This window comes from Miniopterus schreibersii (genome assembly GCF_964146895.1).
Source record: "Miniopterus schreibersii genome assembly, chromosome: X".
NCBI lineage: Eukaryota > Metazoa > Chordata > Mammalia > Chiroptera > Miniopteridae > Miniopterus > Miniopterus schreibersii.
Genome location: NC_138104.1, coordinates 27880023 through 27952111, shown reverse-complemented (window position 1 = coordinate 27952111; position 72089 = coordinate 27880023). Strand labels below are relative to the sequence as shown.

Below are 72089 nucleotides of genomic sequence, written 5' to 3'. Positions count from 1 at the left end.
GCTTCCCCACTCCCTCCCTTCCTCTCAAAGTTGCGTGCAATTCTCCAGACAGACAAAATTTTCTGCTGAGAGTATCTATATGGACAGCCTTCCCCTCCACTATGGACTTCGAATGCCTTTGGGGGCAGAAGCTCTCTTACCTTTTTGTCCCGATCTTCAAGCACCGTGCCCTTCAGGCAACTACGCACTCAGTTAATTTTCCAGAAAGTTCTGAGTGAGGTTTATACCTCTTGAGTCTGCCACCAGATGCCGCCATATCCCAGCAAAGGATTGGCTGTTAGGTCCCTGGAATGATGGGATTTTCTTCTCCCCCTTTCTGATTTGCTGAACTTTTCAATGTATAGGGCTATAAATATCTTTCATTGCTAGGGAAAAATCAAATTAACTTCTATAAATAGCCCTACCAGGCAGAGAACTAAGGCCCTAGATCCAAATGTTTTTCCTGATTTCTTTCCTTCTTAAGAAAAAGAACACCCCCCACTCCAATCCTTTTTTCTTTCTTTGATTTTTTTTGAGGGGGTGTCAGAATTGATTAATGACCCCAGGCACTGATGCTGATGAAGATTCTAACCCTTTATATGCACCTTTTCAAATGCTGCTCCCCCCCCCCCCATCGTTTGGTCAGTAAAGACAGATAAGAACTTGGACCCTGGTATTGAAAACTGCTCTTTTCCACTTGAAAATTTTTATTAGATATGTGTGTTTACGCCCAGTTTTCTATAGTGCTAAACTTTATTATGTCTTAGGAGTCAGAGACCTCATTTTAAACCCCATTGCACCACTTACTAGCTTTGAGGCCTTGGGCAAATGATTTCTGTTCTGTGATCTTTAGTTTGTTAATAGGAAGCCTAGCTCCCAAAGATATTAGCTATTATTCTGGAGAGAAAAATCCGGGTAACAAAATGAGAAAAAAACATATCCTTTACATGGATATTCTTTTTATTACTCACAAAATCCTTATTAGATGGGTACTAATAAATCAAAATCGAACAGCAAAAGTTATATCTCTTTGTTATCAATCATATGTGTGCACATGCATGGGTACACACACACACACACACACACACACGAAGGAATTGGGATTTAGAACAGTGGTTCTCAACGTGTGTTTTCCAGACAAATTATTACCTTTCAGGAAGTTGTCAGATTCAGATTCTTAGACCCCACCTCAAACGAAATTCTAGGGGTAGAGCTTGGATTTGTTATTTTCCGGTGATTCTAATGCGCACTGAAAGAACCACTGCTTTGGAGGGCAGAGATGCAGTGCTTGTATGCTCCACTAGAGGGAGCTACAGAATGTAAAGCAAAATAATAGATGATCTGTATGTTTTATTGAGACAACATGCATATTATCAGTCCTGTTACACAGATTAAAAACTAATGTGTAGAGGTTTCAAATTATTTTCTCAGTGCATACAAGTATGGGAACCAGGATATGAATTTTACCTGCTCTTAGAGCACAAGCCCTTGACAGTACTCTGTTGTTCAGCCATAATAGCTTGTTGTTCTGGGCATCAAAATACATTACTGGTATCTTGTTCCCTGCTTTGGCTAATGTTGACTAGAGTGTTAAGAATAGAGCAGGAAAGCAAACTAAATAAATGGAAATATTTTGATGATTTCATACCTTCCCTCATCTCCATTCTATAATAAGGTATCACATAAAAGCTCGTGCTTCCCTTCTTGCTTTAATATTTCCCAAATGCTCTCTCTACCCTGCAGCTATTTTTTTTTAGTTTATGTCTGAAGTTCTTCTTTGTGTGTGGGGTGGGATTCAGGGTGGCGAGGAAGCATAGTTATTGAAAGCCTGTTATGGGCCACACTCTATATGTCTCTACATCCATTAATCCCAACAATGGGCCTGTAAATTAGGTGACAATTACCATCATTTTATAGGTGATGAAAGTGAGTTCTAGAGACTGTAATTATTTTTCTTTGGTCATATAACTTGTAGTGGAGCCTGGATAATTCCTGGTATATCTGGCAGTACTACCCTGCTAAACTTTCTACTGCTTGGTTTTGAATCTGGTTTAGTTACTTACTATGTATTTATGTGACTTTCAGTAAGTTTTTTAAACTTTCCCAAGCCTTAGTCTCACTATAAAGTGGAAATAATTATTCCCGCTTTATAATCTTAGAGCTGCAGTGTTCAAATACGGCAACCACTAGACATGTAATTACTTAACAATTTGAGTTAATTAAAATTAAAAATTCAGTTCCTCAGTTGCACTAACCACATTTCAAGGGCTCAGTAGCTACTTGTGGCTAGTATTAGTACTGTCAGGGGCCAAGGCGGGCCGCCCCAAGATATCCTACAATGGCATATTGATTATTTAGAATTAAAATCACTTGAGAAGCATCAGAAGTGGGAGGAGCTCTCTGACTCTCCTCTGTTTCTCTAAAAGCAGGAAATAAATCTCCATGTGATAGGTGCCCTCCCTTCTCTGGAGGACTAAGAGACAACCTTATTACAAGAGTTATAAAAGCCCGAGTCAAAAAGCCTATATAAACAAACCTTGTAAAGCTTTTAGTAATTTACTACCTAAGCCCAAACCTTGCTTAGATTCCTCTCTAACGAGCACTAACTTTTTGTCCTGTCAATTGTTCACAAATTTATTGTTTCTTTGTCGAACAAAGTAAAATGATGCCTAGTTTGATCATTTTTTTGAGCCTCATTTTATGATCTGAGCATCATAGTGTGATTCTCCTATGTGCATGTATTAAATTGTTTCTCCTGTTAATCTAGTCTTGTGTCAGTTTTATTATTTTATTATTGGTCCAGCTATAAGAACTAAAGAAGGGTAGAAGTGGGGAATTCTTCCCGTTCCCGACAGTACTGTATTAGATACCAATAGATACAGAATATTCCTACCATTACAGAAAGTTCTATGGGGCAGTGCTGATTTAGAATATGTAAGGTATGTAAAAGGGCCAAGCATAGTGCATATTCGTGGCACAAAAATGTAATTTCCTGCTCTTTCCTTTCTGCATCAGAGCTAAGCATGTTCTCTTGTTTTATTGATGAAATCAGGAGATGGGAGTAACTTACCCAACATACTGTAACAGGGGATGTGTCTGGCATTGGGACTCACATCTCTGGACTCTTGCTCCCATATTCTGTCTAGTAGACTCATTGTTATGCTCTACTGAGCAAGATGTCAGGGCCAAGGGTGTTAATAATGTGAATTAACTTTGGACTCAGGGTAGTAGCAGAAAAAGACATAAAGACTGAATGCCTTCTATGTGCCAGGCAGCACTGTGCTCAGCTCTTTACGTCTGTTTTCTTAGCGAATCCTCTGAAACCCACAGAAGTTAACTACTACAAGTTGCCAGCTGGTAAATGTCAGAACAAAGATTCTGACTTCTGTCTGACTACGAAGCCCATGTTTTCCCCCCGATTTTGTCATGCTACCCTAATAAATGTGAGTACTCTCTTGTCTCTTCCACTTATTAGTGGGATAAAGTTTCAGCAGATTCCTGAGTCTTAGTGGGCCCTCAGAAAATGGGAGTTACTCTTCTTCCGTTGGAATTTACAGCCAAACTACTGTCTTTACAATGTTTCAGCTGGAAGGAAAAGATAGCTTAGGTCAATGTTTGTTTGGCTTCAAGGCCCAAAGCCAGACAAAGACAATTATGGCTCCAGCCTTCACAGAACATCCAATAGCTCCAAGATCTCTAGTTAATTTTCAAGGCCACTATTTGCTCATATAATACCTTTGTGCTGATTAGAAACACATGCCTCCTGGGGGCAGACAATTTGCAAAGAAGTGTCCACTCCAGTGGAACAATGAGAAAAATACTTTTCTTTCTCGAGGATGTTGGAGCTTCATCAGGAGAGTTGAAGAATGAATTTCAGCCTCCATTTGTTCTCACTCAGTTGGGTAACCTTGTACAGGGTGCAGCATGCCCCACCCAACAGTATCTGCTTACTGTTTATCCTGTGCTTACGAGAGCCTTCCTAGGTCTGGAAAGTAGTGGTCAGTCTGTTCTGGAGGGTGGAGAGGGATTCTGGGTAGTAGATAAAATTGCTCCATTCTAATGTCAATTTGATAGTTTTTCATTTGGTTCTGACTAATGTATTGGATGATTTTTAAAAGAATGTTTAGTTAGTTTAAAAATTAAAAAATCTGCCCAGCTGGGCATGGCTCAGTGGTTGAGCATCAACCTAAGATCCAGGAGATCGGGGTTTGATTCCCGGTCAGGGCACAGGCCCGGGTTGTGGGCTAGGCAGCCGAGCAATGACTCTCATCATTGATGTTTCTATCTCTCTCTCTCCCCCTCCTTTCCTCTCTCCGAAATCAATAAAGATATGTTCTTTAAAAAAATTTAAAAACCCTAATATTTCAAGGCTAAGAAAAATGATATTTCTTTAATAACAGCGTTTTTCTATCTATTTATACCTCATTCCATAGGGATTTCCTAAAACCAGTTCAGCAGATTAATCTGGATCAGTCTAGTTAGCTAGCCCATGACAGACAGGGCAAATGATGGAAATAGTCATGGGAAAGTTTTATATCTTTTTAGGGGTATCTATTCTGTTCTAGCTCCTCTCTCCTCCTATAATCAACCCCCTCCCTCCCTGCTCCAACTGACCCATCCATTTGTCAGAAATAGGTTACTTCAAATCACTGAGAACCTTAATTTATTGAATGTAGTCCTTGGGTGTCCTTGGGATGCCAGACTTGCACATAATCCCTTGGTTTCCCCTTCCTGAGTCAATAGTTTAGTACTGTATGCAATGTACTGAAATTTGTGGTTTTGCGAACCACAGACTTCACTTGTAATGGTCATGTCAAATCATCTGTGTTACACACCAACCAACAGAGGTGAGGACTGATTTCTACCAGTCTACGCTGACTCCTGCAATCCAAGCATTGCCTAAGAGGATGCCTTAAGCCAGTTCTCCAGAGGTAACTGTTCATACTTATTCCCTGCACCCAAAGTCCCCATTTTACTGGGAATGATAAAAGCTATGTCTTTTGAAGAGTTCAGCTGTCATGTTATTAAAGAGGACAAGCCAGGAATACTTAAAATACTGCATTTTGGGTCTAAATTGTTGAAGCTTGATGATGGCTACATGGAGAGTTCATTACACTGTTCTTCCTACTTTTGCATATTTTTGAAGGTTTCCACAATAAAATATTTTAAAAAGACAAAAAAATTTAAAAGTGCTTAGTCAGTCCTGGGGAGGAGAATGCACATGGGTTTCTCTTTAGAAGAGTACTGATTAACCAAGGGGTTGGATGGAATGCACACTTCTTTAGTAGGAATGTACCAAGTAAAAATATGAGGGTGGAGGTGTTTTAGATTGAAAAAACCCCTGGGCCAGAAATTCTGATAAGGTCTCTTAGAAGGGCAGCTGTCTCCAGCCTATAGTCCCCCTCCACCAGACCCCTGAAAAAGCCTTGCTGCAATGAGCCACTGATAGTGAAAGAGGTATATCATATTCCTTGGGCTTTTGGGAGTCAGGGGAGGTTGAAAATCACAGAAAGAGACCAAAGTGAATTGGTGAAAACTCTGTTAGCTAGCAGGCAGAGAAACACAGGCAAAGGGAACCTGGGGACAAGAGGCAGTTAGTAGTGTATCAGGGCTTCATTCTCACCCCATGTGAATGAGTGCTGGAGGGGGCAACGCTGCTAAGGAAGGAGTAAACTGGGGAACAGAATGTGGCAAAGAGGCCCTCACTTGGGATCTCAAAGGATATTCTTTGAAGGCCCCCGGGCCCATCTAATTTGAAGGTTTTATTTTATTTTATTTTATTTTTTATATGTTTTTATTGAGGCACAGAGGAAGGGAGAGGGAGAGAGAGAGAGACGTTGATGTGAGAGAAACATCGATTGGCTGCCCCTGCACGCCCCCCCCCCCCCAGGGATAGAGCCTGCAACTGGGGCATGTGCCCTGAATGGGAATCCAGCTGGCGACCTTTTGGTGCATAGGATGACACTGAACTAACTGAGCCACACCAGCCAGGGCTGATTTCCAGATTTTAAAACAGTGGAAAAGCTGTCCAAAGGCAAAGATTACACACACGCACGTGTGCACAGTCCAAGGACCTGAAACCTGTCTGCTCAGCCTGGAAAGGCAGGCTCCATAAGGTACACATTGAAAACTGTGGTTTGGTCTTTTTATGTGGTGTTTTTACTGTGTGACTGAGAGTGAGGAAGATATGGTTCCAGACGTGGGGCATTGTTTAGGGTGTGGGGACCCAGGAGGACATATTTATGCAAGGCTCTGAGGTCGAGGTAACATGAATAGAAATTGAAGACAGAGAAGAGAGCCAGGGCAGTTCCTAAAAGGTACAAAGCTGAGATTCACCCAGCTGCTCCCAGGCCAGAGTTGTGGGTGGGATGTCAGTGAGACCCAGGCGGTGTAGCCAGCTTTCAATAGAGCTGGTCTGTGAAACTTGGCTGAGAGGACAGAGGAAGATTGATGTTTGCTCCAGAGTGGGGCTGTCAGCTGTGCTCACCACCTCACCATGGTCCCAGCTGTAAACAAAAGTCCTGGCCCTTCATGGCACTGTCCGGGCTGGTGTAAGTCTCTGAGGACAGCTAGATCATTTTCTCATCCTGGCTGACAACCAGAAGACAGAAGAAACAATAGAAGGTGGTGATGGTGGGAGGGGGCAGAACTGTAAGGGGGTGAGAAGCAGTGACCAGTGAGAAGGGGGTATTGACTTCAAATCTTAGGACTTTGGATGCAAGTGGTAGAATCTTTTAGGGAAAGCAGACCCCTTTTCCTTGTCAGCTTCACAGATAAGCGTGAATTACTAAAGGAGGCCTGTAGGGACTTTAGTGCCTCATTCACTCATTTATTCAATGACTACCTTACTGATCAACGCCTCTCACTGTGCCAGGTACCCTGGTGATGCCAAAGTAATTGAAGACAGTTCATAAATTCAAGGAACTTACAAGGGGTTTGGGGATATGTGTTAAGTAACAACACTAAATAGTGTATCTTTAAATGCTAAGTGACAAAATGGAATAGGAGTCTTGAAACAAGAGAAACCACATCTGGGTGTTGTCAGAAAAGGTGGGATTTGAGAGGGCCTTAGAAAGGTAGGCATGATTTGGTTAAGAGTAAAAGGCACATGGCATTCTAGGTTGGCACTAAAACATTAACATTAACTGAGGACTGCTTTGGCAAAAGTAGAAGGTTTCTGTGCCAGAGACTCTCTTCAACTCCTTACCCCCTCAGACTCACCATGGCTGACCCAGCCATCAAGTCTCACTTGAAATGTCCCTACTTTGGGGAAAGTACCTTGTTTTCTACTCTATTCCCCTAGTGCTTACTAATTTCTTTTAAGCCATCACCATTTTCACCTAAGGACCTACTCTTGTCTCTCTAAAGCTTTTCTCCACACTGCACTAAGAATGTTCTTTGCAAAATGCAAATCTGTTATATCACTTCCCTCTTTAAAACTCTCCTATCTCTAACCCCTTCATTCTTTTTCTGCTTCCCTTTATGTCCTTCATGCTTCCCTTCCTTTTACCTTTCCTTCAGGTCATATCTTAAATGTTTCTGTCTCAGGGAAGCCTTCCATGACATCTCCTCCCCCAACTTCTACCACAAAGTCAAGCCCCCTCATTTATTTCTACAGTAGTTCCACATTTTCTCCATTTTACTATTCCCCAGTAACTTAGTCCAAATTTGTCTTCCCCACCAGAATATAAACCCTCTCAGGCAGTGGCTGTGTTTCTTCTTCACTGTACTGCTCTTGTATTTAGTACAGTGCCTGGCATATTTTGGTAGGTGTACCACAAAAATCTGTGAATGAATGCAAGGGAGATGAGGCAATATTGGTTGGTGAAAGCCAGCCTAAAAAGGTTGTTTTTACATCTATGGGCAAAGGGAAACCTTTAAAAGTTTTTGGTTATGGGATGAAGAAATCATTGGACAACAGTGACTTTTGAAAAAACAAAAAAACAACTAAAACAAAACACAGAGAACTCCAACCTCAGCTTACCCCAAACCCTAGCCTCCCAATTATCATGGGAACTCATTTTCTCTCCTTATCTGTTCCCCCCACCACTCCTTCCTCCAAAAGCACAAGAAAACATGCTCATTGGTTTTTGCAATCAGACAGCTTTAATATAGGGCCAAATGCACTTACTTCTACATGTGCAGTTGCTCATTCAGTAGGCATTCATTGCCCATCCTCATTGTTTCAAGCACTGCCCTCTTATCCACACCTGAAGACCTTTTTTTTCCTACTTTAATGGAGTTTACAGTGGAGGGAACCCATCTTACTGATCACTCACCTGATGCTTCACATTTCTGGTGAAAGGCTTTGCCTTATCTGGACTCAGGGAGACTTTTCAGGGCACTAAGAGCCTAAAAAGGACATATGTGTGAGGGGTAGGTCCTCTGTAAAACTGGGGACTCAGTGAGATTCAGAGGATAGATGCTTATGCCAATCCACTAAATTTTTATGCTTCCACAAGGAGGCTAAATGGCAGGGTGGAGATTGTCTGGAAGGGCATTCAGGCAGTAGCCATTCCCTAACCTTATGAATCAGGGCCTAATAAGGTAAATGGGATTTCAAGATGCACCCCTTGAGTGAGGCAGAGTGGAGAAACTCAAGGAATGACAGGAAAAGGAGTTAGATTTCCCAGTAAAAATTGAGAAGCTGTCCTCCCCCCTTAAGGGGGCTGAAACAAAAATCTGGCCCTAAGAAACATTTCCAAGATAATCAGAAAGCACCCACCCTCACCCTTGGGTAGACATTAATGCCAGGAAATGATTTCTTTTGATTTTATATCCAGATCTCATATGGTTAGGAAGATTTTAATTGAGGATGCCAGAGAGGCAGTACAGTCCTGCTTCCTCCCCAAGGAAGGGTAAAGGGAAGAAATGGGTACTATTTTGTAGCTACAGTCTTAACTGGTTATCTCTTGGTTGAGGGATAACATCAAACATGGTATCAGTTTGAAGATATATTCATTAGTTTGACCCTCTCTCTTTCCTGAATCCTTTACCTTGAACATGAACCCACCACCAGGATATCAGGGAGAGAGATTACATAAGTAGCAAATAGACAAGAATGAGGTTAATTTTCATAATTCATTGCTCTACTCTGTTAGGCAGCTTTGGGTGTATATTCCATATACACCTGGAATATGAAATCCTGAGAGATGGGACAGGAAGGGTTAACTCCCAAATCAATGAAGAATATTTTGTAGAAGGATAACAATGTATTAATGAGAAACCACATTGAATCCTCTCTTAAAGGAACAACCTGAAACTTAAGCCAATCAAACTGTGGTAACAGGTTATGTTCCTATTTGGGAAAGGTTAGAAGTATAAGTCTAAGGGATTCACAAATAAATTCCCAAAGGAACTCTGAGGAAAGTATCCTGAGTTTGTAGAATTTGGAGCTTGGCATGACCATTTCACACCTGTAATATCCTAACTGTTGTCAAGATTTGTGCTATCCTCTTTCTGTGGGGACTGTGGACATCTAATATGGATATTAACAGATTAACATGGCAGAGATTGGGGACTTAATTGTCATCAGAGGAACAGTTTCCTCAGCTAAAGCCTTGAATCCGTCAAAATCTACTTGTCAGAGCAGTCTCAGAAGTGAGCCTCTGGAGCTAATAAATTATGAGATACTGGTTTTTCATTTTCTGTTTCATTCTTTCCCTTCACAGCTTCAACTAAGTTGCAAAAGTAAGGGAGTTACACTTGGGCCTGGGCTTTGCCCAATCATGTCCTCAGTATCCCCATATTATCTGATGGGCAGACCGGACTAAAAGATGTGGGAAGGCCCTTCCATCTCTGTTGAACCAGGTTTCAGAAGTCTAAGACATTGTGATCCATTGACTCAATTGCCTTATATGGGAATCCCATCAGAAATTAGTTTTCTAAAAGAGCCAATTGTTTCTTTGTGTGAGAATAGTGGTAAATGCAGTCAAGATAGCAAGTGTTCTGCTATGACCAAAGCTGCCAAGCAGTCTTGCCCTTGTGATGGTCAGGGATTTCTTTATAACAATGATTCTCACTGCCTGAAGTAGTTAAGGATTAGTGTTAAATTGAGGACTGATAAATCAGCAAGGCATTGTTAGTAAGTGTAAGGGCAGGGATGCTGATAGGATTCAGGACTTACGTAAGTTGAGAATTTGAAGAGGAACTTCACAACTTTGAGGTTCCTTTGTCATGATAGCCCTTCATTTTGGCCTTTTCTCAAAAAACAAGATCTTTCTATACTATTGCCCAAATAATACAGTTATAATACTCGTTGACCCAATAAATGGATTATCTCTGAAAGTTGTAGATGATGCAGTATTTTTCAAAAAAATTTAAAAACACCCCTATGTTCATTGCAGCATTATTCACGGTGGTCAAGACATGGAAACAACCAAAGTGTCCTGCAATAGAGGACTGGATAAAGAAGATGTGGTACATGTGCACAGTGGAATACTACTCAGCCATAAGAAAGGATGAAATACTGCCATTTGCAACAACATGGATGGACCTTGAGAATATTATGCTAAGTCAAATAAGTCAGTCAGAAAAAGCCAAGAATCATATGCTTTCACTCATATGTGGGATATAAAACTGAAACTTGTGGACACAAACAGCAGTGTGGTGGTTGCCAGAAGGAGGGGGTGTAGAGGGTTGTGGGGCGAAGGGAGTCTTCATATATGGTAAGGGGGGAAGATATGACTTTGGGTGGTGGGCACACAGAGCAATATACAGATCTTGTAACATAGAAACCCACACCTAAAGCCTATATATTCATATTAACCATTGTCACCCCAATAAATTTAATAAAGTGTTTTTAAAAAAGCAACAATGAACTCTCCCTTTGCACCTCCCAAACAAAATATTTTGAAGTAAATATATCAGCTTAAAGTAGAGTGACTCTGCCTGAAAAGTGTGTAGTGTGTGTGTGTGTGTGTATGTGGCGGGGGTGGCTGCCTGTTCTAGGACTCTTTGAAGCTGACTTTGAAAATCCCTTGCCAAGTAGATAAGGCATGGAACTGAGGAATAGGAAACCAGCATTTTGGTTTTGCTACTGTAACTAACTCATTGTGAGACTTGGGTATGTCACTTGGCTCCTCTGAACCTCAGTGCCTCTTCTACTGCATGGACACATGGTTATTTTACTTCTAAGGTTTGCTTTGAGGATGACATACCACTTACATGCTTTGGAAAGGAAAAGAATACCAAGATGCTTGTTACCTTCATATTATAGTGTCTCATGACACAACCCTTACAAAGTAAGTATAGTTGGTGAGAACTAACACTGAAATTCGATGGTTAAAATTTTTTTGAAGAACTACAACACTCATTACTTAAAAAATTATCTAGCATACACAATTCATTTCATGCTATGAGCTTGATATGGGGAATTCAAAGGCAAATACATGATAATCCTTGACCTCAAACTCATGCTTATGTGTGAAAGAGACAAAAGAACATTATATAATCTTACAAGGACAAATATAGAGCTATGTACAGAGCATTATTGGAGAACCCAAATCTATCTGGATGTTGAGGTGACAGGGGTTTGAGGAAGGTTCACAGAAAATGTGGTATTTGGTTAGAGTCTTAACAGATGAGTAGAGTGGAAGAGGCCAGAGGAGGGCATTTAAAAGCTAGGGAACAGCATGTACAAAGTCACAGAGCATTAAGCAGGATGAGTTATTTTGTTCAGGGATGTGTAGGTGGATCAGCATCACCAAATGCAGGGTGCATTTAGGGAAGCGGGAGGAGTGATAAGAGAAGAAGCTGGAGGCACTGAAAGAAGCCAGAGCAGAAAATCTCTTGGAGGTCAATTTAAGGAATGCGGACTTTTCCCTGAAGACAATAGGGAGCTATTGAAGGATTTAAAGCAAGGAAGTGTCGTAAATAGATTTATGTTTTAGTAAAACCAAATTGACAATAGTGTGGAGGGTAGGAAATGAAGCTGGACACAAAAGCTGAAGCAAGATGAGATCAGGGAGGATAGAGAAAGAGGGGCAGATTTCAGAAATATTTGAAATGTAGATTCAGTAGGACTTGGTGGTTGATTTGATTTGAGGGCTGTAGAAATCAATGCTGACTCACAGTTTTCTGGCTTAGGTGACTGGGTAGGTGGAAGTGCCACTCATGAAAATTGGCAAGATTAGACTGGCTGGTGTTGCTCAGTGGTTGAGTGTCAACCCATGAGTCAGGAGGTCATGGTTTGATTCCTGGTCAGGGCATATGCCCAGTTTTTGGGCTCGATCCCCAGTAGGGGGCATGCAGGAGGCAGTTGATCAATGACTCTCATCATTGATGTTTCTCTCTCTCTCTCCCTCCCTCTCCCTTCCTCTCTCTGATATCAATAAAAAACATATAAAAAAAAAGATTGGCAAGATTAGAGGAGAGGGTGGAGGAGAAGGAGGTTTGAAGGAGATGATTGTGAATTGTTTGGCTCTAGACATGTTGAGCTTGTACTTTTGGGATATCCAGGTGGAATTGTTCAACAGAGAATTGGAAAATAGGACTAAAGCTGTGGAGAATACAAATTGAAAGTAGAAATTTGAGAATCATCATATCACACCATAGAAACAGTTGAGAACAGCCAAGCAGTAGGTGTACAATGAGGAGAGGTGAAAGCCAAAGATGAAATCCTGGAGAATAAGAACATCAAGAAGCAATAGACAAATGGGCGAGAGAAGAAACTGGAAAATGAAAACCAAAGGAGAAGAGAATTTCAAAAAAGGTGTGACAGATCCAACAAATGTTATAGGAAATCATGAAAGATTGGGACAGAAAAGTATTGACTTGGTATAGCAATTAAGAAGGCAGTGTGAGGAATGTGGAAAAAGCATTTTCAGGAGGGAGTTAGGGAGAGGAAGGCAGAAGATAGATTACAATCTGTTGAGGAGTTAAATGGTAGTCATGAGGATACAGAAATGTGTAATAAGGATATTTCTTTTAAGAAACTTGGTGATGTCCTGGCCTGTGTGGTTTGGTTGGTTGAGTCATCCCATGTACCAAAAGGTCGCCAGTTTGATTCCCAGTCAGGGCACAGGACCAGGTTTTGGGTTTGATTCCCTGATTGGGGCATGTACGGGAGGCAGCCGATCTATGTTTCCCTCTCACATCAACATTTCTCTCTCTTTCTCTCTCCCTCTCCCTTTTTCTCTCTCTAAAATCAATAATATATACATATACATATACATATACATATACATATACATATACATATACATATACATATACATATACATATACATATACATAAAAAAAACTTGGTGATGATTGGAAGGACAATTAACCAAATCAATAGCTAGAGAGAAATTTACAGTCAAAGGAGGGTGTTTTTTATTTTTAATTTTGAATGGGAGAGACTTTCCCTGTTCTCTTCCTCCTCCTCCTCCTTCTCTTTCTTCTCCGTCTCCTTCTCCCTCCCTCCCTCCCACTCCTCCTCCTCCTTCTCTCTCTCACTCTCTCTTTCTGAAAAAGCTGAGGCTCAGAGAGATTAAGCTATATGTCATGGTTACATAGTCTGTAAGCATGTTATACACCAGCAGGAAGAACCCAGCCACTGGCAGTGGAGACACTGAAAATATAAAAGTAATTTTAACTTTTGTGCTTTTGTGATTGTGAACTCAGCAAGATAAGACATACAAAGTGGAAATCTGAAGTTCCAACCAGGCTTATGTGCTAGAAATTTGATAGATGTAGAAAAGAGACTACAATGATGTGGTCTGGTCATGTAATAGCTAATCTTTATTGAGCACTTACTTTGTGCCAAGCACTGAGTTAAGCACTTAACCTACACAGTCTCATTTAATTCCCACAACAACCTTATGAGGTAGGTACTGTTATCATTTTCATTTAACATATGGGAAAAATGAATCGCAGAAAAGTTCAATGACTTGCTCAAGACCATATAGCTACTGTGTGCTAGATCTTTCAGAGCCTTCAAATGACGTTTTATTTTTTAAATTTTTTATATATCTTTATTGATTTCAGAGAGAGGAAAGGAGAGGGAGAGAGAGAGACAGAAACATCAATGATGAGAGAGTCATTGATCGAGCCCACGACCTGGGCATGTGCCCTGACCGGGAATCGAAACCCGATAGCTTGGATCCTAGGTCGACACTCAACCGCTGAGCCATGCCTGGCCAGGCCAAATGACCTTTTAGAGGAGGAAACAGGCTGAGGGAGGTGAAGTCATTTGCCCAAGAACCCATATCTAGTGAGTGTTGAACTCGTAATGCAAACCCAGGCTCTGTCTGGTACTGAAGACACACTTAATCACTACATTGCCATGAATGGAAGCTCTTAAAATAGAGAATATGTGCATATTTTCTAGATCCAGCTCTATAAGACAAAGCATTCCCTGGACCTAAGGGATAGTAAAGATTGCCCTTGTTCCAGGATGTTGATAGTGAGAGCATGTCCTTCCTTGGTAATGCACCACCCAGTATAATGCAGCCAGAACATTTGTAGAAAGCCACATGGTGAAAGCAGAGACAGAAAAACAGCTACTCAGGCTGGGTGGCAATAGCTGAGTTCTCATGTGACTTTTTCAGATGACTTCATGACAGCAGCCATACTTCATTCTTCTATGGAGAAAATGTTCTGTGAGTGAGAAAGCCCCTGGCTCAGCTGTCCTTCCTCCCCCTGGCCTAAGATTTCTAAACTACTGTTCTGATGTCACCAGTCCAAGTTTGTAGACTTGTAAACATTATCCTAGATGTGAAGTATAATGGAGTAAGGAGTATGAGGCTGGGAAGAACAGCCTGATTGCCATCCCTTCAGGGATGACTGGCTCTCCAGTGGGAACAGCATGTGGAGCACAGAGAGGTAGGTGGGTTGTACTGACAAAAACCCCTCGACTGTACTCGCTTATCACTGCCAGAGTTTTCATTTGGTGATTAATTATTGAAATATAACTTGATACTAGTGTTCATATTTGGCATATGATTAATGTTTAATCAGATCATTATCATTCTTTATTCAACAATGTAACTTACTGACTTTTGATGTCTTTTTTGTTTTGTTTTGTTAATCCTTACCTGAGGATATTTTTTCCATTGAATTTTTTTAGAGAGAGTGGAAGGGAAGGGGAGAGACACAGAGAGAGAAAAATGCATGTGAGAGAGACACATTGATTGGTTACCTCCTGCACATGCCCCAACCAAGGCCAGGGATCATGCCTGCAACCAAGATATGTGCTCTTGACCAGAATTGAACCCAAGACCCTTCAGTTCTTGGGCCAATGCTCTAACCACTGAGCAAAACCAGCTAGGGCTTGATGTCTTTTCAACTTTGGTTCTGTTATTCCCAGGACCAGCTTGTATGTGTGTGTGTGCACATGTGTGTGCATGCTATCTGATTTTATAAGTTCCCTCCCAGGTCCATTTTTTTCTGGGATGAATAGGTAAGTGGAAAGAGAATGAATAGAAATATGGTATATAATAAACTATGTGAGAAGTCATACTTTTATTCTAAATATACATATGCTATCTATCAGGAACTGTGTGAACTAAAAAGTTGTGTAAGATGTAATCTCCGCTTTCAACGGGCTGATTCTACATTTCTTCCATTCAGGAAGTGATGATACTACATGGGTTTCTAATTCCTTGCTGGTTCCCATGCTTGCTGATTTGTCTTTCATCAGCAGAGGAGCCTGGGAAGATCTTTAATCCCAACACAGTGAATTTGAATTTAAAATTTTGACAATCAGAAATGATAAGATAATAATAATTATTATACCACTGATAACAGTAAATTGAAAATGGAGAAAGCTAAGTGGAGACACATATAAAGATTCCCAGGAGATGATATGTTCTGGATAAAGTTGGGATATTTGCATGGCTTAGTGAAAAGGGAAAAGAACTTCAAGAGTCACCTTAACATTTCAACTAGAAAAGTGTCAGTTCTTTGGTGATGGGTGGGGAAAAGGGCTTATGGGAGAAAAATAAAATGAATAAATTGTATTTCCTACCTTTCTTCCACATAGAAAGCTCTGTTTGATTTTATATGAATTCTGGGAGAGCAAGAGGCTGCTAGTGGATTGAGGGGCAAGAGGAAGACAAATCACTGGTTTTTCAAAGAGCAGAGCAAATTGAATAAAAGATGGAGACACTGATAGCCTCAACAACCAAATAAATAAAGCCTTTTCTCTGGAAAAATATATGTATAAAATATTTAACTGGCATTAAATATTAACAATGAAAACACCCAAAACACCTTATTTATGTAGGAAGTTTTTTCTTTTAGAAAATATGCTGTTTTAAAACTCAAAATCACTTCATATGTAATCCAGGCAGGAAGTAGTGTGGGTCTCTGGAGGGGTGAGTTTATAAGAATGAGGGTTAATGGAAGTGACTGCCAAGTAAGTCTCTTATATCACCTCCTGCCACCGCACTGTGGTGAGAGGGGTCCAAGTTCAAGAATATCATGATTAAATGGATTTATAGGTGTCAGACATTTCCAGTGGAACCCAGTATTCCTCTCCTCCCCAATAAATGTGTAGGAAAGGTGAGGAAAATGAAAGCCATTTGTACCTGATTCTGACACCATGTGTCTTTGGCGGTTCTGATGGGGAGGAGAGTACCTTCTACCTGGCATTGCCTCTGAGTAGCTTTATGAACTCTTTGGACTATTATGTTGGTTGGTACTTTGGTTTCTTTGGCTCCCAGCACCAGCTGATGCCCTGAGCTGAGTCCCAGTTGGGCAGGCTCTTTTGCTCAGTGCTGTAGCTGTCTCCAGGGCATTGTTCTTGAGACTTCCAACAGGGCAGATTTGTGCAGTTGGCCCATCTGGACAAGATCTATAACAAGTAGAGCTCTGTGCAATAAGCTCATCTCCATAGTCCACCCCCCCGCTACCCCCGCTTTCGGGCTGCAGCAGCCTGACACCCCAGTCCTGCCATAGAGAGTATCAAAGAGATACTCTCTGCTTCTTTCAAAAGGGTATTGCTGTGGCCTCTCATTGATTGGCACTACCTGGGCAGAAATGGGAAAACAGGGACTCTCTGCCTCTTAATTCAATCTCCTCCCTTAATCTAGTTTTTTAGTTTTTTTTTAAAAAAATACGTTTTTATTGATTTCAGAGAGAAGAAGGGTTGCCTCCTGCATGCCTCCTACTCGGGATTGAACCTGCAACCTGGGCTTATGCACTGACCAGGAATAGAACCACAATCTCCAGGTTCATGGGTCGATGTTCAACCACTGAGCCACACTGGCCTGGCCAGTCCTTTACTTTTGAATCTCCTTGGCGCAAGAGTCATAATTAATATCATCAATAAGTTTAACTTCTGGTCCAGCTACCCCGGCCAGCCCAGAATACTCTCTTCGAAGTTAAGAAATGGACAAGAGGAATATCTTAATGAATAGGAAAGAACAGACATCAATAGGAAAAAAAGTGGGGGAGAACTGAATTCTTGGTTTGAATATAAGATTTACTTTGGTCACTAGATTTATTGATTTTTAATTTGGAACACCATTTTGAGGAAGAGAGGGAGGGAAGAAAGAAAGAGAGAGGAGAGAGAGGGGAAGGGAGGGAGAAGGAAGGGGGAGGGGGGGAGAGAGAGAGAGAGAGAGAGAGAGAGAGATTGGATTTACATAGTTCTTTGTTCTAGGTCCAGGGAAAAAGTGAAGACGTTTAAGAGATCATTTGATCACCTCTGCCTTCCAGCTGTTTGCCCTGCACTTTAATCTTGCCTTTTTCATTCCTCAGTGTTGGGTCATTTCAAAGGACTCAGTGTGCTAGGCCCATGCTTCTCCATGTCCATGTGTTGTGTCAGGCTCAAAATGTACTCTTCCACACCCTCTCTATTCTGACATTTCTGATATCTTTGAATGACTGCTATCCCTCTTAACTGTAGAAGGAGAAATAAAGCAAGAGAATGGTTAAGAAATAATTCAACTTATGGTTCTTTAACTTCTATAACTATTGTACTGCCCTGAGTGTTCTAGCCACCATGGCCAGAAGAATATACCTAACAAACTAACAGTAAAGGTAGAATGAGATCCCTATTGTACAAGACAAGGCCCAACAAGCTAGCTCAATAATTACCGCTCCCCCTGAGTTCCTATAGAAAGAACATTACCAGTTATGCTCTAGCCAAGCATAACCCTATTACTCATTGCAAGACATTGTGTTTAAATCATCCCTTTTGTGTTGCTAAAGGTCCCCCCTTGTTTCTTGCAACAAAAGCTGATAACCCAACAAATTATTGGAAACCCCCTTACCACAGTGCCTTTGTGTTTACTGAGTATAAAATGAGGGAAGAACTAAGGGTCGGGGCTGCAGTTCGGCTCTTATATGGGTGAGACGTTGCAACTGTAGCTGCTGGCCAGCTAATAAAGGCTCCAGAAATTCAAACACAAGCTCTGGTGGTCATCTGTCACGGGTCACCCCAGAACATGAGGTTGGCCAAGTCAATGTTTGTCCAGGATAGGGATCCCTCTATATGCCTAGTTCCTCCTCCCAGGCATCTTGAAGCAAAATGATTGGTTCTGGGAAATAAAGAGACTGTAGAAAAGAAACAAATGAAACCCCAGCCAACAAAAGATTCTGAGGATAGTTTCTCCTGGGTCCTGCTGCCTTGGATTTCACTTTTCTTGAAAGTTTTCTTGCATCAGTGAGTAAGTTCCTTAAAGAGTAAGCCCTTTTTTACACTTTCCAGCAGCTAAACATACCTTGTTAATTAGGGAATAAAACATATTTCTGAAACCAGGGAGCTCAGGTAGGTCTGGAAGGGTGGTCTTTCTGAAAGTCCAAAATTCCTGACTTCATTCTGACAGTGTTGAACATCTTAGGAGACCTGGAGACCTCTCTGTTGGGTTGTATAGCAATGCCCTAAGCCAGAGCAGCCCATGACTATTCCAACCTTGCTGAGAGGTGGGGAACCTGTTACCTTGCCTTCTTCCCACAGTCAAGAAAACCTGACTGGATCACACAGGGCAGCATCTGTGGATGGGAAAGACTCCTTATTTGAGCCTGTGGTAGGAGGGACAGAGCATACAGTAAAGGCCAGGCTCTGGGTGGGATGTGGCAGGACAAAGAGCGGTGCAGATTAAGATGACAAATGCCAGGATCTAGTAGCAGTGGTCTGAATAGTCTCCACTAGAGAAATGGAAAACAGAGAGGCTTCAGCAAGGGAAGAAGGTCATCCAGTTCCACGAATATGGCCAAAATTTACTCTCATGAGAAATGGGATAGCATGGAGAAAATCTGGGTTATGGTAGACAAACCATCTTGTGTAAACACCGTTGGCATTATGTAGTGTAGACCCACATAATTTTGGGATTGGCTGATGAAGTTCTGAGTGGGAGATCAGGAAGGAACTGTTTAACCGCCTGGTAGAATCTAATGGAGGGGAAAAGCCCATCCAGGAGGAAGCAAGAGGCCAACAGCTGGGCTCTCTAGCCCCCACCTTATTCACAGTGCCTGTTGGATATCTTCTGATCGTAGCACTTTATAGACAACCCAGTAGAAGATGTTGAAGATGAGGAAAGTGAAAGGGAAGGCAGCCCGAGAGATGGTGTCAATCTTCTTGGCTCGGTCCACGTAGTATTTCCCCATGGTTTCTCTCTCCCTTAGAAGAGGGGCTGGAGGCTGGGGGTTATAAATGCTGGAACCTTCCATCAGACCTCCATCCCTTGTCTGCAGGAAGTGGCCCAGGCCATAGCCATGGAAATGGAAGCGACTTTCTTGGACGATGTCTTCCTCCTGGAATTACATGGAAGAAAAGGCAGAATGTGAGGTCACAGCTCTAAGGCAAAAAGATAGAGATCAGTCCACACAAATATCTCACAGGTGAAGCTATGTAGATGAAGTGTTTGGGGACACAGGCCCTTTGCATGCTTTTTTTTTTATGGCTACAAAACTACTTGTGAGATACATGTATGCTAAGTATCGTATGGTATGTTACTATTCAACTTCCACTTGCAGATAAGCCCCAAGATGCTTTTAAAAAATGCATAACATCATTTAGAGCCATCTAAAACCCAGTGAAATGCCAACCCACTGTGGGAGGAACATTTCAATGTCAAGTTATCTCTGACTGTTAATAAACAGAATAAACAGAACAGTGAAAGCTTTAGAAAGCACAGCTGATATTTTTAGACTGGTGAACATGAATTCAATGACTTTTAAGAGCTTAAGAATTAATTCTCCATGTACATAGTATCTTTAAAAAATTATCTCAACTCAAAGCTGAAAATTCCAAAAATTTTAAATAACATAATGGGTTATCCAAATTACGTAAAGCTGATTACTCTTTTGCAGATACATGTGTTTCTTTGCAAATCAGCCAATTTTGACATAAGGATCAGTACAGCTAGGGTAACATTTGTTACCCAATACACATTCCTTTCATCTGCATTATGATGAACATACTAACATTGAGGAGGTAAATTTTATATAAGCACTAAGTAATGTAGCAGACTATGCAAAGTTCATTTATCTAATCATCAGCTGACAACTTTAAGTAGCTATAACACAGTTGAGAACCAGGAAGTAAGGACAGAAATATAGAGATAGAGGTAGAGATAGAGAGAAAGATTAGATAGATAGATGATAGATGATAGATAGATGATAGATAGATAGATAGATATATAGATAGATAGATAAAGAGAGAGAACCAAAGCCCCTGAGTGATCAATAGAGAGAGCTTTACTCATATAAGAGCCCTTCAGGCCTCCCACACAGATCTTATTTACTCTTCATTTATATACAAGTCAAACACACCTAATTTTGCCTACTTCTAAAGGACATACTGCCATCAGAAATGATAGTCCACAGCTTGAAAATTAGACAGAAGACAGGTAAATATATACCAGAACTTAGAAATACTTCATTCAAAGGTGGTTAAAATTTTTAAGAGTACTGATGTTTACAAGAGTAAAAGTTTCAGCTAAGAAGTCACCTGAAGTGAAATATCCCCTTGTGGGATGATGCCAACTACCTTCTTAGTTTGCTCAGGACTGAGGGCTTCCTGAGGCTGGGGACTTTCAGTGCTAAAACTGAATAAGATATATGCATATTGAATGGATGTGACATAAATATACATAAAATGTGAAAAAAAGTAGATTTTTACACATGCTGTGCAGTTAGAAGGACATTGTAAGGTCATCATAATGGGACCTCTGCAGCTGTGGTAATACATTGTAAAATAGCTTTATAAATGAGATGTTGGTCTGGTGGGTCCCAGTGACCCTTTATTATTACATCACTAGAAGGCCTAGCCTATCACCAGGAATCAGGCGAAGGCAAGCTCAGGGCAGAGATTCGGCCACATATCCTGCCTCTTTCCCTGCTTCTTATGGGCTCATGGTACGAACTTGGGAAAGAGCATCATTCTTGTTCACTGCTGTGTCCCCAGGGCTTAGCACAGTATTTGTCATCTAGTAGGCACCCAGTGGATATCAGTTGAATAAATGAATGATCTGATGAGCCACATGCTTCAGAATATAGGACAGGGAATGGCTTCGTTCACATGAAGCCAGCATCTTCTCAAGGTCTTAAACTGAAGAATCTTACTCAGTTACAAAGTCCTTGGCAGAAAAAATAATTACTCCTTGCCTCACCTCTGCACAATGTCCTGATGCTCTTCAGGCTAGAAAGAGTGGTACCTTTGGCAGAGGGAAGAATCTTTCCTAAGTCTGCCCACTGGAGAGCTTTGTTACCCAATCCTTGATTTTGCCAGGTTTTGTGGAGATAGTTGTATGTGTGTAGGCCAGAGGCAATTCAGAACTATGGTTGTGCTTTGACCCTGAGTTGTTGTAGTGGGGCAGCCTTAGCTCTCTGCTCAAAGTTATTTACATAACTGCAGTCACCAAAGTCCCTGGCTCACCTCACCTGTATTCTCAAATTAATTTCCACATTATTCCTACATGAGAGGTTGTGCTGGACCCATTTTAGAGGTGAAGAACCAGAGGCAAAAAAAAAAAAAAAAAAAGTCCCAAGTAATTAAAAAATAAGGGGGTAAATAAAAATTACTTTATTTTGCTTTCCAGTTAGGGTCACTCAGATTCCCTATTCCCCACTGCTCATCTTGATTCCCTCCTCAGCCCCCCAGCTAGAAGATACAAGCACAAAATATATTTGTGAAAAGCTCTGAAAGAGAGTTGAATCCAAGGGTTGTTCTGTTTCTATAGATCTAATTAAATGACTCTTATCATTGATGTTTCTTTCTCTCTCTCCCTTTCCCTTCCTCTCTCTGAAATAAAAAATATATATATAAAAATTTACAGATCTAATTATTTTCCCTTTTCTCCAATCACATTAAATCTAAAGGGAAATATTTCCAAATATTTCCCAGGCTGAAAAATGCTATTTTACACAAGAGAAAAAAATGTGGCTAATAGAGTAAACTGTTCTTGGATTAAACTTTTTTTTTTTTTTTTTTTTTAACATACTGTACCATTTGTAGTTGGGAGAGCAAAGATAAGTGGCCTGAAATCCAAGGGTAGGGGTCCTGGATTTGGGTGTTATCTATTTAGGTCCAATTCAGAGGGGTGTGTGTTTGTGTGTGTGTGTGTGTCTGCGTGTTGGGACAATGGAGACTTAAACACTACATTATGACTTCCATGACTATTGAAATAGAACATTTTTGTGGTAGCTATATATAGGGGAGGAGGGTGGGGGAACTAGAGAGGGAAGATATTCCAAAACCAAGCTGGGGGGGGAATGCACAGTGTGGGAGGTTAGGTGTGGATATGGGGAAGAGTGATAGGTATTGACTGATAGGTATTGAAGTGAAGAGAAGAGATTGGAGAATGGGGGAAGGTGCTGGGGAAGGGAGAGAGAGAAGCAGCATTCTGGTGCCAAGCAGATTTGGCAGTAGTTTGAAATTTCTTCCATTTCTCAAGGTATTCTGTTGATAATGTCAAGGCTTCATTTCCAGCTTGAAAGAGCCCTTGCCAGTCAGCCTGCAAAGGTTGGTGAACTGGGTTATATGGTGCTGTGCCCAGAGCCTGGTGCTAGGGCTCATTGAGGTTATAAAAACAAGAGACAGCCTGGCCGAGTGTGGCTCAGCGGTAGAGCATCGACCTGGGATCCAGGAGATCACGGTTCAATTCCAAGTCAGGGCATATGCCCAGGTTGCAGGCTCGATCCCCAGTTGGGGGCGTGCAGGAGGCAGCCGATCAATGACGACTCTCTCATCATTGATGCTTCTCTTTCTCTCCCTCTCCCTTCCTCTCTCTGAAATCAATAAATATATATTAAAAATAAAATAAAGTAAAAACAAGAGACAGACCCTTCCCTGTGATGCTTAGACTAGCTGGAAAGACACATCAGAAATGTATGGGGAAAAGGTAAACTATCTTAGACAGTGACATGGAAGAAGATCACTATGCAGTGGAGATGGGTGGTTGAGGAGAGATTAGAGAAGAACAGTAATAAGCCTGGAGCTGGCTGGCTCCTACCACTCCTAACTTGCTCTTGGCTAAGGGTTCCCTGAAAAGCATATGGATTATCTTCTCTCCCTTAAAGGGCTCCTCTCAGAATAAAGATTGCTGCTTCTCCAGCAGGGCCAAGAGAGAGATTCTAGAAATGGATTAACTCTGCATCAATATTTCCAGCCTGCTCAGTGACTTCTAGGATCCCTGCTACCATTCCTCTGGGATAGCAATGGCCGTAGGGAACTCAATACGGGACATGGACTAATGGCACAGGTTTGGATTTTCAGGTTTTATTTACATTAATATTAAGCCCAACCCACTTTTGGGCAGGATCTAGGAGCCTAATCAGGGCCCAGGCTGCTGTTATGTCATAATTGAGCATTGGTTATGACAGACTCCATTATGATATCAGGATCAACCTATATATAACCAGGAGGGGAGAGGTCGTGAACAGTTGGGGAAAGGAGAGATGCAGGGGAGGTGGTGAGACTAGTGTCAACCTGGAGCAGCTCTACATTAACTGCAGCAGTCTTCCGTTGCTGGGACACCCACACAGGCAATTTATCTGGTGAAAGGACTCTGGAACTGTTTGGCAGCCTGCTCTTCTTTTCCAAGGTAGGCATTGAGAAGGCATCAAGATAAAAACTCCTATAAAGATAAGATTTTGGTAGCTGCAGACAGTTTTGACATAGCTAATGAGGGGGTAGGGGTAGTTAGATTAGAGAAGTGTGCACCCCCTTGCCCTTCTGCCAAGCCTGTATATTTTTTCTACCCCTCAGCATTGGATAGGTAGGGCTTATAGGTATGTTGAAGAATGGGTCCTACTCAAGGAGATGCAGTTGTGGAATATTCCACTAGAGGGCGAAATTCCCAGGGTCCCACTAAAGGATTAAAGCCCGGCAAGAACTGATAAATTCCTAAAAACTGCTAGATGAGACAGAAGCCCTGCCTTCAGCAGAAAGGGACCTCAGCAAGGGACAGTAGTTTGTGAGATAATTTTAGTGCAGACATATGGTAGGGGTACCTCAGGAGCAGTTGAGGTGCGAGGTGGGGTGTTAGGATGAGAGAAGAACTTTAGTGCTAGATTGGCCCCAACAGGGGGCGCAGATCATAATTTTTCTCTCCTCCTCTGGTTCTCCCTCTCCAGAGATCATATACGTGCTTGCCCCTTTGGTTTTAGAGCCTCCAGATTAGGCAGAAATCAAGGAGTCAGAGCTCAAGACAGACCAGAACTCTGTGTGTGATGATTAAGCAACAATTATGTAGATCAGGAAAGGCTTTCAGCTTTGCTCATAACTGGGTACTTGTTTCTGTGAGAGTGGCCCAGGCACCTCTGTTGCCATGACAACGTACCTAACACACTATCTGGGCAATGCGGGTAAACTGCCTCCGTTGTCATGACAACAAAATCCCTACCAATTTCCCCAGGTGATCATCTATTGTAGAAGATATGGGGTTAACAAACAAGAGTGCGGGAGAACAACTCACACCCAACAACTCTAATGTGCCCAATGAAGATCAAGGCGAAGAAATCCAACAGCCCGGAGAGAGGCAAGTGACGGTTTTTCAATTCCAGCTTAGCTATGGGGACCTTTTCATAATGCTCCCCTAGAAAGACACCAATGCCTGACTCTTGAACTCTTAATCAGTATATGACAACCTGGGGTACCTTTCTTCTGGGTGGAGGAAGAGCCAGGAGCAACAATTACTAATTCTCAAAGCAATCCCATATTGACTAACTTCATAAGGTTCTAATACTGGCTAACATTTTTTAGTGCTTATGTGCCAGGCTCTGTACCCATGCTCTTAATCACTGTTGTAGACTGCCCTATAGTCATTAATGTTCCAATAGGCAGATAAAGAAATGGAATCAAAGGGGTTAAACTACTTATCTGTGACCTCCCTGGGACTAGAATCCAGGGTTCCTGATTGCCTGTCTAGTCCTTGCAGCCCTAGGTTTGGTCTGGTTTGTGGGAGAAGTAGTAGGGAGAAAGGAGTCCTGGGGAGAAAGGAAGTGGACCCTTTTCTAGTTATACACACCATGTACTGGCGCCTCTGCCTTCTTCGAAGTCTTATGAATTCCTTATGCTGACGGGAAACAAAATTCACAGCAGCATACTCCAGCAGGGCAGCAAACACAAAGAGCAGGCACACAGCCATCCAGATGTCAATTGCCTTCACGTAGGACACCTGTAACAGCCACCAACAGAGTAGTCAACCTTTCTGGAGTCCTTCCATGGCCTATCCAGTGGGTTGGCAGCCCATATCAACTGCCTGCTGTTCTTCAGTTTTATGCTGAATTTCTTTTTTAGTATATCTTTATTGACTTCAGAGAGAGGAAGGGAGAGGTAGAGAGAGAGATAGAAACATCAGTGATGAGAGAGTCATTGATCAGCTTCCTCCTGCACGTCCCCTACTAGGGATGGAGCCTGCAACCTGGGCATGTGGCCTGACCAGGAATTGAACTTCGATCTCCTGGATCATAGGTCAATGCTCAACCACTGAACCACACCGGCCAGGCTCTTATGGTTTTTAAAGGAGCTTTCCACCCTGGCTGGGCGTGGCTCAGCGGTTGAGCGTTGGCCTAGGATCCAGGAGATCACTGTTCGATTCCCAGTCAGGGCACAAGCCAGGTTGAGGGCTCGATCCCCAGTTGGGGGCATGCAAGAGGCAGCCAATCAATGATTCATCATTGATGTTTCTCTCTCTCTCTCTCTCTCTCTCTCTCTCTCTCCCTCTTTCTTCCTCTCTCTGAAATCAATAAAGGTATATTTAAAAAAATAAAGAAGCGTTCCACAATACATCCCATTGTCTGAAGTCCTCTGTCAAAGAGATCATCCTTCACCTCTCTGCACTGCCCACCCTCCATTTCCATCTGCCTTTCCTCCCTACACTTTTTTCTTTCTTTTCTTTCTTTCTTTCTTTCTTTCTTTCTTTCTTTCTTTCTTTCTTTCTTTCTTTCTTTCTTTCTTTCTTTCTTTCTTTCTCTCTCTCTCTCTCTCTCTCTCTCTCTCTCTCTTTCTTTCTTTCTTTCTTTTCTTTCTCTCTCTCTCTCTCTCTCTCTCTCTCTCTCTCTCTCTCTCTCTCTCTCTCTCTCTTTCTTCTTTCTCTTTTTGTTCTTCTGCTTCTGCTGCTTATTATTCTTTTTATTCTTATATTTTTTTGATTATTTTCTTTCAATAAATAGCAACCAACATGCATTTGTTGCCCCTCTTATCTACTAGGGTTCTCACAGCCATGGTGGTAATTGGGCAGGGTTCGTTATTCCCCTATGAGACATGTGAGGACAATTGAGGCCTAGAAAGAAAAAGTATTAGCCAAGACTACCCAGTGAGGAGGTGTAATCTTGGAGTTAGGGGTTCTGAGCCTTTGATTCAGTGGCACTAACCTTTTACCTAGGCTACAGTCTCAATATCAGACTAGGAGTTCCTTTCTTTCCCTCCTCCACCCTTATTCTTCCCTTGATCCTGTGTTTTTTCCTGCTGCTCTTTGGAAGAGGCTCTGCTAAGGAATTGAGCTCAGTGGTGAGCTGGGGCCTCATATTCCACACTGGAGAGCAGAACAGGGAAGGGATCCCAAGAGAGTGCTACCCGCCCCTGGCTATGGAAACTTCTCTAATTTCAAGGCACCCTTGGCATTACCTATCCAGTCCCTAGCGCTATCCTCTCTCTACCTGCTTTGGCAGCCCTTAAGTACTTTTCTCTTTTGTTTCCCTTGTGAATATCGAACACTCACTTCTCCTGGAACAGGGTTGTGGCTGGGTGGGACCAAGAGAGGGTTAAGAACTGGGGTGTATGAAGTCAGGCTTATGAAGGTTTACCTCCTCGACTAGACTGACTCCCTACATAGTTTTGAGCAGCTGAGCTCACCCTATAGGGCTCCCCAGCAGGAGCAGAATTGATGACAACTTCTTTCACCAGCTTCTGCTATATTGGACAGTGCAGGTACTGAAAATTCCAGGTAAGGAGCAGGTCTCACTGGATAAACCTTCTCCCTCTATGGTTCTTAATTTGGCGTAACCCATCCCCCAAGGGCATTTGGCAATATTTGGAGACATTTTTGGTTGCATAGTTTTGAGGGTGGTGGTGGCTACTGGCATCTAGTAGTTAGAAGCCAAGGACACTGCTAAACATACTACAATGCACAAGTCCCTCCACTCCACACCCCCTTCACATACACAACGAGGAATTACCTGGGCCAAATGGCAATGGTGCTAAGGTTGAGAAACCCTGCTCTATCTCTTTTAGGGGCATTCCATTGAGGTGGGTGGTGGTGGTGGGTTGCTAGGCAACCCTGATTAAGTATCCTTTGGTGTTTCCATTTTGCCACCTACTACTAAAAGGGGATCTTATTTCATTTACCATCTCTCAGTCTCACTGTGCCCCCAGGGTTGTCTAGTAACTGCTGCAAAGATTAACAATGAGGCAATGACAAAGGAGGTCCGTAAAGGGCTTTAGGCCATCAAAAGAAAAAGATACCTTAAGCAGCAAGAAGAGTCTTGTTAAGGATGAGTGTATCAATAATACATCTTAAATGTCTTTGGAATCTATCCACTCACTATCCTAGTTCATCCAAAGGACTGCAACAATTTCCTAAATGGTCTCCCTGCATCTATACTTGCCATCTCCAATCTGTTCTCAAAACAGTACCTAGAGTTTTGTTTTAAAAATGTAAATGTGATTATATCACTCTCCTGCTACCAACCCTTCATTGGTTCTCCAGGACCTTTATAATACAGTCTATACTTCCCTTAGCATGGCATCTTAGTTACCCCTGCCTACTTCTTTAGCTTCACCTTGCCCTTTGCAATCCATGACCCTGCCTTGGTGAACTATTTCAGTAGTCTCCCAAGGGGACAATCTCTTTCCATCTCTCTCTTTTACTTCAATAACTTTTACTTTATTGTTCACTTTGGATACCACATTCTTTGGGAAGCCTTTCCTAATCATTCCAGTCTGGGTTGGTTGCCTCTGTTATATGTGCCCAGGTTACCTACAATTTCTTAGCATCCATCACATATAACTGACCATTTTCTTCACTAGACTGAGCTCTTGGACAGCAGGGACTCTTCTGTCATGTCCACTGTTCAATTCCCAGTGCCTAGCTAAGTGCCTAGCACATACTAAATATTTTTTGAAGGAATGGATGGATGGATGGATGGATGAATGGATGGATAGATAGATGAATGAATGAATGGATGGGTGGATGGTTTAGCAATATATTTTTCTGTACTGGCTTCTGTTTCCTCTTTTTGCCCTCCTCACTACTACCTACCCCAAGAACTATGGGTCATTTAGATTGCAGGATCTCGAGAGAATTGGGTCACTTCTCCAACTGATGCTACTTTAGGTCTAACCTGTCATTCTCTGGTAGAAACTTCCATTTAGCCTTTCCATTCTGCACTGAGCCACCTGCAGTTGTGTAGATCAAAAATGGCAAAGAAACAGAGGTCAGTGCCTTTGGGAGCCCCATAATGGCAAAGAAGAAGTGGTTTCCTGAGAACATGGGGAATGGCTATCGCAGCTGCATCCCTTCACAAAGTGAGCCTTTGCTTCGCTCATCCTTCACACTAGAGTTGTACTGGGGGTGGGATTGTTGTAGTTTATAGAAGCCGTTGACCTGGCCCCACCTCTTTCCTTGGGGCTCCCATCAAATCTAATGTTGCACAAACTCAAGAGTGAACAGAAGCTCTCTGACTTATTCAGTCCCTTATTCTGTGGGGCTGGTCAGTGAAACTGTTTTGTCCAGGGTACATGCTTTCATATTTTGCTTATTACAAAATAGGGCCACAAAAAGGTCGTCAAAATCTGATGAGGCCCTAGTCAGTTTGGTTCAGTGGTTAGAGTGTCAGCCCTCGGACTGAAAGGTCTTGGGTTTGATTCCGGTCAAGGGCATGTACCTCTGTTGCAGGCGATCCCCAGCCTGGTCAGGGCATGTGCAGGAGGCAGCCAATCAATGTGTCTCTCTCACATAGATGTTTCTCTCCCTTTCTCTCCCTTCCACTCTCCCTGACAAACGATGGAAAAAGTATCCTCAAGTGAGCATTAAAAAAAAAATCTGATGAGAGGGCACCAAAATACTGCAAAAACAAAATAAAACAAAACTCTCCAACAAAGTCCAGTTTTTCCAAATGAGGAAATTAAGTGATTCCTGGGAGCAGATGGATTGTGCTTGATTTCAGCAGAGAACTGGAGAAAGAAGTGCTCTTGGCAAGAATAAGGCATAAATTGCAGCAACTTCCTGAGCTGGAGAAGAATCTCCTTGCATGGCAGTGTCAGTAAACTAGGGCAGGGTTCTTAGGTCTGAACCACTTTTCTGCCTTTGGTCTTCATACAAGGCCACTACCACAACATGGCCATCAGAGCCCCTCCTCAATACCCTTGACCATTTAGAAAACACAGTCATAGGAAAAGATCTGTGACAATTTCCCCTGGGACACTTTAATCTTAACTTTGCCACCAATTATCCCTAAAGATGCTGGACCACCTCAAAGGTTTCCTGGCATCTCAAAAATAACTGGGATCACCACCAGCTGCTTTAGCCCTAGGTCTACCACTCAGTTATTTCCACCTTGACACCTAATAATTACAATAATAGGTAGCATTTACTGAGTGATTATTATTCGCCAAACACTCTTCTGTGTTAATACATTGTCTTATTTATTTCTTGCAATAACACTCTGGAAGAGGTAATATTCTTATTCCCACATTACAGGAGAGGAGATTGAATGGTTTAGAAATTTCCCTAAGGTCACAATTAGTAAATGATAAGGCTGGGACTTAAGCCCCAATATGCTTGACTCTGATCTCCTCTTAACCACTACTCAGCCTTATATAGCAAATTGGTAAATTTACTATGGATGACTAGATTACCCCATTTAAGTCCCCAGTAAACTTCTTAGGAATGAGCACTAGGAGATGAGAGATCTCAGGGCCTGGTTCCCATCAAATCAGAGCAAGAGGGAATATGTACACTGTAAGATCCACAAGGAACTATGTTGCTTTTGCTTCCCATGATTTCTCTGTGGCCTAGTACAGTGCCTGGTCCATAGTATATGCTCAATAAATATTTACAGAATAGGCGGGCTTGCTCCCTGACTTTTTTCAGAGACTTGCTAACTATAAGGACTTTGAGGTGACCTCTAAATTCCATAGATGAAGACCTGAGGCAGGGAGAACCTAGCTGAGTCCCATTAGCACACATCTCTCAGCATAATCAAAACATCACCAGGCCCCAGATGAGCAGAATCCACTCACTTTAATCGCTATTTGCTACTTCAACTTTTTCTCACCCCAAAAGAACAAACATTGTCTCTAGAGCTCTTTGTAATAGTGTCTGGTTTCTGACATAGTAAGAGACAGGTGTTGGTTTAAAATACTTGTATTTCTTTGTTTCTTGTGGGCCATGACCTTGAGAAGGTCATTCTGTCTTGGGCTGTATACTCCTCATCTTACTACGGGGGAGTGAAACTTTCTACTTGCTAAGGGTCTTTTGATCTTGGACACACTGGTGAAAGTCAAAGTAAATTAGGCACTGTCTATACCTGTTCCTTAGCCAGACAGCATCTGCAAACCCAGCTTCCACACTGTTAGCTGTATATTGTGGAGAAAGAGAATGCAGGCCACTTGCTCTTGCTCAATGGCTCTTCTCTACCTTAAATCCAAGGAAAATAATGAGCAGGAGAGACTTGGGATAAATGGGAAATGGGGAGCTCTATGGCAAGCAAGTTCCACTGCATGTCTCTTCACCTTTGGCAAAGAGGCCCGGGAGCCAGAGCTCTGAGTGGTCATAGTGAGCACGGTGGTGATGCCTAGGCCCACACGTGCAGGGGCAGCATCCATGTTGATCCAGAAGGAAACCCAGGACAGGATGACGATGAGTAGGCTGGGGATGTACATCTGAATCAGATAGTAGCCCATTTGCCGTTCCAGATGAAACTTTACCTCGATGCAGGTGAATTTCCCTGCAAGGAAAGAGGTGAGGTATGAGGCCCCAGGTCCCCAGCCTGCAGCTAAGCCTGAGAGGCAGAACTAGGGCAGTCTTATCTCTGAGGTCCAGCCTATGGGCACCTCTGCTGGGCCAATAAATGAACCTTCAAAATGGTCCCAGGGAGTGCCAAATGTGTTTTGAGTAAGAGCTCAGAGCAGCCATCAAGGACTTGATCTGCTGCTCCCAGCACTTTAGTTTCCAGCAGAAGGCCTTCCACATGACAGCACAGCAAGAGGATTAAGAGCAGGAGGGCTCCAGAGCCAGACTGCTTGGGTTTGAATTCTGAACCTCCCACTTACTAGCTATGTGACTTCAGGCAAAACACCTAACCTTTTTGAGTTTCAGTTTCCTTGCCTGTAAAACAGAGTAATAATAATATCAACTCCATCACTGGGCTATTGTGGGAATTAAATGAGATAATGTATTTGAGGTGTTGAGCACATAGGTAGCTGGTACTACGATCATTATTAAGAAAGCAATGAGCTTAGACTCTGCTCAAATCTAGTCAGCCTTGCTTGGGCTTGCTGGTACCCTAGAAGCTCTCTAGCAACAATGATTCACTGAAATAAACAATGCATGTGTCTTAAGCAAGTGAGAGCAGCAGGAAATCAAACATCTGGAAACAGTGCCCAAGAGAAACCAGCTGTGGACACAGCATGCAGAGGGTTGATTCCCACAGAGCATCAGGCAGCAGCATTCTAGTCCACTAACAAAAGTGCATTGGCTGCAGGCACATGCACCAATGCTCTTCCACCTCTGCCAGCCATCTTTACTTTGCCCTGCTTCCCACACCCAGAGGCTAAGAAAACACTAGTTCAGAGCTTCTCTTAGAGGCTCAGGATAACTAAAGCAAAAAGCAGAGAATGTGTAAACTGTCATTTTATTCTGACTTAGGCTTGCTGTTATCAGGCCTGTCTGATTCCTCAAGGCTAGTGATTTCATGAATGACTGATTATGGCTTTGACATGCTGCTGTGTGATGCTGTGATCTCCTACTGTTCCCTTAGTCCACCCCACCTCACCTCACTCTGGACTTCTTGCCATGACATGCCTTTGCTAGGTATCCATACTGTATCCATATTTTCTTTTCTTTCCTTTTTTTTTTTTTTTTTGTAATAGCAGTTTTGTTTGTAATGACAAAATTCACACTTGTTTAGTACAGAGAAAAGTGAGAAGTAGAGAAGGAATAATATTCATAAACTGACATTTACCAAGCCCCTACTAAGTGCCCTGACTTTATAAAGTTTGTCTCATTTAAATTCCATAGGAACTCTTTAGGGCAGGAAAAACCTATTATTTTCCATTTTACAGATAGAGATACTAAGGCTTGAAGAGATCGAGTTATGTTTCTAAAGGGCACCTAGTTGGTAAATGGTGGAGTCGGAATTCAAGCTCTGCTCTGACTCCAAAGTTCTAGCTCTTACCTAAATGTATCACACTACTTTAAAAATATTTTGTGCTATTTACTTCCAAGATTTTTAACCACGTGCTTTTGATTTGTTTATTTTACCACAATATAATTATTCTGTGTATACAACTTTGAATCTAAGCCTTTTCTAATTGTACTTTCCCATGTTGATATAAGCAACTTGCAAGCATCCTATTAAACATCTGGATAATATCCCACCAAACAGAGGCACTAGGTAATTTACCTAACTTCTGTCCTATTGGTGGATATTTATGACAATTTCAAGTTTCTGCTAGTATAAACAGTGACCCAGGAGCCTTCTTGGGGTTTAAAGTCAACATGATATTTTAGAATATTTCCTTATAATAAATTCCTGGATCAACAGGGAGGAAAAAATTTTTAGCTTCTAGATTAAAGTTTTTCAAAACGTGTCCCCTGGACCAGCTGCACCAGAATGCTCAGGATGATTGTTCAAATGCAGATCAGAATCTCTGAGGGGTAGAGGCCAAGAATCAACATTTGAATAAGCTCCCCATGGGACTACATACAAATTGCAAGGTTTTCCTCCCCCAATAAAAACTATACCAATTTCCATTCCCACTGTTTTTAAAATTTTCAATGGACTAAGCAGAGAAAATAGCATGTAGGAAATATTGGGAATACACTTTTTTTCATTGAGGCTCTCAAAAATCATTTTATAGCAACATTCATTTAGAAAATGAATATGTTTCATATAGCTGGGATATGGACAATTAAGAGACTAATGGAAAATCAAGTTTGATAACTTGTGGTTAGATTGCAATGGCTTTTTTATATCATACTCAGTAGTGCGGACTTTATGTTTTGGGCAATGTGGAAAATATAAAGGTGTTTTAGATTTTATGTGTGTGTAATTTTTGTTTTTAAATATTTTTAGGAATTGAGTTTTAATTGCTGTATTTTTAAAATTTTGTATTCAATTTTGTGTTACACAAAAACAACTTTAGGAACTGCAATGTGTTGTATGGAGAAATGTTTATGGTTAGTTAAGGGATAATAGCTGTAATCTACATTACTGTGGTCTGAATCAAAGGGGTAATGAAAGAAAAGAAAAATAAAATATATATCTATTGTATTCAGAATGTATTATGTAAATAAACAAGGGTATATAAAAAAAAACCTCAATGGCCCATTCTTCTCTTCACTTCCCAACACTCTACATACACAAACACACATATTCATAGGGTGGCACACCATAGGAGGTACCTAAAGGATCTTTCCTCTTCATCCTGTGGCCTCTATCTCAGGGTTATAACTCTTAGCAGCCAAATTGCCAGGGGAATTGAGGAAGCAGCAGTGGGCAGATGCTCTGGCAGCCCCTTTCTACTTCCTGGCCCATATTTCACACCTAGGAAGACAAGCCAGTTCAAGAGAGCTGGGCAGTGGTGGCAGTAGTAGGAGATGTGGACAAGAAGCTGGTGAGTGTCCTGAGGCCTATTCCCTCCTGGTTCGGCTCAGTCATTGACTACTCCCAGATGTATCTTCCCCACCATCCCCATGAAGTTGGCCCCAAGACAGGTGGAACACTCCTTCCACTCAGTGGGACAGGCCCATTTGCTCTGCAGCATGTGACAGGGACAAGAATGTGGGATTTGGAATGAGACCAATTTGAATTTGAATTCTAAATCAGTAATTTACCAGCTGTGTGACTTGGACAGTTGATTTAACTTCTTAGAACCGCAGTTTGCCCTTTCTGAAAAATGGGGTTGATAACCTTTACCATGATGAGTTGAGGAATATAAAGCACTTAACACCATATCTGGCACAGACTAAACCTTCCATAGAGGCTGGTTGCCTTGCCCCCCTTCCCTCCCATCTGGAGGCTCTTATCTGACTCATAGCCAGGAAAGACCCTGGGTTTTTACCTGTGTTGTAGTACTTGGTACAATAGCTTAGATCCTTTTCATCTCGCAAGATAAACTGGGGCAGAGTCAGCCCCTCAGCCACTTGGACAGCAGGAGCATCTTCTAGCCATTCAAACACGACGTCATTCATGGTATAGCCAACTGAAAGTGACAGAGATGGCAGAGGGTCGCAGATTGTGGGTGTTGGGTAGGGGTAGGGTGAGGATTAGAACTGGCCAGAAAGAACAGATGAGGAGTAAAGAGTAAGATGAGGATTTTAGGAACTCCATGCTCATCTTGGAAAGGGAAACCTTTCTGAAGGTGGTACTTGGTCAGTTGTCTCATAGGTCCATTCTAAGTGGGCAAATCAGAAAGACTTCCAGACTCCTATCTTACATAGTTCTCAGGCATTAGAAAGGCCCAAAGAGAAATTATTCTAGCAGACCTAGAAAGCAGGTCAAAAGGTTGGAAAGATGTCAAGGAACCCAGCTGGGAACCTCCTGCCATATCTCAAACCCAGGGGAGTAAGCATGGGTACTGACCACATGTCTTGAGCAGAACCAGTCTCAGAGCCAGGGCTTCTGCTACCTCACCCCAGTGAGGAGAGAGCTGTTTATACCTTGCCAGTCATGTGTGGGACAATGTGCACACCACAGACTCATAGCCAGGTCCCTGAACTGAGGAAAATGGAGAGCTAACATCTAAACACGCCAAGTTGCTCACAGAGAGTTAGAAGTTTGTGAAGGCTCCTGCCACATCTATGACCATATTTACACATGTCAGGTAGAAATGGGAGTAGAAACACTAAGTCTCACAAATGTAGAGTAGAGCCTTTACCCAGAGTAGCTGTGTGACATTGGGCAAGTTACTTCCCCTTCTGTAAAATGTTCCACCTACTTTTTAGAGTTCTGAGAGGGTAATGGGAGCCTCATGAAATTGGTTTATGAACTCTAAAGAGTTGACCACATATGGCACATTCTAGTTGACTAGTTATTACATGCTGGAAATAGCTTAATGAGTCTTCTTCTCTGAGGACTGAGTGGATGTCTGCTGATCTAACAGTCTCACTTTGCCCAGGAGATGGCAAAGGAGTGGACACAGGTGATGGTTCAACTTTGTTGTCTTTTAGCAGGCTGGCACCTCTGTCATAGAGTAGCCCTTGGCTGACTTTGGGGCCTTGGGCACTGTCCTATATCTAGAATTGTCCTCTTCCACCTCTCTACAAAAGTTATCTGTGTTCATGAGGAATCAAGGTTCAAAGACTGCCCCATCCCTGCCAACTCCGGCAGTTTTACAGGCATCTTGAATATCTTAACCCAGGGGGAGTTGAAGTAGAATTACTTTAGGCACTGTGAGAGGGAACACATTTTTGGACAGAAGAAGTGCTCCTCAAATGACCCCTCACAACCAGCACAAGCAAATTTATATGTAAGGCAGGGCCTTCCCATTCCCTAGCCCCATGGAACAGCCAGGCCAGCAAATTGTGTGGGGATGGGAAAACACACTGGGTTAGGCATTAGCAAGCCCTGGCTTCCAGTTTCATCTGTGCCAAGAATTGTGTGTGCTTGGCGATGTCCCTCCCCACTCTAGGATGCTCTTTTCCTGTCTGGAATATCACAAGATGGAGTTAACGAGCTGGGATCCCAGGCCTTGCTCCATGACTCTCTAGGGACACTTACAGCTTTCCAGCTGCATTGTGCAGGTCTGGGTGTCCATGGGGAAGTTCTTGAGGTCCATTGGGCAGGACAAAATGAGGGTCAGCCTGTCAGGGACAGTAAAAAAGAAGTGATGTTGGTTTACTGGGGCCAAGCACAACACAGGGGACCCTCCTTCCACCCCTCAGATTCTGTCTAGCTTTTTCCCTTTGACCCAAACTCTCCCACCAGGCACACCTGATGCTGTAAAGCACATTCCCATTCTTGAAGATGCGCAGTAACTTGTTGTCTGTGGTCACCTCATGGAAGTTGGCCCCTTTCTCATTGGCAAAGAACAGGTCTGGTTTCCAGATAGAGTCCAGCATGGAAGGGTCAAGGTCCAGTGAGTCATCAGGATATTCTCTGTACGCCAGCCGTGGGTCATTCCACTGCTGCCGTAAGAAGACATTCACCCGATAGTCCTGCGAGGGTGCAGAGATGGGCCCATCAGAGGCAGTGTTATTCCAGGAGCCCAGCAAACCATACATGGACAAGAGAGGGGCATGAGATGGAAATGCTGTGATCACATCTCAGGGGCAATGGGCTTTTTCCATTGGAGAAGAAGTCTGCCTTGGGCTGATATGGCAAAGATGGAAGGGAAAAGACATTTATGAGCACTTACTATGTGCAGGCTGTCTGCTAAGTGCTTTCTTTATGTGCTTCACCTCATTTAAATCTCATACCCACCTTGTGAGGAGAATGCTACAATGACTTCCATTTTACAGATGAGGAAACTGAGACAAAGAGACTTAAATAACCTGCCTAAAGTCACACAGCTATTTGAGGTAGTCAGGATTTGAGCATAGGTTTTCTGATTCCAAAGCCTGTGCTCTGCAGCAAGCTACCTCCAGGCTGGACCATCTGTTGGTTAGACCAGTCTGCCTTTATCACTGAAACCACAGGCTGGGGAAAGTGTTCCTCCCAGTGACCAACTTCATACATACCATGGCTTTAGCCATGACTATGAAACCAGAAGAGGACTGCAGAGGGGGAAAAGGTTTGTTATCTAGAGGGCTTCACTCATTCACACTAGAGTGGAAGTGGGGAACAGAGAGGCCTTACCATGGTAGTCTCAGTGACAGAGCCGAAACTGTTGATGAAGATGTTGCAGGTCACGTTCACGGGTGGGCCTAAGGGTAGCAAAGCACAGTACATTGGAAGGGCATTCCAGGTGGCCAGGAACAGGTTTCAGGACTCCCTCCCTGAGCTTGAGGTCAGAGCACTGCTGAAAGAAGGCAGTGCCAGCTACACAGGCCCATGGGCAACGGGAAGGAGAAGCTCCTTCTGAGCTGTAAGAGCTAGCCTTGTACCTCCAACTTCCTGTCTTTAGAGCATGCAAGAGGGACTGGCTTGACAGTGTGTCTCCAAAAAGGTGAGAAGGGGGGGGGTGTTATAGGATGAATTATTCTTACCTTTAAAATTGGGCCGAATCCTGGCATCATATCCAGATGTCCGCCCCATAAGTTTGTCAAGGAAATCAGAAGGGGACATGGGCTGGGATCCCTTGGTCCCAGGTTTGATTTCCTCTTTTGCCAAGGCCACCCTGGATGGGAGAGATAAAATGTCTGAGGCCAGTTGTATTCTGCCTTTATCACAGACCCTCTCTTTCCCTGTTCCTAACCACCTCTGGCTGGTCTCCCTACCAGAAAGGAGGATGGGAGAGGAGGGTCTCTGGGTGCCCATTTGCAAAATGAGAACAAAACAGCCACAAAACAATATGGCAGCTCACCAGTTAGTCCTAGAAAATGGCTTTCACATATATTAGATATTTTTACCCTCATTATTCTCAGTGTGATGGGGGTGAGGACTATTATTTCCATTTTATAGACGAGAAAACTAAGGCTTCCAAAGTAGGAGGGACTTGTGGGGTTGTAAATTGGTGCAGACACTACTGAAAATAGTATGGAGCTTCCTCAAAAAATTAAAAATAGAACTACCACATGATCCTTCAATTCCACTTCTGAGTATCTATCAAAAGAAAACAAACACTAATTTGAAAATATATATTCACCCTTATGTTTATTGCAGCATTATTTACAATAGTTAAGATATGGAAGCAACCTAGGTGAACATCGATAGATGAATGGATAAAGATGTGGTACATACACTGGAATATCACACAGCAATAAAAAAGAAATCTTGCCATTTGAGACAATATGGATGGACCTAGAGGGTATTATGCTGAGTGAAATGTCAGAGAAAGCAAATACTATATAATCTCACTTATATGTAGAATATAAAGCAAACAAACAAACTGAAAGAGGACTGACTTGCCCCAAATCTCAGAGCTGGTGAGTGACAGGATCAGGACTCAAACCTAAGGCTCATCCAGTGCTTTTTTCTGAAGGCGCCTTGAGTGCATTCAAAGAAGAGTGACCACTCACTGGAAATAATGTGGCCATGACAACATTTTGCCTCTCTGGCCTAGCCAAGGATTGGAAGGGCTTAAGAATAGCTGCTTCCCTGAGAGTTGGTTTCAGTTGTTTGGCTTTCATGCTGAGCCACACAGGTGCTAAGACCTAGCTTCTGGAGAGGGAGACTTGGCTTCTGTCATTTGCTCTAGCAGGAAGCTCTTTTGAGCTGGACCTCAGTTCAGGGTTGTGGCAACTGCAGGCAGGTAAACATGCTTTGGCAACAAAATAGGTGGAGAAGCAGGGCTCTAGGAACATGGGAAAGCCTCCCAGTAGGGTGGTTATGCTGAGAAGGTGAACTCCCATCTTTTCCTCCTAACAGCTTGATTTTGAGGAAGGAGCCAGTGTGCTTTGGCCTACGTTAGAGGTCCTTTTTTCCCTTGACAAGTTTCCCTCTAAGAGCACAAAGCTCCTTCCTTGTCTGCTTACCAGCCAACAGCTAGAGGAGGGACCAGGAACTCAGCAAAGCCTTGAGGGCAGGGGTGGGGCTCAAGGCCTGAGCTCAGGCTATACTCCTGGCTGGGCCCTTTGCCTCCTGCTCCTCCTGCCATCACCACTGCTCCAGGTCTAGAGCTGGCTCACCTACTGCTGAACTGTGGGGCTTGGAGTCAGGGTGACTGCTGTTCTTCTGGGTCCGAGTCTCCTTTGAGCCAGAGGGCTCTTCTTTCCCAGTAAATCTATACACCCGCCAGTGATGGACACAGTAATAAAAATAGCTAAGGCACCATGCTAAATGCTTTATTCACCTTATCTAGTTTAGTTCTCACATCAATCCTCTCAATAAGTACTATTACTATCCCCATTATATAGATGATGAGAGTGAGGATCAGCCAGGTAAAGCCACTTGTTCACTATCAGAGAGCTAGTAAATGTTAAAGTAAAAATTCAAACCCAGAGCTATTGACTTCAAAACTAAGTCTATCTACCACAATACTATGATGCAAGCAGGCCAGAATGGGCTGCCAAGGAACCAGAGTGGGGGAAGATCAGTGGCAGCTATACCCTGACCTCTGTCCTGCATCCTTGAATCCCCTGAGTGGGAGAAAGCCCTTACTCTGGCACAGAAGTCACCTTAGTCCCAAGTAGGGGCTTCTAGAGCAGGTGGCCTAAGGAGACTGAAAATCTGAGAAGGCTGGTGGTGATGCCGGAGCAAGCAGAAGTCCATGGCTTAGCTAAAGGGTGTCCACACCAGCCAGGTGCTTCTTTTGGCCACCGGCCACCTGCCTGCTGGCAAGCTACAGGGCCCTGCACACGGAGCAGCCAGACCCTTGCCCCACTTTCACCCCTCCTGCTAGCCCCAGCCCCAGGACCCTGGCACAAGCTGTGGCCTTAGCTGTCTTGGGCTCCAATCCCTCTTTTAGCCCCTTTATTCTGGGGTTACCTTCCCTGTGGACCTGAGAGCAGAGTCACTGTGTGTAGCCACTCCTTCCTCCCTTTCATTCCTGGAAAGTCCCAAATGCTGACAGACGGGGAAGGTTGCAGAGCTGAAAATCTTGCTCATGCAAGGCCCTGCAGTGGAATAGGAAGAGAGCTCTGATCTGCTCCTGGGTATCTGAGTAACCTTGGACGGGTCACATCCCCTCTCTAGGCCTTAGTTTCCATATGTATAATAAAGGACTTGGACTCAAGACTTCCTCAGGGCCTGCCTTGCTTTAATTGCTCAAGTGGGAATGCTGCCACTGAAGGTTGGGCCTTAAGGTAGCCTCCCCTCCAGGAGGTCCAGCAAGGCCCAGCTGGGTGCCCACTGCTGCTTGCATCCTCCTATCAACTCCAACTGAGATGCCATTCCACTTTGGGCTGCTTTTCACTCTTCAGAAGTTTACCACCCCCCACATATTGCATCCCTGTCTGCCAGCCAGCCAATGTATCTGCAAGCAGTAAGGCAGGAGGCTCCTGAGGGGCAAGCAGTTTTGGTGTGCTCCTTGAATTAAGAGAAGGCAGATGGTACTGAGGTGGCTCTTACCCCCCTCCACTTTGGGAGGCATTGTTCTTATGGCCAGTTAGTTCGGCCCACGCCACAGCCATCTTTCTTTCTCAGCACACCCTGTCCACCTAGACGGTCTCCTGGTCTAATGAGAAAGTGGGAATGGGTTGGGAAACATGTATAGGGATCCCAAAACATGTCTTGCCCCCAAGGCCAGGAAATGACTGCCACTTAGTGCCCACCCAGAGACAGTGAGCAGCCATGTGCAGACAGGCAGGGTGACTGCAGAAAGCCAAGCTTTGGTCAGATTCATTCTGATAGGGGTTTAGGGCAAACTCCTGCTACTCAAAGCCTCTTGGGTAGGCAGATGTTGGTGTCACTTTTAGGGATCTGAGCAGTGTGTGGCCAAATTGGTAGGGGGATAGAATTGGATGGCAGGACAAATGGCCTCTGTTCTGGGCCTTAGTTACCTAGCCCCTCCCCAGGCCCAGAAAGCTCCCACCCATGCAGAAGGCTTCTTACCAGCTCCAGGGCTTTGACCCACTTCATAAAAGGCTCCTGGGTCTTGATTGGGGGAGGGTGTGTCTTCCCTTGGAGCCCTCCGGAATGTGGGTTTTTTGCAAAATTAGAAGAAACTGTGCCAGATGCCCCAGCTGCCCCCAGCCAGAGTTTGCATGCACCTCCTTCTCACCCCGACTCAGCTCGACTCAGCTCACCTGAGGAGGACCTGCCCCGGCAGGGTCCAGAGGAAAAGGAAGGAGAGGGTTGCAGGAACTCGAGTTGTCATTCCGCAGGGACCCTGGAGCCCTTTCTCAGCCTGGTTGCCAAGGTGAGAGGGGATATCCTGTGGGGACTGCCAAAAGTACAGAGTCTTTCTCCAACTTGGCCAGCTCACAAGGAGCCTATAGGGCCAGGCTAGGAGTTGTTCTTTCTCTCTCTCTCCCTCTCCTCTGCTCTCTTTTCCTCTGCCCTGCTGTTACCAGTCAGGGGCCAGAACTCTTCCCTTGAAAATGATCCTGACACAGATAACCCTACTGGCTCCTGCTCTGGTTTGCCTGGACTCCGGGAGGGAAGCCGGTGTCGGGAGCTGGGAGAGATTCTCTTTGGGCAGCAACCAGTCTCCAAACCCTGGAGAGTCTTGGAGGGGAGGGAGGAGGGAAACCGGGAGAAAGACGTTTCCCTCCCTCCCACCTCCCCCCAGATGCACCTCCGAAAGCAGCAATTTAAAGGCACAGTCGTTGGCAGCTGGAGTGGGTTTCAGAGCTCATCAGTGTGCCGGGGAGGGGCTCGGGCTGCTGATGCTGCTTGGAGAGGGCCGGAGGTGTTCTGTCCAGCTTCTAACTCTCCAACTGGGGGAGTGTATGAAGGCTGCCCTGCTTTCTGCTCCTCAGCAGCTTCCTTTTTACCCTGGAGCTACGCCGGGGCCGACAGTAGTCTTAATGATCTTTATAAAGGGGAAACAGACCTGAGAGGGTTTAGGTGGAGGAGTCAGTGAGTATTCTCAAGCTGGCAGCTTCAGGTCTGAAAGGAGGCAAGGAGGAGGCAGGGGAGGTTTTTCCTCAGTCCTCTGGGTGGAGGCACAAGGGATGGAGGATATAGAACCTAAGAGTCCTCCTCATATGTGGCCTGCTTGCCTGTCAGTCTGTCCATTTGTCTGTCTGGCTGCCTCATCTCCTTCATCCTTGCAGATGCGCATCCTTTTCCCGCTTTCCATCTTCTGGTCATCTCTGGTGAGCTTGGTGGGCCCTTGGTAGCTCTCAGAATCCCCCTTCCCCCGATACCCTTTCTCTAGCCTGGCTCTACTGTGGGAAGGGATAGGTAGGTGTCCCTGGCAGGGCCGGTGCAGGACTGACACACAGCAGGCTTTGCAGACTTCAGAGGAGTCAAGGGGGCCAAGAGTAATGACCTAGTAGCTGGCAGCCCTGGACAGAGGAGAGAGGCAAGGAGGGTGGGTCTTCTCCTCCCTTGACTCTCTCCATTTGCTTATAGCACCCAGGTGCTTCAGCAGCTCCATGTCTCTGCTGGACCCTTTTCCAAATTCCCTCATGCATCATTTAAACTGCTCTGGGACTTACCCAAGTACCTTGCCCTCCCTCTCTTTTTTTCTTGATTCTCTTCCTTCTTCTCTCTCTGAAGCTTTCCTTTGTCCTCTCCCCATCTCCATTTCCCTCCCCTTTTCTTCTCTGTCTCACTTGTGTCTATCTCCCCCTCCTATTTTCCTCTCACTTTCTCTCCACCCCTATTTTCTCTCTCAATCTCCCCATCATCTCCATTCTCTCATGTTCTCCTCCTAAATTACAACAGTGAAAAGCCAAGGATTTTCATTTCTTCTTCATTGGAAACTCACATCCCCCCCTCTGCTGTGTGTGCTGGAGGGAAATCTTGGTGACACTTCACAGGGGTCAATCTCAGAGCTAACTGTAGCGCCCACCCCTAGCCTCGCCAGAAAGGGGTTTGTAGGGATTCTAAACTCTTCTACGGATCCATTGGGTACTTAAAAAGATTAATGACAACAAGACAATGATGGGTGGGAGTTGTGGCTGTGTTATTATTAAAGAGGAGGAATTTTAAAATCATATATGAAAAGGAAAGAAGACAATTGTAAAAAATACACAGTGAAATGTTGATGGGGCAGTTGGGCTTTTGGAATTGGTAATGGGAGGATTTGGTACTGGTACCTCAAATAACACTTATATGGCGAATAAGTACAAAGTACCAAGTACAGTACTAATTTTCCTAAAAACATTTTCAGTAGCCTTTTCACCTGCTCTCCCTCCCTCCTTGCTTTCTGTTAGCATCATAATCCTCACTCCAAAGGCAAGAACCAAACTTTACAGAACCTCCCAGAACCTACAGGACTCCAGGCTAGGGAGCTAAGGGCAGGCGGTGGCAGGTGGGGGAAGTAGGCTGGTTGGGAGGGAGGTTGGGAGGCATTTGTCCCTGTTTAACTCCCTCCCTTCAACAAACCTAATCATGTCCCTTCTGCTGCCTCAACTATTCCCAATCGCTCTCAGGCTGAAGTTCAAGGTGCTGCATGATTTGGCCACTTTGCTTGTCCCACTTATACATCTAGACTTGCCTGTCTCTCCAGCTTTCACGTACTTTCACATGTTGTTCCCCTTTACCAAAGTACTCTTTCTTCCACTCTTATTCATTATTCTAGACTAAATTTTACTGTCACTTTCTCTAGGAAGACTTCTTGAACTGAACCCCTCTCCAGGTCTGGGCTAGGAGACCTTCCAAGGTGTTCCCACAGGATCCTTGCCTTCTCCCTTCCTAGCATCCCTCACACTTCATTACAGTCGTCAGCTTACTTGCACCTCTCCCTCGCTTTACCATAAGGCTATACCATGAACTTCCTGAGGGCAGAGATGCATTATCCACCAAATGCCCTGGGGCCCAGTTCAGAGCACGGCACATTATTGGCAAATAGTGAACATTTATTAAAAGATGCATCCTGGGCACCCAGAGATGCTTCCCCAAGCACAGTGCCTCTGCATCTTTCTCTGTCAAACAAGAATGAGAAGTTTCACACGTAGGGAGAGGTTCAGCATGAAGTAATAGTAATAAGGAGAAAGGAGGAAGCTGTTTTCCTTCCTTTGTCCCTTAGGCCCATGACATCACACTCATCATCTGGAATTCTTGGCTAATGAAATACAGGTCCATTGTCTTGATGTCACCTCCTGTGTGCCTGTGGGATCCCTGAGTGCTGAGAGCAGAACATGGTAGGCTTGCTGGAAGGAAAGATCCCTTCTTATGAGAGGCTGTAGCAATGACAAAATGTCCGTCTGGCTTGAAGAAGGGATACAGCTTTCCTAGGATGCTGGAAGCAGACTCTTTGGGAGAAAAGGGGAGAAAAAGGAGGCAAGGAACTGTGTAGGCTACTCCTAGGAGTTGACAAGCATCAGGGAAAATGCCCATTCAAGAGTTCCCTGTACCAACAGAAAGCGATAACCTCTCAAGATCGCCTCAGCATTGTGGTCTAAGAAAAGCACAAAGTTGTGTCCAGCCTTTCCCCATACCCTTTTATCTTTTTATTATCAAAGGATGGTATATATGAATCTCCATGTTCCAAAATGTATTGTACCCCTTTCCTGTTTTGCAATTGGCTGTCACATTGGCCCAAAGGCTGGCTGTATTGCAGTGCTGAGGTTGTGTAGAAGCTACAAGCAAAGTGTTTTCCAGTGTGAAAGGTACTATTTCATCATGAAAACATTATTGAGCTGCTAAAAATGGATTAAACATATTTTCATAAATGTTTAATTTTAGGAAAGAGTCTGTCACATTTCAGCTCTATGTAAGGCAAATTGCAATTGTACCTTCCTGACAGGCAAGCTTCCTGAAACCTCAGTCTGAGGAGCAGTATGTCTGTGTTGGGGTGGGTATTATTTGGTGAATTCAGTGACTTCTAGGGTTTAATTTTGGGGGCAAAGTTGGACAATCATTTGGCTTACCTTCCTGAACTCAACTCCCCCATATTGCCTATCCCACTTATTGAAGTAAGAGGTGGTCTGAGGGGGTACCTCGAGGAGGTAGCTTGTGTCTCCAATTTGAGGAAATTCCCAGAGCATTAGCTACTTTTAGAAGCATTTGGGTAAGAAGGGGTGTGTGTGTGTGTGTGTGTGTGTGTGTGTGTGTGTGTTAAAAAAAAGGCAGATGCCTCTTTAGAAATCTGCTGATGAGGACCCAGGAGTTTCAGTTGGATCTCCAAGGAGCAAGGCTGAATCTTTTTGCTGTGTGTATTTTTCTTTTCAGGGTCATTTTCAACCTCCAAGGATGTGACAGTTTACTTGAATGTGAGGGCTCAACTTCTGGTGCTGAGTGAACACTGCTGACAGAGGCAGGATGCCCTTTTGCCTTTCAGACTGAAAGAGACATGTATAGTGTGTGTGGGCAGTGGGAATTTCAGTCCTTGTCTCAGCTGGAGGAAGAAAGAATAAAATGGCAGATGAGTCAGGCATGTTCAGTGCTCTCCTAAGATTTTTGGAGAGTGATTTGTTTTTATTAAGTCTAATGACTCAAAGATTAGCCTTCTTTCTTTTTATGGAATATCTCAGACATGGGTTTTGCAGACAAAGCCTGGGGTATCTAAACTTGGGTGGGGGGAGCCTGTGGAGAGGTTAATTGAACTTCCAGTTCTCAAAGACAAACCAGGTGTCAGCACCAGGATAACACCAGTGAGCACTGGTCCTGCCTCTATTGCTAGGCTCTCTGTTTAGTGTCCAGGGCACAAGAGAGAAGTGGGGCTCCAGCCAGGGAAGGTGTATTGACTGGCATCCAGGTATGCACCATTTCTCCCCTGCTGGATCCTCAGAATCATTATTTATCCCATCAACCACTTGGGAGTAATTCACTAGATGTGCAGAAGAGTTTAAGGTTTTCACAGAGTTTGCATTAACTCTCCTTGTCTCTTGTATCTCGTAACTCTGAAACATTGTTTTTTTGGAGATGATAGGACCATATCATGCCTCTCCTCAAAAGTAAATTGGTTTTTGCTTGTGATCATGCTCATGAATATCTTAGTTCACTCATCTGGGGACTGAGATCATTCATGCTATGTAGAGGTGTAAAGCCTTTACATAACATAAAAGCAACAGAACTTGGAAAGATGAATAAATATTTACTGTATAGAATGGATCACTTTCCAGTAATTCGTGCATGCACTCAACAAATATTTATTGAGTGCAAATCATATAACAGATGTTCTAGGTGCTGGAGGTACAACAGTGAACAAAGCAGATGAAGTCCATGTCCTCATGTAGCTTATACTCTAGTGTGGCAGTAATGTACAGTTGACCCTTGAACAACGTGGGGAGGGAGGGGTGCCAACCTTCCAGTGCAGTAAAAAATTTGGCATATAATTTTTAAAAATTATTTATAACCATCCTAAAAAATATAAATGCTTGTATATTTGTTTAGCTAAAAGTTAAAAAAATTATCTCTTGAAAATGAAAATACATACACTTTAGATTGATACAGATATATCTGAGTTTATAAATATATCAGCATAGATTTGGTGTTTGGGTTGACTCTGTTCCCACAATAACCATCATGCTTTTCCCCAAACATCCTGTAAGATACTGTGACTGGTGAATGCCTTATAAAGCTATTGTGTAATTTAAATTGTGGTATGATGTTACACATTGGATTAATTTAAAACTCTGGCACTCTGGGAGCCAGACAGACCTGGACTCATCTTGGTTAGCTTCTTACTGACTGGACAACTTAGGGAAAGTTTTTAAATTTTTGATCTATTTTTTTCATTATCTGAAGGGCTGTAATTAAGAAACATATAAATAATGTATTTGGAATTACTAAAATAAACTGGACAATTAATAGATGTTAGTGCCCTTCTTCCCATTATCATTTTAATTCCCCCAATATAATGGAATAATCATGATATGGATACATAAGAGATTTTTTTCCTTAAGTTCAAACCCATTAAATCAAATCAGGTACAAAGATGTCTGAGAAATCATATAAATGTTACTGTGAAGGGCTGAATGTAACTATGAGAATGAGAAGAGGTGAAGAAGTGCCAAAATCAACTCTAGAAAATGTTCCCTGAAACCAAAACACTTCTGCATACTAGACAACCTGAGCTTGCAGTGTCCAAAATTGTGTTAAAAAGATAACCTGTTTGTAGGACAGAGAATCAATAATAATAATAATAAAAGCCAATGTTTAGAATACAGGAAAAATCAGGAAAACAAGAAAATAGAACATAGGAGCAAAATGATTTTTAAAAAAAAAGATAGAGTGGCTATTTTCTTAAACTCTGAGAGGATATATAGGAAGACTCCACATTAAAATGAAGCTGCAGCCTGGCCGGGCGTGGCTCAGCGGTTGAGAGTCGACCTAGGATCCAGGAGATTGAGGTTCGATTCCCGGTCGGGGCACATGCCCGGGTTGCGGGCTCGATCAATGGCTCTCTTGTCATTGATGTTTCTATCTCTCTCTCCCTCTCCTTTCCTCTCTCTGAAATCAATAAAGCTATATTTAAAAAAAAATAAAAAAATAAAAAAATAAAATGAAGCTGCATACTCCCTATGTGTACTTCATATCAGCATTGGAAGATGAACTAGCCTATGTCCTCTTCAACTGGAATTACTCTGAGAAGTTACTCTGGGATGTCAGGATGACTGAGCTGGAGAATATGTACGTATTTAGAGTTATTTATTTTTTACTTTTTATAGAATTTATTGGGGTGACATTGGTTAATAAAATTATAAAAGTTTCAGGTGTAAAATCCTATATTATATCATCTGTATATTATATTGTGTGTTTATCACCCCAAGTCAAGTCTCCTTCCATCATCATTTATCCCCCTTTACCCTCTCCTGCCTCCCTCGACTCCCCTTTCCCTCTGGTAATCACCATAATGTTGTCTGTATTATGAGTTTTTTCTGAATCCCTTCACCTTTATCACCCATCCCCTCAACCCACCCTCCCCTCTGACAGCTGTCAGTCTGTTGTCTATCTATGAGTCTGTTTCTATTTTGTTAGTTTATTTTGTTTATTAGATTCCACATATAAGTAAAATTATATAGTACTTGTCTTTCTCTGACTGGCTTATTTCACTTAGCATAATACTCTCCATGTCCATCCATGCTGTCACAAAGGGCAAGATGTTTTTCCTTTTTATGGCTGCATAGTATTCATTGTGTAAATGTCCTACAGCTTTTTTACCCACTCATCATGGACACTTGGGCTGCTTCCAAATCTTGGCTATTGTAAATAACACTGCAATGAAAATAGGGGTGCATATATTCTTTTGAATTAGTGTTTTGGGTTTCTTCAGATGTATTTACTGAAGTGGAATCACGTCATAAGGCAGTTCCATTTTTAAGTTTTGAGGTAACTCCATTCTGCTTTCCACAGTGGCTGCACCAATCTGCATTCCCACCAACAGTGCACGAGGGTTTCCTTTTCTCCACATCCTCACCAGCACTTGTTGTTTGTTGATTGATTGATTTATGTATTTATTTAATATTATTTTTAAAAATATGTATCTTTATTGATTTCAGAGAGAGGAAAGGAGAGGGATAGAAAGATAGAAACATCAATGATGAGAGAGTCATTGATCGGCTGCAGCCCGCAACCAGGGCATGTGCCCTGACAAGGAATCGAACCCCAATTGCCTGGATCCTAGGTTGACGCTCAACCTCTGAGCCACACCCGGCCTGGTGAGCATTTCTTCATATGTCTATCAGTAATCTGTATGTCCTCTTTGGAGAAGTGTCTATTCAGGTCCTCTGCCCATTTTTAAATAGGATTATTATTATTTTTTTGGTGCTGAGTTTTATAAGTTCTTTATAAATTTTGGATATTAACCCCTTATCAGATGTGTCATTGGCCAATATGTTCTCCCACTCAGTGGGTTGTCTTTTCATTTTGTTGATGCTTCCTTTTGCTGTCCTATAACTTTTAAATTTGATGTAGTTCCATTTGTTTATTTTTTTATTTATTTCCCTTGCCTGAGGTGACAGATCAAAAAAAATATTGCTACGAGAAATGTCTGAAGTTTTACTGCCTATGTTTTTTTCTAGGATTTTTGTGGCTTCGAGTCTAACATTTAAGTCTTTAATCCATTTTAAGTTTATTCTTGTGTACAGTGTAAGAAGGTGGTCTAGTTTCATTTTTTGAATGTATCTGTCCGATTTTCCCAACATCATTTATTGAACAGATTATCTTTACCCCATTGTATGTTTTTGCCTCCTTTGTCAAGTATTAACTGACCATAAGTAGTGGGTTTATATCTGCGCTTTCTATTCTGTTCCATTGATTTATATGTCTGTTTTTATGCCACTACCATGCTGTTTTGATTTCTATGGCTTTGTAGTGTAGTTTGATACCAGGTATTGTGACACCTCCAACTTTGTTCTTCTTTCTCAAGATTTCTGAGGCTATTCAGGATCTTTTGTGGTTCTATACAAATTTTTGGAATATTTGTTCTAGTTCTATGAAATATGCCATTGGTATCTTGATAGGAATTGCACTGAATCTATAGATTGCTTTGGGTAGTATGGACATTTTAATGATGTTAATTCTTCCCATCCATGAACACAGTATGTGCTTCTACTTATTTGTGTCTTCTTCAACTTCTTCAGTGTCTTATAATTTTCCTAGTACAAGTCTTTTACATCCTTGGTTAAATTTATTCCTAGGTATTTTTTTTGGAAACAATTGTTAGTGGGATTGTTTTCTTAGTTTCCATTTCTGATATTCATTATTGGTAAGTGCAACTGATTTCTGGACATTTATTTTGTATCCCTCTACTTTACTGAATTCATTGACCAGTTCTACTAGTTTTTGGTGGAATCTTTAGGGTTCTCTATATACAACATCATGTCATTTGCAAATAATGACAGTTTTACTTCTTCCTTTCCAATTTGGATGCCTTTTATTTCTTTTTGTTGTCTGATTGCTGTGGCTAAGACTTCTAGTACTATGTTGAATAAGAGTGATGAAAGTGGACATCTCTCTCTTGTTCCTGTTCTTAAGGGAAATGCTTGTAGTTTTTGCCCTTTGAGTATGATGTTGGCTGTAGGTTTGTCATATATGGTCTTTATTACATTGAGGTATGTTTCCTCTATTCCTACTTTGCTGAAAGTTTTTATCATAAATGGGTGCTAGATTTTTATCAAATGATTTTCTTGCATCTATTGATATAATCATGTGGTTCTTATTCTTCATTTTGGTTATGTGGTGTACCAAACTTATTTATTTGTGGATATTGTACCAGCCTTGCATCCCTGGAATAAACCCCACTTGATCATGGTGTATGGTCTTTTCAATGTATTGCTGAATTTCGTTTGCTAATATTTTGTTGAGGATTTTTGCATCTATGTTCATCAAGGATATTGGCCTATAATTTTCTTTCTTTGTAGTTTCTTTATCTGGTTTTGAAATTAGGATAATGCTGGACTTGTAAAATGAGCTTGGGAGTCTTCTTTCCTCTTGACTTTTTTGGGATAGTTTGAGAAGGCTAGGTGTCAGTTCTTCTTTGAATGTTTGGTAAAATTCACCTGTGAAGCCATCTGTTCCAAGACTTTTGTTTGTCTGGAGTTTTTTGATTACTACTTCAATCTCATTAGTTGTTATTGACATATAATTTTTGATTCCCTCCAAATGTAACTGTTAAAAGTCTACTGTTGACTGGAAACCTCACTGATAATATGAAGAGTAGCTTAACACATATTTTGTATATTCTGTGTTGTATACTATATTTTTACAATAAGGTAAGCTAGAGAAAATAAATGTTAAGAAAATAATAAGGAAAAGAAAATACATTTATAGTACTGTATGTATTTATTGAAAAAAAATCATGTATAATTGGACCCATAGAGTTCAAACCATGTTGTTCAAGGATCAACCGTAATTCCTTACCAAAGAAGGTTCTACATGGGTCACTAGCAGTGCTGCAGAGCCTTAGTACCTCTTACAGCATTTGAGTTGAGCATTTATTACATGGCTTAGAAAAAGACTACTTTGCAGCAGGCAGGAATGAGTTTTTTATTTCCATTCATCCCAGAACCTGTCTGTTAGTCACATCATAAAGGTCGTACTTGCTAGATACTCTCTCAAGAAACTTATTTTCCAATAATCCAATCCCAAACTGAATACACATGTTCAAGTTCCATGGGTACCTCTGGTGGTGCATACATGTTTGTCTGTGACTGCTAATAAGAACCTTTCTCACTAGGAGAGTTAGGGAGATTAATGGCACTATTAGCTGTCTTGCTATGGTGCTTCTCTAAGTGATCTCCAGTTATTTAAAATTCTCTCTCTCTCCCCCTCCTTTTCTCTCTCCCTCTCTCCTCTTCTGTCTTTCTTTTTTTGGTTTTGCCATGAATAAATTCAATGTCTGCTGCAATAGGACACTGGACACTGAAATAAGGAAAAATCTAGTTGGTGACTAAATATAATTACACAGAAAGCTGAATTTACATTAATGATAGCAACCATATAGTTATAGTTAAATCAGCAAATTTTATATGGCAAGAATTAGAAATTTAACATTAGATGCACTAGTTAAATATTGCACTTCTGTAGTGTTCACAGTCTGAGTATACACACATGTGTGCATGCAGACAAACCCACAAACACAGAGCTCTTCCTAATAATCTGAAGATGATGCCCCTGCTGCCAGTAATTATTATCCAAGAGTGTGACCGTGGGATATGATGAAGTTGGGATGTGATGTTAGACCTTTTCATCCTGAGTCCAGGTGGATCTTTTTCTTTGATTTGCGGCTGTGGTTTCTACATGTATTGGACTAATGAAGCCCTTTTAGCCACAGTAACTTACATAGAAAAATTAGAATCCCTAGGTAAGGTGCCAAATTGAATCACTTCTCTTTGCACAGAGTGGGTTAATTCATTTTGTGAAAGTTATGCTGCATATGGCCCAAAGCGACAGATTCTAATAAATGACAGGTGTTCCCAAAGAGTCACAAGAGATGCTAATCAGGCAACAGGCTATTCCAAATCTTAGCAGATCTCACATACACCAGCTTTTGTTGCCACCCACTCCTGCACTGTCAGCAACATCATCTTTCAACACCAAGAGAGTGTTGATTTGAGAACTCTGAATTCTCTTTCCTGCCCATTCATTGTCAGTTTCTTTCTGTAACCTTCACATTGTCTTTCTACCATGTATCACATCCCACATGTTCTATAATCCCCTCACTTTCCACAGCAGTGTGCCCAGTGCTGAGTCAAAGGCAGGTGCTGTTCCACAACTGCAAACCCAGTATAACCAACCACAATTATGGGCCAGTTTCAGGAGAGACAAATAGGATGCTGAGGTCTTGACATTTTCAGGCAATCAATGGCACAGAGCCAGGGAAGTCTGCTCAGTTGCATCACCTTCAGCAAAAGTACTTGGGAGACTAAATTATTTTCCATATGCAGAACCAGGTCTATGAATTGGTACAATGCAGAAGAAGAGGACCATTCAGAAAGTTCATTGAGTAAGAATGAAAATTTTCACACCTCAGAGAAGCACCCAGGAGGAAACTGGAAGCATGAGCAGGGGAGATCAACTCATCCTGAGCTGCTGGAGGGAGAGCATTTGAAGTGGATCTTTTTTGATGGCTCAGATTCTGGCAGAAAGTTTGTTGAGATTCCATTCAAGATCAAGTAGCAACTAGCAGCAGTTGGAAGGTTCCCAGAGAAAATTAAACTAAAGAGATGTGTCTCAGACCAGAGACTAAATCCTTGAGAAGCTGTTAGTTAGTGCTAAGAAGGCTGGTGCTTGGGGAGTCTTACCTCATGTTAGTTGCAGCGATTGAATCCTTGGGTAGAACTGAATCTACCATAGACTCTAATGACACCAAAGGGCTCTCCTTTTCCTCTTACTATGAGAGGATTCTCTTGTCCCCATGGAGCCTGGAAAGGAGTTCTCGTTACTGTGGAAAAGAAGTTTCTGGCATTCAAATGTTTCCAACTATCAGAGTAAAAGAAGTTTGTTTTTTTTGTTCCAAGTTGGTGAGATTTATAACTATTATTAGATACATTTCACTGTCTTTGTTTTAACTCCTAGTTTTAATCTGATCTGCTACTTTTGGTCCTTCCTAGATCCATTCTGCAGATGGGAAAACGAAGCCCTACAAATCTGTTCATCTCTGTCTTCTCTGCCTCACATCCTGTACCTTCACCCTCACTCTGTTTACAAGTTGGTGAAAATCAAGCCAACCAACAAGAGAGACTGAAGCAGAGATGACACTAGGCTTCTTTACGTAGCTAGTGTCCAGGAAGTGTTTAGATGTCTGTCTCATGTCCAATTCCATATTCAGATTCTGGCCTCTCCACTGCTCTGCACCTACTCAGACCTCTTCTCACTTGCACATTCAGAGTGTCATCTTCCCTAGGTGAACTGAAATCTATTGATGCCCAAGGAGGATCAGAGTATGTCTCTTCATCTGAAGAATGGGGCAATAAGTACAGTGGAACCTCGTTCTCGAACTTAATTTGTTCCAGAAGGCTGTTTGAGAAGCAATTTGTTTGAAAACCAAATCATTCCCCACCCCCACCCCATTACAAATATTGTAAATTGAATTAATCCATTCCAGACCCCAAATGATGCCCTGTTTTAATCTTTTTTATATACTATATAATCTATAAGTAAACATTTCTTTTCTTAAATTTATTGAACCACACCCTACTAGCCTTAAACTAATTTTTCATATATCACTGCCTCCCAAATGATATCACTGCCTAACTGCTTTTCATTTATCCAGTCAACATTTTTTCTACCTCTTCAATTGCCCATGAGTGTTGTTTTGTGAGCACTTTCACACCCTTAGCAATATTAGCACTCTTGATGGCCTCTTTATGTTTTAAAATTGTACTAATTGTCGATTTCTGCCAGCAACAAAAGCATTCTCTACTTTGTTTATTACCTGAGAGATACTTTTTGTCATGCTGAAAGGGTTGTCAGGTTGAAAATTGAAGTTTTGGTTGACAACTGAGACATTTTTTTCTGTGAACAACTTGGTAGAGAAACGAATTGAGATGGGAGATGTTCGAAAAACAAGGTTTAACTGTATAGAATGATTGATTTATCATAGGACTTGATTCTGCCATGCAGCTCCTTGGTCTCAGAAGGTGAATGGAGAATGGAGAACAGGCAAATGTCCTGATTTCCCAGGAATCAAAGGCCGCTCTGGAGACTTTGTAGAAAGAGATTACACATTCTCCAGTCTGCATTGCACAGAACTTGGTCATGGAATAGGCCTTTACCCCTAAAGGTCTAATAAGTTGACCATGAGGCCAGGAGACAAAGCCAGGCAGGCCTATCCTTCAACTGGCTGCTCTAGCTAAGTGAGAACAAACAGGATCCTTAAAACATTAAGAGTTGTTAAACAGTCAGTCCACATGCAATACTTCTTTCCAAATCAAACTTTGCTGTGGTTAGTGGTGAAGTTGTCTCAATCTTAGTGAGGGAATCCTTCCAACCACCAGGCAAATTATGGAAGAAACAGATTTTTAAAAAAAAAAATCTTTATTGATTTCAGAGAGAGAGGAAAGGAGAGGGAGAGAGAGAGATAGAAACATCAATGATGAGAGAGTCATTGATCGGCTGCCTCCTGCACGCCCCCGACTGGGGATCGAGCCTGCAACCCAGGCATTTGCTCTGACCGGGAATCGAACCCCAATCACCTGGATCCTAGGCTGAAGCTCAACTGCTGAGCCACACCCTGCCGGGCAAGAAACAGATTTTTTTTGAAGGGCATGATTCTTCTCTGCTCTGCTCCACTGCTTTCTGCCCCATCACCAACCCTCTTCAACCCTGCTCTGTACCTGAGATGAGTAGGAGGAAAATGCTGTTGACTTTCAAGTTCCCTCTAAGGTCCATTCAGGAGCTTGGCTCAGCCTACCATGAGCAGAGATAGCAGCAGCCTTGACTGCCCTCATAGGTGGTTTAGAAGGGCCTTATGGCTTCCATTTGGTGCCTGAAATATATTGATTTGGTAATGAATGGGGAAAGACTAATATTCAATAGGAGAGAAAAATGAAGGACAAATGAAGAAGGGCTAGAATCCCCCTCAAAATTTCATGCACAACTACCAAGTCATAAAATGTTAGAAATTACTATGATATTACAGTTCAAACCCACTCCCCTCCTTTTGAAAGCCAAAGAAAGGACCAAAAGGGTGAAATGACAGGCTGAAGTTGATTTAGCTATTTGGTACAGATCTTGGAGTAGATCTCTGACAATTTGCTTCCCAGTGAGCTGCTCCCATCACATTAACGCTTTCCACCAAAAGTCCAAACCAGTCATCTACTATCCCCATTATTATCTGCTTTGGGCTCTGTGACATTTCCCGTAGGCCCCCTTCCACCAGGCACACATGTGCACATCTACATTCTGCACTGCACCTGGTAGCCATGAGCTCTTCCTGGCAGAGCACAGGTCCAGGAAATAAAATTCAGCAGTAGGGCCAAGGGAGTCCCTTTATATTAAACCATAAGTCAGCTAAATTATGCACATGCAAGCTGCTTCCTCCACTGTTTACTCAGTAACTCATTCTCCTAAAAAAATACCAAAGAAACAGAGGAGGGAAATGAGAAATGAGGAGAAGAGATGAGAGAGCAATACAAGGGGAAATAAATGAGTGGATTTCCTTAGAATTTCTTGGCACCTCCCTCTCCTTACCCAAACTATTTCTGTAATCTCTGTTCTGTGGGGCCAACTTCCTTTGCAACCCTGAGCATACATTGTCCCACTATAAAAATGATAATGATAAAAAACAATGTTGTGTCAGCAGTGTCTTTCTTTATCCAGAGACCTTATCAGCATAGAAGATTGGTGTCAGAACCAAACGTTGTCTCCTACAAAAGGCTAGGTTTCTTTTGACCGTAAGAAGTAAGCCATCTGGAAAGAGGAAGCTGTGTTCTCCAAGAGGCAAGTAGGTACATGCCATAGGCAGCCTTGAGGTCTCTTGCTTTGAGAAAGCCCACTCCTAAGAGAGCTGGTGGAAGGTCCAGCACCCCATACCTATCTGGTTTCTGGGAGAATTCAGCATTATCCACCTTTGTTTCAGGTGGAACTTTCCCATGTAGAAATAATTCTGCCACTACAATGTTGACTCTCTGTGTCAGGCACCATGTTAGGTTCTTCTAGAGCCATGGTTTCTATCAGCTCAGAGATGGCAAGTGGAGAGCCAGGCCTCATAAGCGGGGTTCCCAGCACCCAACAGTCTTTCCACAACACCGAAAACTGTGGATAGGCTGAGTGGAGCCTAGCTCATTGGATATATTTGTTAAATGTGTGTTGAATGAATGAAAGAATGAGTGAATATGGGAACTGAGAATCTGAAGAGAGAAGAGGCTCACAACGAGGGCTCCTCAACTCCTGTGCACCTCTTTTTGCTCCACTGCTCCCATGGACCTAGGCAGAAAGACAATGTGTTTGTTGTTCAAGACCTTTTTATTTATTGACCAGACCTCCTCCAAATAATGCTGATTAAAGGACTTGCCTGGACCCCATTCCCATTAAGTGAGTCAGGATAATATCTTCCTCCTCAAACCTCTTCTGAAAGTAGTGTGAAAGAGGCAGGCTTTGGTGCTAGACTACCTGGGTTTAAATCCTTGCTCTACCACTTACTAGCTGTGTGACATTTTTCAAGTGACTTAACCTGTCTAAGTCTCTGTTTCCCCATCTGTTAAATGAGATAATAAATAATACCTATGCTGTTGGGGTGATTATAAAGATTAAATGTGATGATAGACATAAAGCTTTAATGTAGGGCTAGTCACATAGTCAGCACTTGACAAACTATCATTATTCTCAGCCCTGGAGCACCTTTCCTTTCATCTGCTCTATGGGCAAAAGTGGTTTTACTATAGCGTGCCTCCAGCTGGGGGTACTAGAACAGAGGATGTGGACTTTGAGGAAATACCACATAGAGCTCGCCCAGAGCAAAGACCAACATTCACTAGACTGATAGAACTGAAGCTGATGAAACATCCTGGATGAGGGTTTAGCTCTGGGAGAAGGGAGATGGTTGAAATATTGCTCAGGGGGAGGGGGACAGAAAATTTAGAGGATAGGCAGAATAAACAGGAGATAGACAGAAAGGAAAGAAAGGATATAAAGACAGGAAGAAAAGATTTGGGTGAGACGGAGGGGCTGGAGAGCTGAGGAGAAGCTAAATTGCTACTGGAACATTAAGCGCAAATGAGGGGAAATAGAATCAACATCTTTATTGAAAAGAAAAACAAGGAAGTAAGAAATATCCCTGTCTGGGGAAATCTTATGGAGAAAGGAGCAGGTGCTGGGAGCCTTTGAAGGCTGGTTGCCATGGTGATGGTATATGTCTTTTTTTTCTATTACCCTGTGAATCTGGCAGCTGATAGTTTTCTTTCTGCTCTGGTTTCTAACTCCAAGGCTTAGCCCTTGGTGAAGCTTTGGTGTTTCAATGTCCAGCATTTTGGTTATGCTGCAGAACCTTCTGGCTTGTTGTCAGGGCTCCTTTTTGATATGATACATGTCCAGAAAGAAAAAGGAGAGAAGGTGCATGCTGGGTTGCTGGAGGGAGAAGCACTTTGTGCAGCTCTTTTCAGGTAGATGAGAAGGCAAATTTAGAAAGTAGAAAACACTTTGGCCAGAGGGATTTGGACGTGGAAGGGGGGAACTTTTAGTGCATCCTCCGTTTTCAGGGTGAATCTAGGTGGGCACTTTAAGAAACTAAGGTGATCAATTGTCCTGAGGGGTTTCCTGGGACATGGAACATTTAATTATACAATGAAGAGAATCCAAGACAAACAGGATGGTTGGTAACCCTAAGAAAAAACCCGCTCAGAAAGTCCAAGAAGAGGGGAGCCCTCACGTTTTAGAGACTGACATTAAAATATTGCAGTCAAGAGCTAAGAATACTTTTGAGAGAGTGTCATTGTTTAACGCAGGATCATGGGCCATAATTTCATAGCTTGGTTTTTGCTAATCATCTTCTTCATGCCATAGAATATAAAGAGGTTCTTCAAGTTCCTGTAATATCAGAACCATTTGGGGACCTTGTCAAAAATGCAAATTCTTGGGCCCCACCCCAACCTACTTAATCCAAGTCACCAGGGGATGGGATGTACCAGGCATCTATATTTTATCTAGCTTTCTAGCCAATTCTGATGGTTGTGGTCTGAGGGCTGGACATTGAAAAACCTGGGTGGCAGCAGTCAGAGAGTTTATTTGACAAGTAAAAGCCAACAGACATTCAGAGCTCAGGGAACCTGACTCTGCCAAAGTAAAAGGGCTTGGAAATGCCCTTGCCTCAAGGTGGGGACACACCTCTGCCTCTTGCACCCAACTCTCTGGCTGGTGCCTATTCTTCCCCAGGGTCGGGCTTCAACATCTCCTCAGAGTTCTTTCCTGGCATTCTACTTGATCTTAGAGGGATTCACAACATCTTGCTTTTATTTTCTTCTGTTTATTGCAATTCGGGATTTCACATTCATGTGTGTGGTTCTTCATAAGTACCCCTCCCCCACCCTCCCACTAGAATGTAAGCTGCTGAGGTCAAGGCTCTTGCCTGTTTTCTGCTTCCTGAGCACCCTAAGCACCTAATGCAGGGCCAGGCACAGGAAAAGTGGTAGCTAAATATTTTGGAATTCATGCATGAATGAATAAATAAAAGAATGGATAGGAAAGCACTGGTGGTAGCCCCAGATTTGCCTACAATACTGAGTGATAATCCTCCATGGGGCCAGTCCTAGTTGCTCTGTTAGCAAGTTTGCTTGCAACACCATCAGCGGGCTTGAAAGGAGACAAAGCAGGGCCCGTTTCTCATAGGTTCTTATGTAAAGCCAACAGAGAAGCCAAGGCAGCCAGGTCTGGGGTAAGAGACCAATGGATGTGCTACATCCCCCGTTGGTTGGCTGGACACCAGGAGGTTGTGGGTGGGGAGCCATGGGACTTGTTGCCCTCTTGCCCTGGCCCTGTTTCTGGTTCTCTGGGGGTGGGCATAGAAAGGGATCAGAATTTGCCACCCCAAAATATGCCTCACAAGCAGAAGGATTATTTCAGGCTATTTTTTTAAAAACAGCAGACATAAGGAAAGCTCTGAAAACTGAGTAAAAGTTACCCTTTTGTTAGAGACCTTTACATTAATAAAGGAGGTTTCCATTTGTAAGGATGTCTCCTTCTGTACCAAGAAGAGGATAACTAAATCTCTAGAAATTTATCAATGGAAAAGACAGACTTAAATCTATATAACAGCCTTACCCTGTTCACTGTGCTTTGCCTGGTAACTTCCCATAACTGTTCCCCCCTCCCCCCAGCATCTTCTTTTGTCTTTAACTGGAGATGATATTTAAGGTGGTGGCTTGGGTCATTTTGAGGAGTTACTCAGTTTTCCTGGGTCTCTTCTCAGTATACAGGAGGTATAGATGTTATTAAACTCCTGTTTGTCTTTCTCCTGTTAATCTGTCTCTTATTACAGGGGATTCAGCCAACAACCTAGGAGGATAGAAAATTATTTTTCCTCCCCCACAGCCCTTACTGTGATGTATGCAGAGTTGTGGGCAGGTGGCCTCAGGAGCCCAGGAGTATTGGTCTCTAGGGCAGTGTTCCCAAGGGTGCTTGAAAATGAAGAGGGCCACATGTGCATGTGCATGAAATCACAGGCAACGTGAATTTATCTGTATTCTGAAGGGCTCCCTCAGGCAACCTGCAAAATACATCTTCTCATCCTCAGAATGTCATGCTCCCTCTGGAATGAAAAGCCAGGTCCCGGTAACTTGAACACTGGGACAAATGACAGACCTGAAAGGTCACTGTTCAACAGCTCAAGCTGTGGAGAATGAGGATCTCTGATGAGATGTAAATAGCTAACGTTTATGGAGTGTTTCCTAAGGTTGCATGCTGACTGTTGTACATGTGTTTGCAGTAGTCTTTTGAGATGGGCACTGTCGCTGTCCCTAGTTTACAGAGGAGGAGAGTGAGGCTCTGTCAGGCTAAATGATTTTCAGTCACCTACTTGGAAGAGGCAGAGAGAGCTGGGATGTGAACCCAGGCAGCCTGGCTCCAGAGCCTATGCCCTGAATCTCTGCTTCCCTTGTACAATGAAGACTCAGACACAGAGAAGCCAAGCAGGGTACCCACGGTCACACAGCCAGCTAATGCTAGAGCTGCAACCAGAAATTCAGTCTCCTCTCCCCTACTGTGGCTCTCTTTCCTCCATGGCCCCATCCCTGTAGGTACAATGGGGATAACTTGTCCTACTTTAACCAGCCAAGTAAAGGCCCAATGGTCTAGAAAGAGGCTGAGGTTTTTTCAATCCCATGACTGGATTTTCTTTGCTCAGTACTGGCTAGGAAGCATGGCGGGATCAGGCCTTGTTTGTCCAAAGCTTTTGAGAAGGTTGACACAGCTGACCAGCACTGTGGTCACCCTGCAGTGAAGAGCCTCCACTTGCCCCATCACTCTCTTGCCCCTTGAGTCTCAAGGGTTCCCTCTCAGTGGCCCTTCAGGGAAACCATCCACCCCTGTTGCTATACCTTTTCCTCCCCTTGGCTTTCTCTCTGGCTAGCTGTGGGTGCTGGGGCTGGGCAGGTCACTCCCACCCAGGGTTTTTAATGAGAAATCTTGTCATGCCCATGCAGAGAAGATGAATAATTCAGTGAAGGCAGCCTAGGAAATGTTTCTTTCAGAGAAGAGTCCCTTGACAGTGAGAGAGGCAGAGAAAGACAGAATCTTATTATAGCACAAATGGGGGGTGAAGTGACATGGGTATAAGAAAGGAGAAGGAGGAAGGCTACATAGGAGTCACAAACATAATTCTGAAGGATTTTTATCCAAGCCACTTTGCCACTTAGGACTTAAGTCTACTCAGGCTGGTGCTAATCCCCATTAAACTGTTGACTTTTGCCCCATCAAGCAGTGATGTCTTTATGACGGATGCTGACTTCCAGAGAGCAGTGGTGTCATCTCTAAGTGTAATGGCCTGCTTTCTTTATTCATTGGAATTTAAAAATTATTCCCAGTGCTCAGAGAGGAAAGAGGGCAGAGGGAGGAAAGGCGTGACATGCATTCCTGGTCCTCATTTAGGTGCCAGGGGAAAAGAAACAAACCCACAAAAGCCCTTGCCAGCTTGCACTGCATCTGAACACATATCCCTACCTAGTTTGGGGGTTTTGATGGGGGAGGGAATCTAATTCTTAGATAGCACCTTTAAGGAGAAAACATCAAACAGTTTTCCCACAAGGTGATATGCTTCTACTTCCAACAGAACATGAGAGATGCCAAGTTTCTTCACAGTTGGCAATTTGGGACATAGCACCAGGGCCCTAGATCATTATTGTCTGAATAGAAGGCAGAAGTTCATTAGTGGGTATTGGCACATGACACAAAGCAAGGTTTCTGATGCTTTCTGTGCCAAGGAAACACAGTGGCTTACACTCTGGGGTTTGAGAGTCAGAAAAGAGTGGATTTTAGCCCCAGATCTACTACGTTTTGAATGTGTGACCTTAGCAATTTGTATCACTTTTTTGTGCCTCAGTGTCCTTTTCTCTAAAGTGAGTAATGGTAACAGACTCTTTCTTATGATTTCTGTGAGGACTATAGGAGAGACAAAAGTGTTTTTGTAAACTGTAAACCTTTGTACCTGTGTGATGAAGACTGATAAGTAGAAAAGCACACTTAGCAACCCACACTCTCTCACCTGGGTCCCTGCAGACAAACTGATTTAACAGTTTGAATAAAGTATGTGGCCAAGAAATTATGAAAAGCTATCATTTTGGGGAGCTGAATAGGGACCTTAATCTCATGGTACTTACTTAACATCAGAGGTATAGGGAGGCAGGCTTTCCAAGGGACCTGGGTTTGGTACCAGGGTCCACCATTTGTTAACCATGTGTGTTTAGAAAAGTTAATTAATGTGCTTGAGCCTCTTTATTCCCATCTATGGAACAACATTAAATAATAGTTTCTACTCCTCAGTGTTGTCATAAGGTTTAAATTAGAGTGTATATTGAAGTACTTAACATGGGCCCTGGCACATAGTACTTGTTCAATAAAGGGAAGCTTTAAATGCTGCTGTTTTCTATGTGATCAAGGGACTCTGAGATTATACACATAGTAGGCTTCACTCAAAGAACTCTTCACTGAATACCTAGTGCATGCCCAGCAGGACCTGAACATACAATGGTGAGCAAAATCAGACATGGCACCTGCCCTCATGGACTTTAGTCTAGTAACTTTCAATAAATGTTGGGTGAGTGAGTGAGTGAGTGAGTGAGTGAGTGAGTGAGCAAAAGCAAGACTCCACTTTGGCTCAGAAATCAATAACTCTGAAAGGAGGCTTAATATATGGTGATGGGAGAAGATATGACTTTGGGTGGTGGGCACACAGAGCAATATATAGATCTCACGACATAGAAACCCACACCTGAAACCTGTATGTTCATATTAACCATTGTTACCCCAATACATTTAATAAAAAAAAGAAATCAATAACTTTAAGCTATTAAGGTGTTGGAAGTTGAGGCTGAAGGGGAGATGATTATTTTTCCAGACTCTGGGACTCAGTTGCTCACTAAAGGAATGAGAAGGGTGTTCAGATGGTATCAGGCACAGGAGAACATACAAAGGATGGAAGGTAGTGTTTTTAAGGAGAAAGAAGTATTTAGTTCATTTTGCAATTGGGGAAACCAAATTCACTAAGAACAAATTGAGCAAGTAACCCTTCACTAGTCGTGGACAAGAGTCTCCCCTGAGTCCTTTCTCCCCAATGTACTGCTTCCTGTTTTCTTGTCAAAACATGCATTAGGAAAGGGCTTAAGAATTAATCCACACTACTGTGGTGCAGAGCCAGTGTGAGCTGCCTGGGGACCAACATTGGGTCTGATTTATTCTTTGTTTTTTAATCCTCACCTGAGGATATTTTTTCCATTGCTTTTTCAGAAAGAGTGGATGGCGGGGGGGGGGGGGGGGATTGAGCCTGCAACCAAGGTATGTACCCTTGACCAGGAATTGAACACAGGACCCTTCAGTCCACAGGCCAACACTCTAATCACTGAGCCAAACGGGCTAGGGCAGGGTCTGACTTCTGAGTCAAGGCCCAGATCATGTGTGTCAGTGAATTTGTTCCAGTCCCATACCCAGCTCCAGCCTCAGTTTCTTAAGTAAGGTAGTGGCCAAAGCAGTTGTCAGTGTGAGTTATAGAGCCTTTGATATGACTTGAAGGAATGCCTACCTTGCCAGTTGGCTGTCCATGCATGAGGGTCAGTACCCTTTACTAGACAGATGTAAAGAAAAGAGGGTTGTGGCAATGGTGCCTTTGGGAGGCCTGGCAAGGCAGAGTTGGAGGTCAGAGGAACTGAGTTGTCAGGAAAATTTCCTGAGGAGTGTGCCTCCTGTTTCTTCAGATAGTTGCACTCTCACCAATGACCAGGTGGGCCCTTGGTGAGGTGAACGTGGATACCTTACTGACTTTTACTTTCTGTCTCTTCTTTCTGCCTTTGGCCAATGAAAGGGCAAATCACTTTGGGCTGCAAAGAACTGACTGGTTCCCCTACACACTGAAGGATCCCTTAGACTGCAGAGGTTTACCTGAGGGGAATGGGGAAGAGAGTGGGAGGGCTGGCCTTCACCAGGACCTTTGAGGGTTAATACAAGTTGGCGTTTGATGTTCTCCCCACCTTCCCAAGAGAGTTCCTGAGAGATGCTGCCTAATGGAAACCTGCCATTCCTCACCTCAGCTTTCCCTTTCCTCTCTGACACTTCCCCCTCCTTCAACGTCCACATCTCCCCAGGACCAGTTTAATTTGCCCAGTATTGAAATCATCTCAGGCAAAGCAGCCAAACTCCCCTCTTCACTAACAACTGGATTGAGGACTGAGGAAGTCTGGAGGCTTACTGGTTGCCATGGAGAGGAGTAGGCCCTGAGAGGATTAAGGAGCTGAGAGTTCGAGGTTTTTTTTTTGCTGGTTTCGATGAGTTTTGTTTGCTTTTCTTTCCCTACCCAGGTTCTCATCAATTCTCTTCCCACCTGCCCACAGTCTCTAACCACTTAAGCAGAAGGAGATTACTAGGAGCAAAATCAGCTCCTGATGTGGGCTATACTAAATACAGGTTGCCCTGCTGAGGATAATTAGCATGTACTTTGTAATGCAGACTCCTGGGAGGGCCAAGCTTGGAACATAAGATCTTACACCTTTGTGGTGTGGCACAGCATCTTGAGGCAGAGGGAGACTGATGGTAGAGGAGGGTTCACTGAAGTTCTCTGAAGACTCCATAGTTTTTCCTTTTTGGCAGTCAGGGAACTCCTGTCCTGTGTCTCCCACACCCCAAGGTCCTTTTTGACTGGAGTCCAGGCACCCAGTCCACAAACCTCCCTCCATCAGCTGCCTCTTATCCCACTGGTGACCAAGGTAGAGCATATTTGTGGAGAAAATGTGGGTTCTGGAAGGGCAGTGAAAGTATTATGTTATTATTATTATTTTATAAATAGTTTCCTTCAATTAAATCCATTGCTCTGAAAAGGGAGACAGCTGATTCAGGGATATTTTGTGGACTGGGTGCTTGGACTCCTGTCAAAAATGACTTTACTTCTTTCTTAATTGGCACCCTGGGGCTGAAGAGCCATAGGAAGGGAGAAGGGCATGGAAAGAAAACCTTGAGTGCACTGGCAAGGCCAGATCATGGCAAATGGTGATGTTTCAGCGGCTCCTATCTCCTCTTTCATTCTGTGGTAACTGCATAAAGCTAGTTTGATTGGATGAGCATCTCGGAGTGAAGGTGTCAAATGGTGTCCTTGTACCCCTTGTCCAATCTTTTTGTCCATTCTAGCCTGGGAATATAGATCCTGCTCCCTTTTTAACACTCCAAAATTCTCAGCTTCCAAGGTCTTTATTTATCCTCACTTAGGTGTTGCTTTGCGTATACTCTCAAGTCCTTGTATCCATGTTTTATTTTCCCACCTAGATGGCATGTTTTCTGAAGGCAGGTTCTATGTCACAAACCACTAAACTTCCTCTTCAGGGCTTTGGATCATAATAGTAGCTTGGTAAATAGATCTTGAATTACTGCTCAAGAACTGAGGGTCACAAGAAAGGTCCATGTGATGTAAAACAAGCATAATGTAGTGATAGTGAAAAAATTGGCTCTTTTATAGAAAAAATAAGATTAAATGATTATCTCATGCCATATACAAAATAAACTCTAGAAGTATTAAAGACAGACATAAAAGGCAAAACTATACAACTCAGTAAAAAATGTAGAAGACTATCTTTGCAGCACTGAGGTAGCAAGGTTTTCTTAAGGTGCAAAGAGCACAAATGATAAGGGCAAAAGTGGCTGGATTTTACTGAAGTCCATTAAAAGTAAGGATTTCTTTTCTACAGAGGACACAATGGGCAAATCAAAAGGAGAGGTAACAGGCTTGGAGAAAATATTTGTGCTATATATGAGCAAAAAAGATTAATATCCAGATGTCTGGCAAGAAAGAGACTGGAAATATGATGGAGAAAACAGCAAATGTACTGATAAGCAACTTACAGAAGGGGAAACTCAAATAAGCAAATCATAACCATCTGAAGAAATGTTCACCCATCAGACTAGTAAAACATTAAAATAAGAGTAATAACAAGTGTTGGTAACAATGCAGGGAGACAGGGATTCTCACACATCACTAGAAATTATGTAAATGGATACAGCCATTTTGGGGAGGAATTTGGAAGTATTTAGAAAATTTAAGTTAGTATACATCTATGACAGAACAAGTCCATTTCTGGGTATATATCCCCCAAGAACTGCTCTCACAGGTACACAAAATGGCTTGTATGGAAATGCTCATTTCAATATTGCACAAGAGAGGAATTGGAAACAATCTAAATGTCTATCTACAAGGGAATGAATAAAATGAAAATTATGCAAATCATGGAATACTATGCAGTAGTCAAAATGAACACACTAGATCCATAGACATCAACATAATTAGCTCTCTATAATTGTGATGCTGTATGAAACAATGAAACAGAAGAGTATGTACAGAATAATGTTATTTATGTACATCAATCACACAAGAGTGGGTATCCACCAGGAAAGGAGATGGGATTGGGAACTGTGTAAAAGAGGGAAAGAAATAAAAAAGATGAATAAAAAATAGAAATAAAATAAAAGAAAGGGTGTCATGCATAAACTAATGATAGTGTGACTCTAACAGAATTCCAATCAATGCTATTCTTTGCATCTGAGCCACAACCTCCTCATCCTCCTCAAAAAAGCAAAAACATAGAAAGGAAGAAATGGGAGAAGATAGTGCCCAAGATAGTTCCTGGAAACCAATACTTACTCAGCAAACATGAATTTCGTTTTTCCTGTTTCATCTTTTTTCTTCTTTGAGAAGATAGTGGTGGGAATGCAAAAATCCCAGAAGGCAAACACGTGGGCATTTGGATGTGTCCATGGTTGCCAATCAGCCCACCTGGAGGATATGCCCCTGCTGGAAGACACCAAAAGTAAAACTGGGACATGTGGTTAGAGACATGCAAGAGGCTTCAACATCCTGAATGCGTCTCATTGGGATGTGTGAGCTCCCTTTGCTTCTCATGTCCCCAGTCCCACATCTTTGTATTGAGAATTTGACCCAAGGACCCCAATCAGAAGAGCTGCCAGCCTCGTAGTCTTAGATCCAATGAGACTAGCTTCCTTGTTCGCTCAAGGGTATGGAGAAACTTTACCTTTTCTCCTGAATAAGCCAACACTACATCTGCCTAGAGACCCCCTGGATGCTCTGAGAAATGGGAGCCATAGCTCAGGAACCCAAGAACCAAGACACCAGACAGCTGGTTTAAGGAAACTGCCCTTCCTGTATAGGGACACAGAGAATGAACCCCAAGGCAGTGATACTATTGAAAAGACAGCCCACACACTGAGCTGAAGGCTCCTTAGCAGGAGGTGCCCAGAAAGCTTGCTTTTCACTTGCCTCAGCCTTGATTTCTGCTGGAGGCCAATCAGGTTAGCCTTGTAGTCTGATTCAACCTGAACAGGGCCAATTCTGGAGATAGTAGCCTTCATGGACCTGCTGCCAAAGAAGAGAAGTGAGAGAAGAGATGGGAAAAGACTTGCTCCCAAGGGCATGGTTTAGGAAGAGCAATCTGTGAGACCTGAGTCATGGCAATGAAGGCAGCCAAACAGGAATGCCTAAAGTCTCGTCTGGCTCTGACCTATTTTGTAGCTGAGGGATGACATTCCCTCACAGAAGTCCCAAGACAGAATCAGGCCAATGTTCTAAAAACCAGGTGAATGGTGTAGAATGGAAAGGAACAGACAAGTAGACATAGAGCATAAGGGAGAAGAGCAATTGTATATTATTTACTGGAAAGAACAATTATATATTATTTACTCTCCTCTTCTGAACGAAGCTCCTGCTTGCTGGGATTCTCCCTGGGCCAGTTTCAGAACTTGACATTGACCTTGGTTTTTGTGGTTGTAAAGGAGATGGAGGTCTGGTCCTACCAGGCCACAAAGCTGCTTGGCTGTCTGTCTGGGGGAAAAGGGATTCAGGCACGAGGTGAGCATTTGTGTTTATGCACATTTATCACCTTCCTTTTATTTTATCTTCAGCTCTACCATCTTCCCCACCCCCAAGCTGTGGGGCTCTCAGTCCTCCTGGCTCATTCCTCTACATCTGTTTTCTATCTGTCTGTCTCTTTGCTTCCAAGGTCAGGCAATTGGGATTTGCTGACTTATCAGTTTTTTTAAACTTTGCATTTAAAGGTTTTGCAGGCTGCCTGCCCAGGAACACAAATGGCATGGGGAGTGCCAGTCAGTTTTGAGTACTCTTTTGTCCAATGTCCTTGGGGGATGAGGGAGGGAGGAGAGACTGGGGCCAGGTGATAGGGGAACACTGATGGTCATAAGTTCCAAACCTCATTTTCTTAGCTTTTGTTATCATCTGCCCCTCCCTCTGCCTCCCTCTGAAGAGAGAGGCACTGAGGTTGGGGGGAGGGTTTAGAGGGAAAGGAAGATTTACTAAGAATATGGAATACTTACTATGTGCCTTTGAGGTTAGTACTATTATCATTCCCCAGTTTATAGTTAAGAAAACTGAAGCCCAAAGAAGATAGATAACTTCTTTAAGGTCTCATGGACAGTAATCTGTGAATCTGAGAGTCAAAACCATGTTTACCTGACTCCAGTTGTGGTGCCCTTAACCACTCAGTTGCCTTGTCAGGAGCACTAGGTTATGCTCCTGGCTGTGCCACCAATATATGTAGCTATTAAAACAAAAACCTCTTTGTGCTTTAGTTTCCCTTGGTACAAAATGGGAATAACTGTCCTTGTCCTGCTCAACTCCTGGGATTGCCATGAAGATCGCATGGGTTAGGTGAAATGAAAGAATAAAGAACCATTCTCCCATGGTGGGAAGATGAATAATAGAATGAACACTAGTCTGTGAGTCAGCCTGCCTGGGTTCCAAACATGGTTGTGACCTTTCCTGGTTCTGTGACCTTGGGTAAATGACTTCAGGTTTCTGGGCCTTGACTATAGAACAAATGAGGTGGCCTTGAAGGTCCCATCCACGTCTATGAGTCTGTGATCATTTCCCCTTTCTCAAGTCTTTGGCCACCTGCCTGCTATTAGAGTGAAATGGTCCTATTCAATCTTTTCCCTTCACTGTGTTCGCGTTGACTGGGTCTGAAATGGTTTAGAATGAATTCAGAGCCAGAATCCAGTCTCCATGCCTCCCACTGCCCCCTTTTCACCATCTACCACCACAGAATTGACCCCAGATATCACCTTCCCTGTCCCACCTCCTTATCATTAAAGGGAAGGGAGGCTGTGCCTTGACCCAATCTCCTTACAGCCTAGCATGGCCCTACTCACACTGTACCCCTCTGAAGAAAAATGAGTGACACTGGCTTCACTTGGTATCACTTGATGCTGCTATTGGGGATACAGGAAGGTCCTGGTTCCAGGCTTAAGCTGTGAAGCAGCTTACAGTAACAGAAATTTGACTGCCATTTGCAGTCCTAAAATGCTATTCCCCCAGTCATATCTTGACTTCATGAAGCATAATTTTATTGAGTATTTTTTATACACAAAATACCCAGAAACTAGGAAGGGAGCAATCAGGCTGGTGGGTGAAAAAAACGTATCTCCTAGCACATGCAGCACTTTGTGTATTCTACAAGAGCATTCAGAACTTTATCCCATCAGATTCTCAAAACTTCTAGGAGATACACAGGACAGTATCATCTTTATATTACAGATGAATAAAATGAGTCATGTAAGTATATATGAGACCATGTGCCTGTAGAAGTAGGAGAAGAGTAGGTGGCAACTGCAGAGATGTGTGATGATGTGAAGTAGACAAGTCCTAATGACAGGATGGTGAGCCATTAGGAGAGAAGCACTGTGAGAAGGCTTTGCTTGATGTTTAGCAAGCTTATTCTCAGGGAACTGAGTGTTCAGTCACCAGGGCTATACTTTTATAAAGATGTGTCAAAGCCTAGGGAACTGACAGAGCCTGAGTACTGTCCTCAGGTAGTCATCTGGTTGAGAAGATGGATGGGATCCTGCAGGGTAGAGTCAAAAGGAAATGAAGCTGCCTCTGGATATCTCTGTTGACTCTGCCTTAGGAAAGTTCTAGAATGAAGCCTTAGGATTTGATTGGGAGTCCAGGAGGCTAGCCACAAAGCTTTGTTCACAGTCTTGAACAAGCCAGTCCTGCAGAACAACCAGTGTCTTCTCAGCATCTGCCCTCATTAGGGTGCTCACTGAGCCCCAGGAGCTCTGCAAGTAGCCCAGCCCCCAGTACTCTGGCCTCTTTCAAAAGCAGAGCTGGAGGGCAAGTTTCCAATCTCCCTCACTAACAAGCAATCCCTTCTCTGGCAGCCTTGCTCTGCCCTACTGCTGGAATAATTGAGCACAGAAATATGTGGGTGTGAGTGTGTGCATCTCTGTGTGTGGGAGAGCAGTTGTATTGCCTGGGGAGGGGAAGTGATTCTCTCCCACCTTCCAGTTACATTACTAGCTGCCTCCTCCTCCATACATCTGATTTAGTTACCCTCTGTCCTTTCTTTTCCCGGTGCTCCCAGGGCTCCTAGGAAGGGCTCCCTGCTCTGTTACCTAAGGCCACACTGGCCCAGGGCCTTACTATGGCAAAACACTAGGATTTCCTCTGAAGTAGATGAAGGCCCCAGGCATAAGGAAACAGGCCCTGAGTGGAGAGGGCTAAGCCAAGAAGTAGAGGGCAGGGGAAGTGGCTCATCTACACATAGGCACATACCCAGGTTATGTGCATAGTAGCTAGGAGCATGGCATTTGGAGGCAGACTGTCTTGATTCAAACCTTGTTTTTTATCTTACTAGCTGTATAACCTTTCTGTGCCTCAATGGTCTTGCCTCTAAAATGAGATTAACAACAGTATCTTCCTTATAGGTGTATGTTATGAATTCAATACACTCTTGTCTATACATTAGTTAAAACAGTGCTGGACATACACTAAGCACCCAATAACCATGAGCTGTATTTATTATTTTTCCTTCCCCATCTTCCACCCACAGTCAAGGCAACATGAGGATCATAAACCATCCCTTGGCCAGCCATGCTCTTTCAAGGCTGGAGCTTGTCTGCCCTTTGGGAATGTGTTGTTTGCTCCACCAACATCCAATTGTTACTGATGTCATTTTAGTCTGTCTTCTAGGGGACAGGCAGGAAGATTTGTTCCCAACTCTCAAGCTGCCCTATTAGATGCCTGCCCTGATGAGTGGCCATGACAATTTTTCTCCAGTGATACTTGGCTCAGTCTCAGCCCAGGGTAATCAGCCCTGAAGCCTTGAAAGCCTCTAGAAGTGCTGCCTGGGTTAGCTCCAACATTGTCATTGCTTGAGGGCTCAAGGCCTAGTTGTCTACTTCACATATAGGAGAAAATTGTCTAGATTCTGGTGGTAGGTGCTCCTGAGCATCCTAGTCAAGAACAGCAGGAAATGCCAGAGGGAGCTGGGGAGGAGGTCCTGGCCTGAAGGGGCTGAGGGAAGGTCTTCCATGTTTCCAACAAGAGCATTACCCCCACTGACACCCATTAGTGCAACCCTCCATAGGGGTTTCCTTAAGAGGTTGATCAGCCAAAGGGAATAAGAAAGTCTCTAATCAATGAAAACTCCAGCACGGAAAGAAGGGGAAAAAACAGTTGAGAGATCCAGGCCAATTTTGAAGAAGCAGAGAATTAAAAATAGCTGAACTTTTTTCTTCTTTTTTTCTTTTGGTTGTGGGAGGGGATTGAAGAGGGCGCTGGAGCTAGACAGGATGCAAGAAACATTTGTTCTGCCAGTGAGTCACTGCCAGGAGTCTCTCACCACAGATCAAGGATCCCCTTGCCACCAGAATTGTCTTTGCAATGGGCACACCTCCCACCCCCCATCAGCCCTCTGCCCATAGCTGTTGCAACTTCCGGTCTTCCCAAGGCCTGGGCATGGGATTCAGTAGCATCATGTTGGCTAACACTTGAAGAATACACATTTGGTCCCTACACACTGATGTTAGCATTAGATGGGACACTAGAAGTGGAGGGCAGCAGCATAGCACTGGCCCATTCCAGCCATGAAGTCAGCTCAGAGGACTCCAGAGGAGGTTAGAGCTGAGGGCTTGAGTCTAGAAGAGGGACATTTTTCACTCCACCATGCCCTTTCAAGAGGCTTCAGTAGAGAACCATTTCATTTGTCAAGATGTCCTCAGTAGAGGATCATTTCACTTGGGGCTTTAGCATTTGTGTGGATTAGGATGAGGATGGAGCTCCTGAGGGTTACATAAAGGAAGGTGCTGTCAAGAAGACACTGGCTGGGAGGGAACTGGGAGGATAAAAATCCAGACAAGGTATTTGTCAAGTCCAGCCAGCCCTTAGGCTCTGGGAATGTGGGACAGAATTAAAGAAAGGAAACTACTATTTATTAGGTTTGTATGATTATGTGCCAGGCAGGGTACCAGGGCTT

The 72089-nt window shown here is 43.0% G+C and overlaps 2 protein-coding genes across 3 annotated transcripts in view; both read right to left on the bottom strand.

The window, feature by feature from the left end:
- The window catches only part of MORF4L2 (mortality factor 4 like 2), a 12687-nt gene extending 12423 nt beyond the window's left edge, over positions 1–264 (bottom strand). For both annotated transcript variants that reach the window (XM_081125306.1, XM_081125304.1), the window contains exon 1: positions 141–264. The gene's annotated coding sequence lies outside the window, so the exon portion shown is untranslated. The remainder of the gene's footprint in view (positions 1–140) is intronic.
- Positions 265–17373: 17109 nt separating this feature from the next.
- On the bottom strand, positions 17374–41788 carry LOC308551299 (glycine receptor subunit alpha-4). The gene is made up of 9 exons (XM_081125769.1): positions 41367–41788; positions 37728–37858; positions 37378–37445; positions 36514–36737; positions 36301–36383; positions 34643–34783; positions 31091–31305; positions 25383–25532; positions 17374–19665 (listed from the first exon to the last, which is right to left on the bottom strand). The coding sequence occupies exons 1-9, from the start codon at positions 41435–41437 to the stop codon at positions 19375–19377; spliced, it is 1374 nt and encodes a 457-aa protein (XP_080981895.1). The 5' UTR covers positions 41438–41788; the 3' UTR covers positions 17374–19374.
- Between the last annotated feature and the right edge of the window lie 30301 nt (positions 41789–72089).

Bases quoted from the DNA above. Each gene is read 5' to 3' on its own strand.
- LOC308551299 (XM_081125769.1), bottom strand. From the start codon at position 41,437: ATGACAACTCGAGTTCCTGCAACCCTCTCCTTCCTTTTCCTCTGGACC. The intron at 36,738-37,377 runs GTAAGGCCTCTC...GCACCCTCGCAG, and splicing joins CTGTCACTGAGACTACCATG to GACTATCGGGTGAATGTCTT. The intron at 25,533-31,090 runs GTGAAGAGACAT...TGGCTGTTACAG, and splicing joins CCCGGGCCTCTTTGCCAAAG to GTGTCCTACGTGAAGGCAAT.